Below are 70,981 nucleotides of genomic sequence, written 5' to 3' on the forward strand. Positions count from 1 at the left end.
ATAGCAGTGTGGATGTTGCAGCACTGACAGTGGTTTAGGCTGACCACCCAAGTCCAAGCCTGTTCAGCTCCTGGGTCCAAGCTCAGGTGGGTAGCCTGAGACATAGTATCCACACTTCGGTGCTCTAGCTCATGCAAGGCTAGCCAGTGTCTGTCTATCCAGGCTGGGAGGCATGCTCCCAGCTGCAGTGCAGACATACTTTAAATGGCCACATTACACTTCCTTTCTGTCAGTGCCTTACAGGATAGGACAAAATCCTTTTATTTTTTACTGTTGAATATATTTAAAATGTATTTAGTGACATTCCGTGACTCTAAAAACACTTCCAACTCTAGGGGCCTGGATCCCGTGAGTGCAGGCTGTCACTAAGGCAGTCACTTGCCTGGGCAATGTGAGCAGAGTCTTTTATTAGATATCATCTGATTTGGCACAGCATATTACAATATGCCAGATCATATGCTATGTGAGTCTCATGCAGGGAGAGAGGCTGACCAAGGACTTCGTTTGGTTTCAGAACGATTTCTGAATTAAAGAGTCTGTATTTGTTTGCTCAAAGGTGACCTGGAGAGGAAAGGAGAAATTGGGAATGTTCCTACATGTGGCCTTTCCTGATGTGCAAAGATGGCCTGAGAGGCTTGTATTATTTTTTTAAGGGGGAGGGGTTGTGTGTGTGGGCTTCTGCTTGCTTTTTATGTTAGAAGTTCAGGTCTTGTTTGCTGTGGATCTCTCTCTAGTGACTGGAGAGCTGTAGAAAGTCTCATTGTGAGACAAAGCTGAGCCATTTGAAGGGGAAGTGATTTTGAGTAAGACATGTTAAAAACACCAGAGTTTTTTAAACATTTTATTTAACTCCATTGCATGCTTGCATGGATGTCTTTGCCAAATACTTAATACACGTGCCCTCTCTGGGTATGTCTACACTAGAAAAATAAGTTAACCAGGGAGAGGGGGCAGCTGAGCTCTAGTTGCCAGGCTTTCTTGTCAATTTCACAGCTCCTGCCATGGAATTGACAAGACAGTCAACTGCCAAGGTAAGGGACGCAGTGTCTACACAGACACTGCATTGCCTTAATTACACCAACATAATCCTTACGCCTCTCATGCAGATGGAGTTGTTATGTTGGTGTAGCAGGGCACTTACATCAGCAGGAGGAAGACTGTAGTGTAGAAACTGACATAATTAGGTTGATGTAAGCTGCATTATGTCTACCTAACAGTGTAGTGTAGACCAGTCCTCTGTTAAAGTGAGATCTTGGACTACATTGTAAGATAGCTCCCCTCTCTATCTCCTCCCCCCCACCCATTCTCCATGTAAGAAGCCTTACTGCAAACCTAGAGAAGACAAAATTTGCCAGTCTTGACATTTCAAGTGCAGTTTCTCCTTTGCTTTTCAGGCCTTCAGTATATGTCATAAAGCAGCAAACCCCCCCCCCCCCCCCAACAAATGCAGATGAAACTTAAAATCTTTTGTACCTTTAGGGCTGACTTGTGGTATCTGGTGTTCTCTTTTATGTGTTTTAGAGGTTTATTAATTGGTATATTAATTGTCGTCCAACTGCAACTTGACAGATAAACTGAATCCAAATTGATAGTTTTTCTCCATTTTTTTTCCTCTGTGCAGAAATAAGTGATTAGCTATAAAACCTCAATTGATTGGCTGCTTTGTTGTAAAAGTTGATTTTTATCTTACTTTAAAAAAGGTTGCTTAACTAAGCATCAGGTATGAAATACATTGACTCTAGAACAAGTTCAAAGTCTGGCAGGATCAAGAGAAATTTAGTGTGGGGTTTTTTTAGAATATAAGGTGCTTGGCTATCCAAGGGACGAACGCAATATAAATCTTGGTAGACAGGAAATGTGTCCCTTCATCTTTTTGAGGTAGATGCATTGAATTCCACACTGTCCCGAGTACATACCCATGTGAGCACACTAACTCAATTCGAGTTAACGCAAGTGTGTCTAACCCAAGCTGGGAATTGCACCAGTGTAAACATATGTACATAGCTTATTCTGAAAGAATAGATATCTTGGTTAGAAAATCTCACATTCAGTACTATTGTGGCTGCATTGCAGAAGGGTGCAATGATTCTGGTTATTATGTAGCTGATTGCTGTGGGATCCTTCAAAGTGAAAGGTACTCTAGAAATGTTAGTTATTTTATAAAACTGGGCCCTTTAACTTGAGCCCTACACATACTGCACTATTGAAATGCTGCCACCTTTGGGGTGGAGGTGCTAGCTAGTGCTGCCGAAGGGAGTGTTGAACAGCCACACTAGGGGCAGACCTGGACCTTGCACAAAATGCACCATAGGATCCTTAAGGTATATGCAGGTATATTTGAGTATTATGTTACCCTCCAAAAGGGACCTCCAGAGTAAACTGTGTGGTACTGCAAAGGGCTGCATTGACCCTGCTTGATTGGAACCAGAGACTTCAGAGAGTGTCAGTGTGTGGCAAGAGGATTTGCTCACTAAGCCACCCAGAAGGTGAACTGCTGTGCGGGGAGGGTCTTTTAGCAAAAGAGGAAGTCTTCCTTTTGGTTCTCCTGCAGCATCTTCTACTGTGCCAGCCTCCTCTGGGGTCCGTGTGCTGCCATCGTATTTCTGAAGAGACAGTAGAATAGAAGAGTTCCTGTGTGAATATCCTTTGTATAACCATCTAGTTTTCAGTTCTAAACAGAATTCTAGACTAGTGTGATATGAAGAAAGTCTCATACACTTCAATCCTGTCTGGATCTCCAGCTAGCTGGGTGCATCCAAAGCCAGTTAGTTTTGTTGCTGGTTTTTTTTCTTTAGTTGAAACTTGGTTCTTTAGTTTTACTGAATTGGGGATGGATTGTTTTGCTCAAATCTTCTATCTGATAGATGTTTGCTTAAGAGCCAGTTCCTGTGGCCTATCGTTGTTTGTCTGACTTCCCAGCTGATTTTGCTGGCAGTTTCTGGCTGTAACTCAAGCTACAGTGTCTGACAGGCTATTTTCCATCCTTCTGGGCACTTCTTCCTTTTGGTACCTTCTTAGATGTAACTCTTTTTTGTGTATTGGGGAATTTAGAAAGGCCTTCCAAGATGAAACTTTAAGGTAGCCAACTTCTGTTGGTTAGTTCCTCTCTAAGGGAGCAAAGAGCATCTCAAAAGATGTTTCCATCCCTCTAGTACTTGCTTTTTGAATCTTTTTGACTGAACTGAAAGACTCCCAATGTGTAAGGCTACCCAGCACAGGTTTCCGAGAACTGTGAGAGGCCAGTTGAGTCATTTGTTTCCTTAGTTTAACAGATAGGCTCTCCTCAGACAGCCTGACAAACTATCATGTTCACTTTGAATTGCTGCTGCTATTTTGCATCTAACTCCCTTCCCCTCACGCTTTGGTAGTCTAACCAAAAGAACCTATTAGTTTGTTTCTCCCATAAGCATATAACCTTCAGGTGTAAAGAAGTGCAGGAGTCTCAGCCATCTTTCTTCTCTAGGCCTCACACTGTTTCTGGCTTTTTGGTGGATTCTTGCATTGTATTCAGATGTGTGCTACAGTAGTGGGAGGCCAGGCAAGAGATACTGCTGTATTCTAATAAAGCGTTTCTGAAAGAAGTGTAATACAGTGACTAGACAGCATGTGGTTAGGAAACCAGGAGACCTGTGTTCCATCTCAGGCGTTGCCACTGACTTGCCACGTGACCTTGTGTGAGGTGATTAACAACTGTTCTTCACTCTCCTCCTCTTGCCTCACAGGAATACTTGTGGCTTAAATTTGTAGAGGTGCTATAGAATGGCAAAATAGTAGTAGTAATTACATTTCGGCAGAATAGTCATTCAGTGCCTTAATATTCAAATGCATCAATCGATGTTTGTTTCAGTTTTTTCTGTTCAAATTTTCAGACAATACTGTATATAAGTAGATTTTTATCATTAAACTAAACTATACCCACTTTTGAGTACACTTTGTACACTGTTTGTTTGTTTTTTTGGGAACAATGCAGCCACGGTTAACATGTTCAGCAGGCTGTTGACAATTTGTGACAATCTCAAGTCGCTTGTCACCACACCCTCTGTCCTGCGCCAGCTACAGCTGATGAGCCCATGACAAGTAGTGACAAAGTTTATCATTGTCCTGTGCTTGCTTAACCTTCGTTTGTGATGTTCCCTGTAGCTTAGATCGGGTCTTGCCAACCTGTGTGACGCATGTTGTGGCAAAAGGAAAAAACCTTTAGCTTCTTTTAGCTAAATCCTTTATGGATCACCTTTCTACCAGCCATTGGGACTCTGCTGTCCTGTTAATACAGTTAGCTCCTTGTCTATGCATACAGCTCCAATCTTGACAGCTGTTCTTTGTATTTATCTGTAATGGCCATATATGTGACAGAGATAAAATGAGTGACTCTTAATTTTTTTTTTAATTGTAGGAAACATAAAATGTTGCAGGATTCCTCCCTTTACTGCTAATTGTTTTCTAAAATATCAATGTCATTAGTCCTTATTTGTCATGTAAATTTTGACAAAAGTGAGGGAGCAACAAATTTGTATGGAATGTAGATAGGTGTTACTGTTATGGGAATACCTAAAACAAGCTGCTTCTAGGAGTAAAGATGTGTTAGCAATAAATATATATATATTTCTATATATAGATGATCTGTTTTGGGAATTTAGCTTGAGTTTTTTTTCCCTTCTAACCCCCTCCACTTGCAAATGTTCAGTCATTCACTTTAAACAGCAATTATGGTTAAGTACACAGCCTAGGGAAAAATACAACACTTCAATACATGAGACACTCCTCAGTCCAACACGCCTATTCCCACTTGCTCTAATGCGAAAATTTTTGGGTTTCCGTGCCCACTCCTGCCTGCCATCTATTGCTAAACAGCCCAGAAGCTGTGGTTCCCTAGGCTTCTGCTTGTATTGATGCATGGTATAAAAGTTCCAACATGACTTTTTAGCACGTCTCAATTCTTTTTTTAAGGGTCAGTCACATTCACTGACTGTATCTCGCCTATATAACTAGAAACTCTTTCCTGAGTTCTCCACAATGTTGCTCATTTTGTAACGGTAACCACCTGCTCAAGATCTTGCTCCATTAGCCATCACACCTTTGCCTCTGCCGAGGTCCTTTGCAACCTCTTGTTTCTGTACCTCAAGACCCTGTATGTATCTGAAGGCGAAACCAGCCACAACCTTTCTGGCAAAAACCAGTGCCTAGCCTCTTACTTTAATAAAACTTCCTCCCTCACATGCCAATGATACGAGGATTCTGCCTCTAGTTATGCCACTGGATATTGAAAGCACTTCTGTTATTCTTCTTTGCTCTAGTTAAAATGCCTGATAAATTCTTTGTCTATGAACTCTGGTTTCACCTTCTGTTGAGGCCTGTCAGTTTTATTCACTTCATGATCAGTCAGCTGCTTTTAAAATAACTCTTACCCTTCTGCCCTCCCCCCTCCCCCATGTGTACCAGGCCTCTGCTTCCACTTCTTCTTTTCAGCTGAATGACGTTCTGCATTAATAGTCTAAAGTCACTTAAAAAGTAGCCCAAAACTAGCCAAATATTTTTATTGGGCTTCTAGCCCAAAAGTAGCCCAATCCATTTATTGAAATGACGTGTTTTTTTATTAACATGTTGGTCTATATATCAAATAACAAATGAAAGCTTTCTTTAGATACCTAGTTCAGAACTGATTTTTTTTTAAAAAGCATTAATCAAAACATTTTAAACCAACATTATTACTGTATTTCAAATTGACTGCCATCATTGAATGTAATGTCCATTATTCTTGGGCATGATATTTTCTGAGATCTTTCTAATCCATCATGAAAGAATCGTTCAGCGTTCCTATTGATTGGCTTGAATAAGATCAAGTTCAGCAAAAGTCCCTCTCTCTGCTGTTCTGCAGTGGCCTTGCTTCTGATCAGCATGAGACTCATGCATCCCTGAATCACAAACTCTGGGCTTCCATCTTTACTGGATATGTGACTGGCCCTCCCTAATGTTATCACTCGCAACTGGGCTATGTTTTTCTCTCCATACCTTGCTACATCTCACTCAGTCAGAAAAGAAGGATGTTCTTTAAGTCACACTGGAGTCCAGAGACCTTAGTTCTTTCCCATATGTTGCTATAGGCTTCCTGTGTGACTTTAAACAAGTCACTTAACATCTGTGCCTCCATTTCCTCATTTAAAATGGCAGAATGCCTGTGTCGTAGGAAAATGAGGCTAAATTCATTTAATGTTTTTTAAGGTGCTTAGAGATCCTTGAATCCAAGTGTTATAAAGTGTAAAGTATTATCTCCACCACCAGTGCCAGGTATAATCCCCCATCCTCTTTCCATACTCTTTTCTGCCAGAATTACCGAGCTGTGAATCGGCTAGGTTGTAAGGGAAACCTACCTACCAATGTTGTTTGCTAGCAAGTGGCTTCTAGCACTTGCTGGGATTTCAAACAGCCTTAGAATAAAACGCGTCTTAGCAAACTCTTCACTCTTCCCCTGACCTTGGTGTTTGATAGTGACTGCTCCTGAAACACTGTGTAAAATAGTCTCTCAGACCCTTCCACAGAGACTTTTTTCAGCTTTCCTTCTCTTCTTTTTGCAGTTAGCTTCAAAGTTTCAAGGCCACGTGATGCTCACAGAACATACTTCAGTCTGTGAGGTCAGATGAGAGAGAATTGAGTACACTGCTGCTACAACCTCCGTATTCGTGGTATTTGATGCTATGGCTACGCTATAGATTAACAGGTATCAGAGGGGTAGCCGTGTTAGTCTGTATCAGCAAAAACAGTGAGGAGTTCTTGTGGCACCTTAGAGACTAACAAATTTATTTGGGCATAAGCTTTTGTGGGCTAAAACCCACTTCATCAGATACAATGGAGTGGAAAATATAGAGGCAGATATAAATATACAGCACACGAAAAGATGGGAGTTGCTTTACCAAGTGGGGGGTCAGTGCTAACAAGCCAATTCAATTAAGGTGAAAGTGGGCTATTCTCAACAGTTGACAAGAAGGGGTGAATACCAAGGGAGGAAAAATCACTTTTGTAGTGCTAATGAGGCCAGTTTAATCAAAGTGGCCCATTTCAAACAGTTGACAAGAAGGTGTAAGTATCAGCAGGGGACATTAGATTAAGTCGACTACTTATGTTGCTCAGGGATGTGAATTAGCCACCTCCCTGATCTGATGTAAGTGCTGGTGTGGACAGCTGGTTGGTGGGAGAGCTTTTCCCGCTGACATAGTTATCGCTGCTCACGGGGGCTGGAGTAATTAAGCCAATGGGAGAGCTCGCTCCTGTTGGCCTAGAACAGCTACACAAAGAGCTTACAGCGGCGCAGCTGTATTGATGCAGCTGTAAGCTCTCTAGTGTAGCCATAGCCCAAGTTTTTAAAATATACCCCACCTATTCCTTTTCCCCTTTAAGTAGAAGCCACACATTCTTTTAGATTCATGATGTGGGGTGATCCCAAAGGTTGAGTGCTGTCCCACACTGGTTAGCTGTATCTCCAGTATATCCATCTATCTTAGAACAAGACAGTCTTACAGGGGTGTCTTGTTCTAAAATGTATTAATCGTGTGTTTTTTTTTTAATGGTAGTACCTAAAGACTAGCCAAATCAGGGCTTCATTGTAACAGGCACTGTACAAGAACAGCAGTGGACAGTTCTTGTTCTGAAGAGCCTACAGTGTAAATTGTCAAGGCAAGACAAAGGACCAAGAAAAGGAGTTTCATTATTGTTGGGAACAGAGGGACATATGTCTGGGATTACTAAACAAAGACAAAGGGAAGGACAAAGAGTGAGGGGGACCCTCAAAATATACTTTGTGAGGGGGGGTAGTGGGTGAGCTGCACTATCTCTTCACCACATGCAGATGAAGAGAATTCCTGCAGTACTTTGCAGTATTAATAAAAAATAGACTACTCTTATCTTTTTTTCATAAAAGTATCTGCACTTTGGGAATCCTGCTAATGTCAAACAAAATCTTGTTAACGACAGTCCCAAGACAGCTGATCTAAGCATCCTGATTGCAACAGGATGTGTGGCTCCATAACCCCATAGTAAAAAGCATGTCAACATCAACTCATGACTAGGAGAAATCCAACCTGTCTCTCTTCTAGATAAAAATGCAGAGGTAATTTACTAAAATGATGCATCCTGGAAGGAAGTTTCTGAGGCTCTCTTTAGAGCAGCAGTGAGATGCCAGGATAGCATAACCAGGCAAACTAACAATGGAACCATTAATTTCTGGTTTGGGTCACAAGTAGTGACACGGGTCTGCTTGTCTCTGCCTAAATCCTAGCAGATCCACATGACAAAAGCACCACCTCCTGTGACTGGGGAGCTGAGGTGGAGGAGAAGTCTAAAGGTATGTCTACACTGCAACTAGACACCCGTTTACTGGCGCATGCCAGTTGGCTTGGGCTGCAGGACTGTTTGATTGCAATGTAGACTTCTGCGCTCAGGCTGGAGACCAGGCTCTAGGACCCTGTGAGTTGGGAGGGTCCCAGAGCTCGGGCCATAGCCCACGCCGGAATGTCAACCCCACAGTTAATTAGGCCTGAGCTCATGAACCCAAGACAACTGGCTTGGGCCTGCCATGGGTATCTAATTGCAGTGTAGAGATGCTTGCCTGCCGAGTAGAAATCCACGAGCCCCTGCTTTCTTGCAGTGGCAGACCAAGGTCCCAGGGAGAATCGGTGAGACAGTTTGGGTATTACCATCCAGTTATATACAGCAAAAATAAAATAAAACTCAGTTTTTAAAACAAGGTAAGAACAATCTGGTGTTTCTAGAGTTAAAAAGTCAGTAAGTCTGACATCTGTTTTTGTAATTCATTAATGTGAATGTAAAAAATGAAGAACTAAAAAAACTTCCAGTAACTAACTCTGTGACCGTGGCTATATGGCTAGTTCTATTATGTGGCTTTCTATGAGCAGTTAACCAGCTCCTCAAATATAGCATGCACCCGCCTTTAGTATACACATTGCTAGACTACTAGCTCCTGCCTTGTAAAATACATTCCAAGGGTCAGATATGAATGGTGTGTTTCATTAGGTGTTATACTGGTTGCTAGCCAATCCCTTTATCGAAATGTGTTACACACACACCACTCATTTATTTACTTGTCTGATCCCAAGATGCCTTTTTGACAATGGATTGAAAGATCAGTGTGATGCTTAGCTTGGCAGGAGTTGTGTAAAGTTTCCATGCAACTCCCTCCAGGATAAAACACCTAATCAGTTTCCAGGTATATCTTCTTTGCATATTACATTTCTCAGACATGGAAATTTAGGTCAGTGTCTACTGAATGGCTTTAAATAGAGCTGCAGAAGGAGGGGATGAGGGAGAGGAGAGTACTGCTGTTTTTGACAGTTTAAGTGCAGTTATACACTGAGAAACTAATGCACCTTTTACTCAATACAGTTCTTCTCTGTGGCCGAATTCAGCAGATATTTTAAATGCACAGAAAGACTGTAATTCTATTATACCTGCAGAGCCAACACAGCTCCACAAGGGAGTTCAATTCTATTCCTGTTTATGTAACAACAAAATTGTCACCAAATCCTGCCCTTGGTGACACTTCAGAAACCCCATTCAGAGCAATAAGGGCAAAGTTGGATCTGTAGAATCTATTACTAATGATTTTTTGTACCTGTTGCTGGCCATGTAATGGTCACGGTGTTGGGTTTTGACCTATAAGGTCCTAAATTCCTTGGGACTTGCCTGCTTGAGAGACTGTCTCTCTCCCTATGCCGTGCTGCCACAGCTGTGATCAGCACACCTTTGAGCTTGACTGCCCTCCTCCCCGCATCTTGCCCCTATAAAGTGGTTGCTGGCAGAGCCGTCTCAATAAGGACTTTCCTGCTAATTATCTGCCCATAATGAGTTGACATTCTGGGCATGCTGTAAATCCTGTCTGGTGAAGAGCTCAGGCAACTGATGGTAGAATTTCAGTGTAGTGAGGAAGTATGACAGGGTCATCTTAAGATGCAGTGGTCACACAACTGATAAGATGTCTGATGGGAAGGTGTGCTGTTGCTTCAATCAGGTTTTTATTTGTCTTTAAATGTGCCAAAGTTGCCCTGAGCTTTTTGTGAAGAGTATGTATAAAACCAAAATCTAAATAAATCTGCTTATCTGCAAGAACAGAACACTTAAATTTTAAATTGCATACTTAGTGCACGTAGCTGACAGTTTATTCTTATTCACAAACTGTCCATGTTTGTCTACAGATTTAGACACACATCCTTCTATATCTGCCATGCCACTTTAATAACCCTTCAGTATAGAAGACTTTCTGCAGGGAATCATCAATATGGACTCTGATGCTCCTCATTTTATTATTGTAGATAGCTCCACCCCCTAGCTTGCTGCTAGGCTTTCAACCTTACTTTGTAAACAGCCTTGCTGTAAAGAACCATGTCTGGAAGCCCCTTCCAGGTATTAAAGTGTGCATCTGTAGCTGGTATTATTTAGTAGTAAGCTGAGAGAGTTCTCTATATGGTTCATGCTTAGAAAGCTTTGGCGAGGTCCAAGAGTGTGTGGTGGTAGAGGGGTCGGCTGGTAGGAGAGTCTCTGCTGAGTGCAAAAAATAACCATGTTGTGGGTAGTGCTACCCACTAACACTATGAATATCTATGCAGATCTGGACACGGGTGGTCTAAACAGAGTACGTACTAGGTAAAACAAAACTGTCCCTTTATGTTGGATGTTAGGTGTGTGAATTAGATCTACCAGCTATACATCTAGCCATTTGAGGGAGGATCATGTTCAGTGTAAATGTATGTTTTAGAAGTAATTGGTTTCACTGATTTGACTATTGTTATAAATTTCTGACAAATCTAGATTTACTGGTATGGAAATTTATTATTTGATAGGATTATAGATCAGATCCAAGATCTTATTGTCAGCTAAGAGAAGACTTAATCTTTTAATGGCCCCTGTTATGATCACCCACTTGTCATTGAAGTTTGAACTTTGTGCATTCAGAGTGGCCAGATCGTTCTTGTGTTTGGGACTGTGTATCTGTCCAGAAAATAGTAGTAGTGTTGTGCCTTTTTTTTTTCCCCTCGCGGGGGCGGGGGGGAATGTGGACATTGAAACAATACTTCTGGATTCCTAACTCTCTCTTTTTCTTAAAGTTGCAGGAGTTATTACTGCTGACTTTCTGTCGGGATTAGTGCACTGGGGAGCAGACACCTGGGGATCTGTGGAGCTGCCCATAGTTGGAAAGGTTTGAGACTCTGAATTTTTTTAAATTTCAAATAAAATTTGGGGGAAGCTGCCATCATCTTAAATGTGCTATGCACTATATAGGAACTTGTCTCTTTCTGTCTTGTCTTGTCTCTCCTCCTGGTTTGGCCGACTTGTTGTCCTCCTCACCGTTTCTTTATCCTCTGCTAATTGGTCTGGTATATTGGCGGTAGAGTTATGACATAGTGTTAAACTTCTTCTAGACTAATAAAAGCCAGAAAGTTTGAGGTGACTCTTTCTAATGTGCTCTATTCCGATTGGGAGTATTAACAAGCAGAAGTAACAGTAGGCTAAGAATAAGTATCTCTGTTCCCAGATCTGCTGTTGCCTAGCTATGTGACCTTTAACAAGTCATTTAAGTTCTGTGCTTCTCCCCATCTGTAAAATTGTGATAATGCATATCCACCCTTTATAAATCACTTTGAGATGAAAACTGCTAGGTATGTGTTAACAATATTAATACATTGCTTAAAAATGCAAAAACTGGGCTGAAATATAAGCATTGTATGAAGATTTGCAAGTGTAAAGCAACAGATGGATGAATTATTTCAAACGCTACTTCTAAAAGCTTGAACCTTAATTCCTAGGTGCATGGTAGTATGGAAGCCCTTGTATCACTCTTTGGTTTGATGCTTTCATTCTGTTTCTAATCCATTCATTCTTAGGAGTAATAGCCTGGCACTTCTGGCTTTGTTCTTTCAGGCTTTCATCAGACCTTTTAGAGAACATCACATTGACCCCACAGCAATTACTAGACATGATATTATAGAAACCAATGGAGATAACTGCATGATGACACTAGTGCCATTGGCAAACATGGCCTACAAGTTTGTTTCTCTTTCCCCAGGTAAGCTATTAGCAGTGACTATGTATATGGATTTAGAATCTTCATCACTGGATAAATTGAATAAGTGCTTGTCCTTGTGTGGGGAAGAGATTAAAAATTGAATCTGTGATGCATATCAACAGCTCTAATTTATGTTTGAAGTAGATGTTTGAGGAGAGGGGGGGAAAAAAATTTCCATTGTTTGATTTCCATTGGGTGATTAACCTCTCCCATGCCCAGGATCTCCCATTTCCAGGAAAGAGTCCTACTGAAGAGTTCAGTAAAGAAACCTTAGAATATAAATTCTGCAGAAGAACTAGCATCTGTCTTTCCCAAAGGACTTTTAAACTCAGGCAATTAAGGAAGAAAGTTTAAGATTAAAAACCAGTGAAATTTGCTATTTTGCAGAAGTAATTGTAAAGTAAATGTAAAGACTAATAATGAAGCATTACGTTCTCCTATTTAATTGTACAACTGTCAGTAAATCCATAGCTCAGGTTCCCACTATCCATTAGACTGAATTTATTTTGACTAATTTGGTGTGGTGCGTACTAGTCTTGCAACCCTATTACTTTGTGGCATTTCAGAATGTCATATGGGATGAGTTGTTCATGACTCAGCAGCTCTGCTGTCACAATCTATTGCTGAATTTTGTCATGGGCCTTGTTAACATCTGAAGTGTCAGCAACTGCTACAATAGTGTCAGAATTGAGGGGCAACTTCTAAACTCGGCAGGTGTGATTAGAAACTGGTAGGAATCTGCTTCAATAAAATAAAAGAAAGGAAAGAGTCTTTTTTTTTAATGCTTTTTCATTTATTTATTTGTTTGTTTGTTTGCAGAAGCATTGTACCAAACATGCCCTTGGGAGTGTTATGTCTTTGCCCTGGCTATCTTTGTAACCTTGACAAACCAGATTCACAAATGGTCTCATACGTACTTTGGTCTTCCTCGCTGGGTCATCTTTCTGCAGGACTGGCATGTTATCCTGCCACGGAAACACCACCGAATCCATCATGTGTCTCCCCATGAGACTTATTTTTGTATTACCACAGGTAAAGTAGCTATATATTCCTGGACTGAGCTTTTTTTCACTGAACCAGAAAGCATACATGTGGCAAGAATGTAGTCTGATTGCATATATATTACTGTTTAGCAGTCTATAAAATGTCAACGATGTTATGTGCCACAACTTGCAGTGTGTTTAGCTTTTACTGTACAATTCAACTGAGGCTCTTCACTTGGTATTGTTACATAAATAAGAAAAATCCCAATCCCACAAAAGAAAAATCAGGTTTCTGATTGGCTGAAAATCAGTAACTTTCTATTGACTTCAGTGATGCTGAGGCTTGGGAAAAATCCAGCAATCTGAACTCGCATGCAAATTAGTGCATCTTTATTTAGTGCAATGAATTCTGTGAAAGCTTCTATCCTCATACAAAGGGAATGATTTTATTTTCTTAATCTACACTGGCTCTCTCCTTGAATGTTAGTCTCCAAAACAAGTTTTTAGACTTGGAATTCAAGGCCATAATGAGAGAATTTCCAAATGCTTCTAACAAAGGCATTCAGAACATGTATAACTTCTTTACCAAGGTTTTTTTTGGCTTCCGATTCCCTTGGATCATGATACTCACCTCAACTAAAGTCATTCTGGTTATGTCCATTTTGCAGATGGGCAAGCTAAACCACAGAGTGTCATAACTTGCTAAAGGTCACACAGTGAGCGATAGCAGTGCTGGAAATAAAATTCTAGATTCCTGACTCCATCTCCTGCTCTGACAAATGGACCGTGAAATAAATAGATCTATAGATTTGTATTAGTCATGCAGTACTGCGTGCCCTGTGTAAAGTTTTCTAACTTGTTCCTGTCATCTGTCAGAAAACCATCTCCTATGCTAGCATTTGTTTCATTTCTATTTCAGCTTCTTTAGCCCACTCCCTGGTACTTTAGGTACTACTATGCAGCTAGCTGAGTTCTCTTTTGATCTATCTGGCCTCTTGTACTTACACTGAAGTCTGGATTTCACCTCGCATCCAAATGTGAAGCAAAGCAAATGGTTTGCTCCTAATCATTGTCAGAACGAAATGCAGTGTGACTGAGACAGTATGGTAGTGTGACAAGAACACAGGTTTGGGAGTTAGGATTGAGCTAGTCACTTGACTGTCTGTGTCTCCAACAGCAAGTTTCTGTGAAGAACTTTGAGCCGTTCATACGGAAAGCTCTAAATGAGCAAAGACCATGATAAAAATATTAATTCCATTCCCTCTTCTCCAGCCCACTTTGATTTCACATCAAGGTAATATGATGGATTGCTTCATTGAATAAAGTGTAGGTGTGCAAGGGCTTTTGGATCCCTAACCCCAGTGGTCTTAGTTCAGGATAATGGGGAAACCCCCAGCCTTTGAGGTGTAAAGCTCTTTGTGTGTGTGAAGTACTAATAGATACTGAGGCATGTACTGCACTTTAAAAGCAGCCTTGCTTGTTAGTATCATTGGGCAAGACTTCAAATCCTGAGAGTGTACACTGCTTCAGAGCTGACCCCATGTACATAAATGTCTGCCCTTGTATCTTGCCAAGAGCGTGTCAGATAATTGAGCACACACTCTTAATGGAACTCCTAATGCTAAAGCTTCCAGGCTGACTATTGGGATTCCTTCCGAGACTTTTCCACTTGGCTTATCCAGAGCATGTCATCCAGTTCTGAGAGAACACTTTATGCAGTTCTCTGGAATCCAAAAAATTGGTTTGAATCCAGACTTATCACTGAGGTCTCTTTGTTGGCATTTCATACAGTTATACTTGAGGTGATCAGGCTTCAGTGAGGGGGATGGGTTAAGATGCACCACAACTCCCAAGTACATAATTATAAATCAGATTATATATCTATTCTAAAACAGACTAACACATGCGCATTACATTCTGCATTGTATCACATGCTTTGATTGACCTAATTTTGCGAACCAATCCCTGTATTGATCTTAAGCTATCCATATACTATAAAGTATGCATTTTTCACACAATGCAGTGTCAACCTGTGGAACTCCTTGCCAGAGAATGTTGTGAAGGCCAAGACTATAACAGGGCTCAAAAAAGAACTAGATAAATTCAGGGAGGATAGGTCCATCAATGGCTATTAGCTAGAATGGTCAGGGATGGAGTCCCTAGCCTCTGTTTGTTTGCCGGAAGCTGGGAATGGGTGATGGGATGGATCATTTGATGATTATCTGCTCTATTCATTCCCTCTGGGGCACCTGGCATTGGCCACTGTCGGAAGACAGGATACTGGGCTAGATGGACCTTTAGTCTGACCCAGTATGGTCGTCCTTATGCTAGGAAGCAAAGCAAAGCTGCAAGCTTATCACCCATTACTATTATTATTTATCAACTAGCTACATATTATTTAAAAGGCCACTTGTGAATTCATGCTGTCTGTTGTTAACCTCTGTTTCCTCTTACATTGTTCATGCAAAGCCTTCAACTGTCACATTTAGAAGTTTGGGAAGGATGGGTCTGTTCCCAGAGGGTGCTGGCAGCATCGCTCTGATAAGACTTTACTTGCCTTCCAGAAGGGATGAGGTGTACAGAGAGGGAGGGTTGCAAGCAGGAGACCTAGTAAATGCTGACCCCTGGGTACAGGTGCTGGATCATTAGCCTGCAGACTGACTTGGTGGGTGAGAGACCTGCTTGGTAGGGAGGAGATGGTGCACCAGTGCCCCATGCTGAAGTGATCCTGAAAGTGCCCTTGTCTTATTTTGGGATCAATGGATGCCACTTTAATGTTTGAATCCTGTGATGGGCATATACGCAGCATGAAAATCTCACCAGCCTGAGTCAGTTTGCTCTTATGTACCACATCTATAGGAATGCTTTGCCCTGACCTGACAAAGCTAGCTGTGGGGCAGCTTCTCTGGAAGCCTCTCAGTTCCTCTCCTCATCCTGCCTCCCATCCAGTTCACTTTTTGCATTCTCACCCGCCTTTCCTGCTTGCTCTGTCTCTTGCCCAATAGCCCTTGCATGTCCACGCACCTGTGCTTCTCTTTGGTTTCCTCCTCTCCGCTTGCTGTTGCTTTCCCTGCACCCATCAACTCTTGGGGGAAGAAAATTTTGAAAGTGAGTATTCCGCCTGGTGGGTGCAGTATTATGTACTTAAGCCAGTTTTCAGAAGCATGGATTCACTGGCATGACTAACCTAAATGCCTCTGTGCAGGAAAAGATGAATTTAAGGTTTTCAGAGCTGTTCTCAATTGGTAGTACGTGCGTTGGTTTAAAGTACAGTATCAGAAAAGAATTGTAACTATCCTGATTAAGATTATGAAAGTGACACACCAAGTTCTCTTGAGTCTTGCATGTTGCATGCTAAACAAAGTCTGAACTGCTGTTTTAGAATTTAAACTTTATACTGAGCATTGCATGTTATTTTACTAAGCACATCCAAGGTATCCCAATGCTTTACTCTAGGTAAAATACTTCAAGTGCTCTAATCTCCTGAGTGTATGCAGAGGATGTTAATATTACTTAATTTATTGCAACTCTGGGCTCTTAAGATTAAGTTATTTCTCTACACCTTTTAAAATTAGACATAAGGTTGCCTAACAAATTTACCACTGAGCAAGTCCCATGATAAAAGCATAATCCCAAATGAAACTCATTATAGTCCAACCAAATATCTGGAAGCAAAGGTGTTCTACAAGCCCCTCCCTTTTAAATCAAGAGGAGCACAGGTCAAACATTCTTGATTGCATCTGTGGCAGTACTGCATGAGGACAGGCAGGGTCTGAGATAGCCTATAACAGTAAGTAGCGTGGATCTTGGCTAACACTTTGACCATTGCCTGGAAACTTTTTGATGGCTACTTCAGATACTGGAACACTGGAGTTAGGTGCTCCCTTTGTGAAGCTTTTCTTAATAAACACAGTGGCCCCATGCTGTTAGCTTCAGTTTCCAAATAATCTCAATATGTATCCCATCTAGAACACACAACAGTATCTAATAGCAAGGTGACAAAAGCATAGATAATAGTACATAGTGTACAGTGTGATTAGAATTATTTTCTCAGTTACCATGTTTAGACAGATATGAGTTAATTTGTTTTAAAAGCTGGAGCTGCACTAGTTAAACATGCAGTTTTACCTACTATTGCCTTGGCTGTACCTTCCCACTCCCATGGCTGTGCCACTGAAAACAAGGAATTAATATAAAGCCCATTTAGCTATGGCTGGGGCAACATACTGGATCTTACAAAATCTGATGAGTTAATAAATCTGTCTAAATGTCAGTGACCCATTATCTTGTCTGATTTGAATATTCTCTTGCACTGCTTGCAAATGAGGCATTGCATCCGTGTGCTAGTGCACAGGAACCAGAAAGGGAAACCATCTGAACAAAAAATGAAACTGACTGGTCTGAATGAAGGGCAATTTGTAATATATATAACTAGCTAGAAATTTTAAAACAAATATCTAAATTCAAAGTGTTCTTGTCTTTTACCCTAATAGGGTCTCCTTTAACTTTGTGTAGTGGCCATTCTTCATTGTTTGCCCATAACGCACTACCACTGAACTTTTCTGTAAAACATTTTTGTTTGATATTTAAAGTGAATAACACTCTTAAATAGGGAAGAAAAGCAATGCAAACTTGCATTACTACTTCTATCGTTTAAGCTAATGCTCGATACTTTTTATTTCCTCCCCTCCCGCCCCCCTGGGGTCTTTCAGGTTGGCTGAACTATCCATTAGAGAAGATTGGATTCTGGAGATGCTTGGAGAATATTATCCAAGGAGTGACTGGGCAAAAGCCTAGAGCAGATGACATGAAGTGGGCCCAGAAAGTTAAATAAAACTCTTACCAGCCTTCTACAGATCTTATCTTTGATGCCAACATTTTAAAAAAAAAAAAAAAGCCATCAGCCAAATGCAAGACTTGCAAAGAAATAAGACTAAAGCACAAGCTAAAAAGTGCTAACATCGACTGCAATTAAAAACTCCTTCTTAAAACAATACTTGAAATGCGAATGGTTACTTTTCCGTTTGTATGGAGCACCTTTCTTTAGCCATGTCTGCTGATGTCTTAGAAAATATTTCATCACTGAGTCTCATAAAAACCATCAGGTGAGCCAGAGAGGAAGACGATGCACCATCACTTCTAATACATTGGTGGCACAGTAAACCTGTGTTGTATCAACATTATTTAACTTTTAAAAGTAGCTTGTTGTCTAAGACCAATATGGAGAATAGTGAAGATAACTTGTCACGGCATTTCAAGAAATCCCATCCAGATATGCTGCATGAAAACAGCATGTCAGAGTGATGGAAGCCAATAAAATTGTCACCGTTTATGCGTTTAGTGGTTGATAAATCTGTCAGTTCCATCTTTCTATTGCGTTAAGTCTTGTTAACATGGTGTGGAGCAGACTTTGAAATCTTGACTCTGTCAATGGGCAAAGAATTCTTAAGTGTTTTCATTTTCCCTTAAAATAAAATAAATCTGTTCAAATTTTTGAGGAATTTGAACCAACCATTTCTATATACGCGTTCAATTTTACATTAATGTCTGAGTATCTGGAGGGCACGTTGTACATGTGTACCCCACATGCTTTCATTAATTGATTCAGAGTGCTCACTGATGGGATCTTGCCGGTATGTGTTTCCTGTTCCAATAATCAATGTTTAAAGTAGGTGTAGCATTGGGCACATCTGCTAATTGTTGTCTTTTGAGAGCAAAAGACGTCAAATTTTGTATCTTTAGCACGGAAATGTTAATGGTGTTTTTTAAGGTGCTTGTTGGTTTCTGTAAATAATATAAAGCCTTAATCTATTCTGATGTAACATGGAATAATATTTTAACGTGATGTTCTAAATGTATATAATTTATAACAGCGGTTGTATAATACTAATCACATTTGTTAAGTCTTGTTGCAGTTCTTCATTTATTTGATGGTGTAAAATCACACTTCGTCCTCAACACTTAGTCTGAAATATCTAGCATTCACAGGATTAATGCACAAGTCCCCCAGCAGCCTGGGGGGGGAATGATTGTAAACCTGGCCTTTCCTTTGCTTATACTATAGCAGTGAATTTTACTCTTTCAGTATATAAGCATCTGACATTATAACAAAGGACTATTCCAGTTTCTACCACCCTGCAGAAAAGCTTTACACCCAGATCCTACAGTGAGCTCTACGTAGGGCAGGGGTGAGCAAACTTCTTGGCCTGAGGGCCACGTCTGGGTATGGAAATTGTATGGCAGGCCATGAATGCTTATGTAATTGAGCATTGGGGTGGGGGAGGTGGTGAGGGCTCCAGCTGGGGGTGCGGGCTCTTGGGTGGGGTTGGGGATGAGGGATTCGGGGTGCAGTAGGGTGTTCCGGGGTGGGACTGAGGGGTTTGGAAGGTGGTAGGGGGATCAGGGCTGGAGCAGGGGGTTGGGGCACAGGAGGGGGTCAGGGGTGCAGGCTCTGGGAGGCGCTTACCTCAAGCTGCTCCTAGAAGCAGTGGCATGTCCCCCCTCTGGCTCCTATTCGGAGGAGTGGCCGGGCAGCTCTGCATGCACCAGCCCCTCTGCATGCACCACTCCTGCAGCTCCCATGGGCCACAGTTCCTGGCCAATGGAAGCTGCGGGGGCAGCGTGCAGAGCCCCCTGGCTGCCACTACACACACAAGCCGGACAGGGGGACATGCTACTGTTTCCAGGAGCTGCACGGAGTGGGGCAAGCCCATGACTCCGCTCCCTGGCTGGAGCAGGGCAAGCCCCAGACCCCACTCTCCAGCAGGAGCTCAAGGGCTGGATTAAAACATCTGGAGGGCTGGATGCAGCCCCTGGGTTGTAGTTTGCCCACCCCGACATAGGGTGTATCCCTACCACGGGGCTGAAAGCCTGAGAGAAATGCCCTTAAATTGCTACATTTCTGTTCCTAGTAGTCGCTCACTCAAGTGAAGATGATTAGCATGGTAGCTATTTTTTTCCCTTTCTTCCAGTTGTTCTCAAACTGGGGGTTGGGACCTCTCAGGGGATCATGAGGTTATTACATGGGGGGGATCGCAAGTTGTCAACCTTGACTCCAAACCCCGCTTGCCTCCGGCATTTATAATGGTGTTAGATATATTTAAAAGTGTGTTTAATTTATTAGGGGGGGTTGCACTCAAAGGCTTGCTGTGTGAAAGGGGTCTCCAGTAAAAAAAGTTTGAGACCCACTGCTTTCTTCCAAGAAATGAACTGCTGTGAAATAGATTGAGTGTTTTTGATTCTTTTCTTTCCCAGTTGTAAACTCTCTCTACCTCAATATAAAATTTGTACACTTAATTTTGGGTGGTAAATAAGTTGCATTGGCTTTAAAGTTTGTCACTTTAATAGGAAGGTACACTTTCAAGGTTAAGTATTAGGTCTTGTGTAAATCGTGGTGTATGCATAGCCTTGGTCTGAGAATTCTGGCCATGTTTTGATTTGGAGTCTAAATTTTTGAATATCATGACCTACACTTTTCAAAATGGCTCAGGATGTGGCAGTTCCCTTCTGTTCTCAATGGGAGGTGCTGAGCTCTGAAATTGTGGTCCTAGAGATTCGTGTTGCAGTTGATGCCTTGGTTTTTAAGCTTCTCAGGTCCTGTATTCTATCAAGCTAATGAAAACATGTCTCTTTCCCACTTCCCCTCCATAAAATGTGATTATCTGCTTGCTCCAAATTCTTCAGTCAGTGTAACCATGCAAAAGTGTGGATCTTTTTAAATAGACTTGGGTGAGAACACCCCCCACTTTGACTCCTTTATTCCTGATAGAAGGGCCAGAACAGTGTAAAAAGGCCCTCAAAGACCAGCATCCAGACTGGGGGAGGGTTCCCCCAGTACAGGCACTGTGGAAGGCAGCATTATGAGCACACTCTGTGTAGGGTGTTCTGGAGCAAGGATGGGGAAAGGGATGGGAGAGGCCTGTTGAAGCCTGGCTTAAGCACAGCACTGGGAGATGCTGGGCAGCCAAGGGAGGCTACCATAATTTAGCAGCCCCCCAGTGCTGTCCAAAGTTATGCCAGGAGCCTAGAGGGATGATTTCTCTACAATAGTTTTTAACCATCAGTGTATTTGTTATGGGTAGATTGCCACCTCTAACTTTATTGACTCTAATAGTACCGGGGGCAATACCGTTCAGGAAATCAGTTCCTTCCATCTGTTCTACTGAAACAGGAACACTTACATTGGAGTGGAATTGAAACAGTCCTTTTACTACAGGTAAAGTATGCTGTGGAGTTTCCTGGAGTTTTAAATGTGTACGCCTCGGGTATGTAAATACAAATGTTGCTTCCTGAATAGAAGCCAGTTACTGTGTGATGCTTTGCATGTTGATAGCATCTTTCTTCGGGATTTCTCAACTTTGCAAACATCATGACTCATGCCTTCCTCTACCGTGTGGCTCATGAGTTTATATTCTTTTTACAGACCTTATGTGCTTGGTTTAGCTTACTTTTCCAGGGTCACTAACTTGTGACTATAGACCCCAGGAACCTGACTCCCAGTCTCTATCCACTGCATAACACTTCTTCCCTCTTAAATAATAAACCTCTTTTGAGGCAGATGCCTCTAACAGAAATCTCCTTTATTGAGAATGGACATTGAAAATGTATGAAAAGAGCATTTGGGCTGACTTGTATAAACGAGCAGAAGTTGCTGATATTGTCTGCAGCAACATCTCTTGCCACCTGCTCCCAATCATATTTCAGCAACTTACATTCCATTTAAAGACCATCAGTGTGTCTTTCAGAGAAGAGCAGCACTGTCCACTGTTACTACTTATCCTCCACTTACCTTCTGCTTAGAATTTAAAAAACAGGGACAAGGTTAGGCTCTGGCTGTAGCATCCAGGCAGCACCTGTTGACATACTCCTAAAACATACATTCCTGGGCTACAATTGTGTTCAATTGTTGATGCAACTCTCATAGATCAGTGTCACTCTAGCGTGTTTGGGAGATGTTACTGATGTCTGAATGTTTGTAGGACCATGATAACTCAACTTGCAGAGGAGGAGGCAGTGTGGGGAAAGTGGAAGGCATGGCCAATGAGCCCTGAGCTTTTTGTTATTGTAGTCCTTGTTCTTCCCTGATTGCTGTGTGATCTTGGATAAGTTTATTAACCTCTGTGCCTCTTTGTTAATGGGGATACTTACCAATCTCTCAGGATAAATGCGTGAAAAGCACTACATAAGTTACTCCTAGGGAAATTCTGAGCCACTGCGCAATGCAGAATTTTGCAGAAATTAATGGGTTTGCAAAATTTCCTTTCCCCCTCAGAAATGGGCTGCAGTGCTGCTAGCTGCCATTAGGGGCCACTGGACTCAGCAGAGCCCAGCTTGCACATAGAAGACACTGGTGGGGAGAGGGAGCTAGAGCAGAGGTTTTTTTTATTTTATTTTATTTTTATTTTTTTTTCTGGCAACCCAGTTGAAGAAAAAGTGATGCCTGCAACCCAACAGAGCTGGGGATGAGGGGTTCAGGGTGTGGGGGGGCGTTGGGGTGCAGGAGGTATCAGGGCTCTGGGCTGGGGTGCAGGCTCTGGGGTGGGGCTGGGGATGAGGGGGTTGAGATGCAGGAAGGGGCTCTGGGTTTGAGGGGGGGCTCAGGACTGAGGCAGGGGATTGGGGCACAGGGTTGGGGTGCAGACTTACTTCTGGCAGCTCCCGGTCAGCAGTGCAGCCAGGGTGCAGAGGCAGGTTTCCCTCCTATCCTGTCACCGTGGACCCCGCTGCCAGGCACTGCCCCCCCCCACGAGCCTCCATTGGATGATGGTCATAGGCCCCCTTCTCCCCCACCTAGGAGCCGGACCTGCTGCTGTCTACTTCCCAGATGCAGTGCAGTGTCAGAACAGGTAGGGACTAGCCTGCCTTATCCAGACAGCACCGCTGATGGGTCTTTTAACAGCCTGGTCAGCAGTGCTGACCAGTGCCACCGTGACCCAGTACTGGGTCATGACCTGCAGTTTGAAAACCACAGAGCTACAGGGGTCCTGGCAGCTGCAGTTATCAGCATGCTCTGAGAGAAGGAGAGGGCATTGTGCAGGAAACCGTGCAAGCCTGGGACCGAGGATCAGGCTGTTTCTCCCTCTGGATCCCTAGAATCTGAGGTGGGAAGGGACGTGGGTATGTGGGCTTGGGGGGCCTTGGCTAGGCTCTGGGTAGGAGGGCGGTTGGGTGTATTGGCTGGGGGGATCCTACAGGTGGGCCCTGAGGGAGGGGTTGGGGTGTCTGTCCCCCACCCCCAGCTTGGCTCTGGGTTGGGTGGGGAGGAAGAGGATAGAGAAACAGGAACTGGGTTGTCATAGGGGTTTCTTTAATTTTACTCCCCGGGGGAAATTTTGTGTGTCTGTATTGTTACAGACCTCCTTGCTGATACATATTTTGAAATAAATTACCAAAATAATTGAAACTGGTGTGACTGACAAAATTTGTAGAATTTTAAAATGTTTGCAGAATTTAATTTTTTGGTGCAAAATGCTCCCAGGAGTAATAACTGCAGAGTAAACTAGTGATGTCCGGGGGTATGCCACTCCCTACATGTCAGTTAATAAATGGATTCTGTTCTCAAGTCTCTCTTCTTTCCTTTTGGCCTGTCTACACATGGTCGCACCAGTTTAAATACACCTGTGTTTAAATATCAATTTAGTTACACTAGTGCAAAATGAGGCTGTATGGGTGCTCCTAAATCAATAGCTATAAATAGCTTATTAGTTTATCTTAAATTGATTAGAAACAGGATAAAGCTGAATTGGAAGAAGCCACTCTGTTTAAATCAATACAAACCTCTGTATAGATTCACTTATTTCAGTTTAACTGAATCAGTTTAAAAAAGCCATTTAAATTAAACTGAAGAGAGAGTTGCGTATTACAGACATGATCTCAGTCACATCCTGCTCCCCCACATGGCCATGTGAGCAGAAATGAGCCCTAAAACTTTCCCAAGTTTTCCTGACTTTTTTCTCTGCTCTTTCCTGTAGTAGTGAATTAAAATGTAGGGTTGTACTGTCTGCTAGGGCATTAGGCTATAATCAAAATGGGTTGACGTAGACACGTTCCTGTTTAAACAGACTTGCAAGAGCAAGATTAATTAGCTGCTTTAGAGCTGGAGCATCTACTGAAGCTCTATGATTACTCTGCTGCTTAGTTAGCCTTCTAGCAGAAATACTTTAAATCTAGGTATTTATCATTACAGTTTATGGAAGTTTTGCAGCCAATCAGATTACCAGTTGATACTGGCTGTTTATTCACTAACAAGTTTTACAGGTTCCTCCAGTTAAAAACGAACCTCTCTAAACGTGAAGTTATGTAAAACCAAGTGTTTCAGTTGGAAAAGTAAAACTCGAGGACTCTAGTCATCAGTCCCTAGATCAGTAGGTGCATGTGGTAGGCACTTTACAGAAGGAACAAACTGGTTGTCTGAAAGAACAAGTAGAATGAGTCTCTCCATTGCTTTCCCTCTTCAGAGGTGGTTAATGTTTGAATGGTATTTTTGAAGATAAAAATCACTATGCTAAGCATTACTTGGATGAACAAGTCTTGAGGTCATCTCAACAATTTTTCCTAAGAATGTGGGCTTTGCTTTGACACTTTTGGTACAGGAAGCAGTGTTATCTTGGTCTCAAGTTGTTGGGTCCTAGTAGTAAGCTTTCTATTATTAGAGAAGTGCTGAGGAGGAGACAACCTGGAATCAGTTCCAGACTAACTTTTTGACCTGGGTACCAAAATCTCTCGCTCTTTTCACATTATTTCAGCTGCTGATGGTGGCAGTTGTGTGCTACCTAAGGCAGAAATCTTGCCTATAGATATCTGTTCTCATGATATAGTGGCTGGATCCAAACAGAATCTGCAAAACAGACTTCTTCCAGTTCTGAATCCGACATGGAACCAAATCTCTAAAAGGGGCTTTGAATGAGGCAAGGATTCTAATCCCAGTTCAAATGTGGTGGAACTGAGGTTCTTTTTTGACAAGTCTTTACCAACTAGAAATGTTCTGTTCCACAGCAATTTAACAAAGTAGGGCGGGGTGTATGTGTTCATAAGCTTAAGTAGGTTGGTAACGTGAACAAAACCTGTTTTGTCCTTTTTCTCTGAAGTTAAGTAGTTCAAACTAACAATTGCGGATAACTTTCAAGATTTAGATACACACTTTGTTTGATGGCTAGACGTGACTGGAATATACCATTTCCCCCATCTCTTGGGAACTGCACACAGTGTCTGTTATAAAATAATGGCAGTGAACAAGTCCCAGTAGAATTCAACAACCCATAGACAGTTGTGGGATTTTCATTTGGTATGCGTTGTTGTGGGTATACGTGCTCATAGGGATGGCAACAAAGTCCTTCTGCTGTTAGAATAGGATAAAATTTCTAGGGCGCAGTTCCTCAGCTGGTGTAAATTGTCATAGGTCCATCAAAACCAATACAAAAATGACTTCAGTGGAGGTATGACAGTTTATGCCAGCTGAGGATCTTACCCCTAAAAATGCTAGACTACTTTGCTAACTTTTTTTTTTCTGCCTTTGCAGAGCAGTAATGACTGCACCAGCTAGCAATTGTTTGACTATGTGAAATGAGTTGGTACTTTTAGATCACAAAAAGCATAATCAAATTTGCCACCTTACACTTATAATAGAAATGTAGGACTCAAGAGGTCATCAAGTCCAGCCCCCTGTGCTGAGGCAGAACCAAGTAAACCTACTATCCCAGACAGATGTTTGTCTAATCTGTTTTTAAAACTCCCCAGTGACACTGATTCCACAACATCCCTTGGAAGCCTATTCCGGAACTTAACTACCCTTCTAGTTAACGTTTCTTAATATCTAACCAAATCGCACTTGCTGCAGATTCAGCCCGTTGCTTCTTGTTCTACCTTCAGTGGATGTGAAGAGCAACTGATCGCCGTTCTCTTTATAACAGCCCTTAACATACTTGAAGGGTGTTAACAGGTCCTCCTCCATCATCTCTACTCAAGATTAAACATACCCTGTGTTTTTAACCTTTCCTCCTAGGTCGAGTTTTCTAAACTTATCATTTTTGTTGGAGAAAGTCCAGAGGAGACCAATTTTACACATCTTTCCTAAAGTGTGGGGCCCCAAATTGGACATAGTTCTTCAGCTGAGGCCTCACCAATGCCAAGTAGGGTGGGAGAGTTACCTCTGGTGTCTTCGCAAAAAGAAAAGGAGTACTTGTGGCACCTTAGAGACTAACAAATTTATTTGAGCATAAGCTTTCATGAGCTACAGCTCACTTCATCGGATGCATTGGTGGAAAATACAGGGGGGAGATTTATATATACACACACAGAGAACATGAAACAATGGGTTTTATCATACACGCTGTAAGGAGAGTGATCACTTAAGATGAGCCATCACCAGCAACGGGGGGGGGGTGGGATTTGACACTCCTATTAATACACCCCAGCATATTAACCTTTTTCACAACTGCATCACAATGTTGGCTCACATTCAATTTGTGATAATCTATAATGCCCAGATACTTTTCAGCACTACTAATGTCTACCCAATTATTCTCATTTTGGAGTTGTACATTTTGATTTTTCCTTCCTAAGTGTAGTACTTTGCACAAGTCTTGATTGAATTGCATCTTGCTCAATTCAGAACAATTTTGAATTCTAATCCTGTTCTCCAAAATGCTTGCAATCCCTCCCATCTTGGTGGCTAATGAAGTGAGAATATACTTGTAAAATTTGCAGCCGACAAGTAATTAATGAACACATTGAATAGTACTGAACACAGGACTGATCCCTACAGGAGCTTGCTAGATACGCTCTCCCAGGGCTTGGCTACACTTACATTTTATAGCGCTCTAACTTGCTGGCTTAGGGGTGTGAAAATCGCCCCTCTGAGCGCAGCAAGTCAGAGCACTTTAAAGCACTAGTGTAAACAGGCTCCGAACCTGAGGAGCAGTTCCTCAGCTGGTGTAAATTGTCATAGCTCCATTGAAACCAATATAAAAATGACTTCAGTGGAGCTATGACAGTTTACACCAGCTGAGGTGTAACTAATCTAATCTAACTGGTGGCCTCACAAAGGTTGAGGTGTTTAATACTGGTTTTGCTTCAGTCTTCACTAAAAAGATTAATGGTAACCCGACACTTACCATTAATATTAACAACAAGGCAGAAGAAGAAACACAAGCCAAAGTAGAGAGAGAGCAGCTGACAATATTTAGATAAGTTAGATGTATTTAAGTCAGCAGGGCCGGATAAAATTCATCCTAGGGAAATCCCCTCAAGGAGGTGGATCACCAGGAGCACTGGGAGAGCTCTCTCCCAGCGTTCGCATGCAACCACACTTGCACTTCAAAGCGCTGCCACGGGAGCACTCCCGTGACAGCGCTTTGAAGTTTCCAGTGTAGCCATGCCCTCAGTTGCACAAGAAACCCATGATGATTCATTGAGAACAGGCTTTTAACCAGTTGTGAACCTACCTTTATAGTAATTTCATCTAAACCACATTTCCCTAGTTTGCTTTTGAAAAAGTCATGTAGGACTGTGACAACAAGCCTTACTGAAATCAAGATGTATCACATCTACTGCTTCCCCCCATCTACTAGGCCAGTAAGCCTGTCAAAGAAGGAAATTAGGCTGGTTTGGCATGATTTGTTCTTGACAAATCCATCTTGGCTATTCCTTGTAGCCATCTTATCCTCTAGGTGAGTGGTTCTCAACCTTTGGCCTGTGGGCCGCTTATGGCCCAATCAGCACACAGCTGTGACCCATGTGACATCCTCAGGGCCATATAGATAATGTGTGAATCTGGCCTGCATATGTAGCCCACAATGGTAAATGTGTTGAGAACCACTGCTTAGGTAGTTACAAATTGATTGTTTAATAATTTGTTTCAGCATCTCTTCAGATATTTGAAGGTTGACTGGTCTATTATTCCTCGGGTCCTCATTCTCTTTCCCTCCCCCCCCCCTTTTAAAGATAGGCGCTATGTTTGCCCTTCTTCAGATATGCTTGGACAGGGCACCATAGGGGTTGAGCTGACCCTGGGATCTCACCCCCCTCCATGAGTTCTCAAAGATTGCTAATGGCTTCAGCTAGTTCCCTAAATACCCTAGGATGAATTTTATCTGGCCCTGCCAACTTAAATATATTTAACTTATCTAATATTCTTTAGCTGCTCTTTCTCTGCTTTGGCTTGTGTTTCTTCTTCCTTGTTGTTAATATTAACGGTGAGTGTGGGGTTACCATTAACCTTTTTAGTGAAGACTGAAGCAAAACCGGTATTAAACACCTCAGCCTTTGTGAGGCCACCAGTTATTTGCTCACCTTCTCTGCCAAGAAGAGGACCTGCATTGTTTATCCTTCTCTGCTCCTGATGTGGAAATAAAGAACCTTTTTGCCTTATGTCCTTTGATAGGCTAAGGCACAAAATGACAAACCTTTCTGATTTTGCTTTTGCTATTTTTATGCTCCTCCTTAACAATTTGTCCATATTTCCTCTTTCTATAGAATTCCTTCTTGATTTTCAGGTCACTGAAGAGCGCCTCGTGGAGCTATATTGCCCTTTTACTATTTTTCCTATTTTTCCTTCACATTGGGGTAGTTTGCAGTTGAGCCTTCAGCTTGAGCAACTGCTAGCCTTACCTACCAGTTCTCTGCATTTGTTAGTCTGCTTTTTTGAAGTCCACTGTCCTTGTTTTGCTGCTCTTACTCCTTTCTTTCCTTACAGTAATGAAATCTATCATTTTTATGATCTTTTACCCAAATTGCCCTCCACCTTAAAATTTGTAATTCCTCCCTGTTGGTCAGAATCAAGTCTAAATAGCTGGTTATGTCCTCCATTTTCTGAAACAAAAAGTTTATCCCCAATACATTCCAAGAACTTATGGAAATTTTGTGTTTTGCCATATTTACTTTTCCATCAGCTTTCTGGGTATTTAAAGGCCCCTATTACTAACAGGTCTTGTGTTTCGGCTATTTCTGTTGTTCGTTCTAGACATGTCTCATCCACCTCCTCTTCTTGATTTGTTTGTTTACAGTAGGACTCTACAATGAGTTCACCTGTTTTTTTCCCCTTTTATCTTTACAGAGACATTCTACTGATGTATAATGCAACATCTCCTCCCTTTTTTCACCTTGCAGTATTCTTCCTGGAAAAGTTATGCCGCTCTTGACCAATATTCCAGTCATGAGATTTATCCCTCCAAGTTGTAATGCCAGTTAAATCATAATTTAGCTCATCATTTACTTCTCATTCCTCCTATTTATTCCCTATACTCCTTGCATTTGTGTGTAGACATCTAAGATATTGAGCAGATTCACCCACTGGTTTTCCTCTTGTTGCTTCTATGACCCTATTGTAATTTTCCATGTCCCTCTCACCATGCCCAGCATCTAGCCAGCTGTAGCCTTTTATTTTTTGCTTACCTGGGTGCTTTATTTCCCCTGCCCACTTTGAGTCTAGTTTAAAACCCTTCTCACTAGGCTGGGGAGTCAACGAACAAAGATGTTGTTTCCATTGTTAGACTGGTGGGCTGTGGGACTCCTCATCCCAGACGTTGTCCTTACTGGAACAGCATCCCAGGTGAGGAAGCAGAAGGCCTCCTGTTTATATCATCTGCGTAGCCATAAATTCATCTCCAGGATGCATGTGTTCCAGTCAAGGGTAAAGGCCCGGACAGGGAGGATGGAGGGGAACACGAGTGCCACCGCCTCCTTCACCCTTGCTCCCAGAGCTCTGTAGTCACTGCTGATCTGCTCAGGGTCATACTGGCTGTATCATTAGTGCCCATGTGGATGAGCAGCATAGACGGTAATGGTCAGAGGGATGGATAATTACCTCCCCTATCCTTGACATGTCCAATAGTAAAAAGAAAAGGAGTACTTGTGGCACCTTAGAGACTAACAAATTTATTTGAGCATAAGCTGTAACTCACGAAAGCTTATGCTCAAATAAATTTGTTAGTCTCTAAGGTGCCACAGGTACTCCGTTAATTTTTGCGAATACAGACTAACATGGCTGCTACTCTGAAACATGTCCAATAGTGAATTCCTCATCTCTTCATCTAAATTGCATTATACAATATCTGAGCAAGACTTTAAAATCAATGATAATTACTGCCATGTATCTAAAGCCATTCCCCGTTGCTGCAAGTACTTTGATCCCAAGGCCTGGTGTTGTGCAGTCTGAACTGGCTACGGCCTGTATACGGCTGCCCTCTACTGGATGGAATTACAGTTGTGTGTCATGCTGGGCGTATGCTCTTGGAGCAGTTTGGATCCGAGTTTCATCCCTGCTGCTATTCCTGTGACGTGACAAGTTGTGAAGATGTATAGTGGGCTGGCAACAATGAAACCCTAGGTATCTCTGGATTTATTAGTACCTTTCGCTTCTCTAGCAGCGAGGCAAGGTCTCACCTGAAGAAGAGCTTGGTGTAGCTCAAAAGCTTCTCTTTTATACCCACAGAAGTTGGTCTAAAAAAAGACATTACCCTCTCTACTATCCTGGGACCAACACAGGCTGCAGCTCCATCAACCCTGCGGACTTCTATAGCACTTTTATCTGATGATTTCAATGCACTTTACAGACAATTAAGTGAGCCTCCCAATACCTCTGTGAGCGTTACATATGTTTACAAATAGTTATTGAGGTGTATTAAGGTTAAATGGCCTACGTAAGGTCTTGAAGTGGCAGTACCAGGGTGTTATTTTCTGGAATAGAAAACACGCTCTCACACATTCCTTCTAAAATGAGTGTGTTGTCTGAGTAATGTAAAATCTAGTGATGGCTTTTGGCCAGTAAACCCTAGAGAAAGCAGACTCCAGTTTTCACATGAATACCCCTGGTCAATGGGGGCAAGCTCATCCACTGCTGTTGGCTGCTCTGTGCTACACCAGCAGTGCAATCTAGCTATAGTGAGGGAATAACTGACCCCAGGGTGCTAGCCCAGAGCTTGTCTGCCAAGGGGCATAGAGCTAGAGGTTCTCAAATATTTTACCATCATGCTCTACTTTTATAATGAAGGCAAATGAGCTTAGGTCCTAATTTCCTGTGTGCTGGAGACAATATTCATGTGTATGGACTACCACTGAAATGCTAGAATACCAAAGCGTGTGAGGGTATAAGTAACCTTTCCTTGGCACGTTGCAGTGAAAAGGATGAGCTTGAGGCAGCTGGGGCGTGGGATACTGGAGCCTTGGAGAACATTTGTTTGGGGAAACCAGGAGCAGTCTTATGGCTTCAGCCTAGTTTTCCATCCCTTGAGCTCCCTGGTCCTCCCCCAGCACATTACTGTCTGCAGTTCCCCTCAGTCTGTTCCACTGTGAGCCCCTGGTCAACTTTCAGCTCAACCCCTATGGTGCCCTGTCCAAGCATATTCTCTCCGTGCCATTGAGGCGAGTAGGTAGATGGGTGCTGGCAGCTCCAGGCAAGCTGCGTAAGGCAGAAGGGGGAAAGCAGTAAGGGCAGAGGAGAAGGCAGTGTCCCTGGCCTGCGTGCTGGAAGAGTCACTGGGAGGCTGTGCTCAGTGGCTGCAGGCTGTCAGAAAGGCTGTTGGAGGAAGCACTGATGGAAATTCCAGGCAGCCAGAGGCATTTTTTAATAATGTAAATAAAAAAAATTAAAGCCAGAGTTTTCTGCACCCACCCAAACCCTGTCCTGCTGCCAGTCTGAGAATGGCTGGTGTAGAGCTGCTGATGGGCTTGCTCACATTACGCATCTTCCCTGCTACTAGATGCATAGATATTAAGGTCAGAAGGGACCATTATGATCATCTAGTCTGACCTCCTGCACAATGCAGGCCACAGAATCTCACCCACTTACTCCTGCAATAAACCTCTCACCTATGTCTGAGCTTATTGAAGTCCTCAAATCATGGTTTAAAGACTTCAAGGAGCAGAGAATCCTCCAGCAAGTGACCCGTGCCCCATGAGTGAATCCTCTAGCAAGTGACTCGTGCATGGCGATCAGCTGAACCCTGAGCATATGGGTTAGATTCACCAGCCAGCTACCCAGGAAAGAATTCTCTGTAGTAACTCAGATCCCACCCCATCTAACATCCTATCACAGGCCATTGGGCCTATTTACCATGAATCTTTAAAGATCAATTAATTGCCAAAATCATGTTATCCCATCATACCATCTCCTCCATAAACTTAACGAGTTTAATCTTAGAGCCAGACAGGTCATTTGCCCCCACTGCTTCCCTTGGAAGGCTATTCCAAAACTTCACTCCTCTGATGGTTAGAAACCTTCGTCTAATTTCAAGTCTAAACTTCCCAATGACCAGTTTATATCTATTTGTTCTTGTATCCACATTGGTACTAAGCTTAAATAATTCCTCTCCCTCTCCAGTATTTATCCCTAGCATAAAAGGGAAAAGGGGTCACAGCCCAGACTCCCCTGCATCATGCTGGCCCTCAGTTGTCTTCAGTTCCTTGTGCCCTTTGCAGCCCAGTGTATGTTAGAGCAGCCTTCAAGCTGCTCTGAACAATGCAAGAATGACCATGAAGAAAGCAGCAACAAGAGCAGACCAGGGCAGAGTAATGCTTTAAGTCATGTTTATAGGACCTTCCTGACAGTCACGCTAGGTGTTTTGCCTAGAAACTGGTCCTGAATGTGAATCATGAAATACATGGGGAGTTGTGTATTTCCATAGATGTGTGAAAAAAGAAAAGGAGGACTTGTGGCACCTTAGAGACTAACAAATTTATTTGAGCCTAAGCTTTCGTGAGCTACAGCTCACTTCATCGGATGTGATTCATGTTCTAAGGTGCCACAAATACTCCTGTCCTTTGTTCTGAAACCCACATACGGCCCGCCCGCCCGCGGGTCTAATTTCTCACAAAAGATATCTGCATCTAGAAATCAATCTGTCTAGGTCCCCCGGTCAGCCCCGCCCCGCCTCCAGGCCCTTTCTTACTGCGCCCGCCTGCACCGCACCCCCTCAGCCCGCCCCCGGACTCGCATTACCGCCGCACTTCCCGCGTTAAGGTGACGTAGGCGGCAGGGCCGGGCGAGTCGGAGCGACAGCGGCGCAAGATGGCGGCCACCACGGGCTCGGGTAAGCGGGGCTCGGGTAGCCGAGGCCGGGCCGGGGAGGAGGGACTCGGCACCGCAGGGCGGGGCAGCTGGTACCGGAGGGCGGGGGGGTGACCGGCTTCGGCCCAGCGGGCTCCCGGGAGCGGGGGTTCGCCGGCGGGGCGTGTCTGGGGCTTGAGGGGCGGCGGCGGCTGGGGGCGCTAGGCCGGGGGCCCCAGCGTGAGGGGGCTGCTGCTGGAGGCCCCAGTGCTGGCGGGCGAGGTTCCTGGGGGAGGGGTTTAAGGGGGAGGAGGCGCTTGGAGGGGTGTAGGGCTATCAGGGTGGGGGAGGGGCTGCCGTGTGCACCAGGATGGGGTGTCCCTGGGGGGAAGGGCGTTCTGGGGTGCCAGGCTGGAGAGGGATGTCTTGTGCACCAGGATGGGGAGTTAGGCTGGAGGAGGGATGTCTTGTGCACCAGGATGGGGTGTCCCTGGGGGGAAGGGCGTTCTGGGGTGCCAGGCTGGAGGAGGGATGTCTTGTGCACCAGGATGGGGTGTCCCTGGGGGGAAGGGCGTTCTGGGGTGCCAGGCTGGAGAGGGATGTCTTGTGCACCAGGATGGGGAGTTAGGCTGGAGGAGGGATGTCTTGTGCACCAGGATGGGGTGTCCCTGGGGGGAAGGGCGTTCTGGGGTGCCAGGCTGGAGGAGGGATGTCTTGTATACCAGGATGGGGTGTCCCTGGGGGGAAGGGCGTTCTGGGGTGCCAGGCTGGAGGAGGGATGTCTTGTGCACCAGGATGGGGTGTCCCTGGGGGGGAGGACGTTCTGGGTGGGTATTGGGGTGGAGGAGGGGCTGCCTTGTGTGTCCGAATGGGTGTCTTTGGGGGAGTAAGGTTCTGGGGATACTAGGCTGGGGGATGGCAAGATGGTATGTCCTTGGTAAAACCAGGCTGGAGGAGAATGGGGATGCCTTGTTCCAAGCTGTGAGGATGTCCTTGGCTGCTTCTCCTCTACCCTCAACATGATTTCTCTTTCTCAAGCATTCAACCCTACTCTTTTATCACTTCTGAGTTTGATATTGTTCCCTGATTAACAGGGTTATTAGAGTAAACCTGAAGTTACTAAGGGCAGGTATACATTGGGAATTTATATTGGCATAGTCAGTAAGGGTGTAAAAAATCCATATCCCCAAGAGACCTAGCTATGCTGACCAAACCCCCTGTGTAGATAGTGCTAGGTTGACAGAAGAACTCTTCTGTCAGTCTAGCTACCACCTCTTGAGGAGAGTGTCTCCTGTTGACACAGGTAGTTTCTACACCGGGGACTTGTCTACACTTAAGATGCTACAGTGTCATAGCTGTGCCACAATAGTGCTTCAGTGTAGACACTACCTACACGGATGGGAGGGATTCTCCCATTGGCGGAGTTAATCCATCTTTCCAAGAGACAGTAGCTATGTCAACAGAAGAATTCTTCCATCAACTTAGCACTGTCTATATGAGGACTTAAGTCAATTTAACTATGCCACTCAGTGGTGTGGAGTTTTCCCACCCTGATGGACGTAGCTAAACTGAGCTAATGTTTTAGTGTAGAGTAGGCCTGCAGCACTACAGGAGCACAGCCAGAGTGGTTTAAGTATAAATATACTTTGAGACATGACAAATTACAGCACAGGAGGGGGTGGGAGAAATGGAGGAAGGGAGATAGAATCTGTTTCCAAAAGGTGGTGTGTGTTGGCTGAAATGAACTGAACCCTGTGTAATCTGGGTGCAGTAAGAACAACCAGTGAATCCAGATCTACACTAGAAAATTAGGTCGGTATAACTATGTTGCTTAGGGATGTAAAAAATCCACATGCTTGAGTGACGCAGCTAAACTGACATAACCCCCAGTGTAGACAGTGCTATGTGGACGGGAGGGCTTCTCCCCTCAACATAGCTACCACTTCTCGTGGAGGAGGAGTACCTATGTGGCACAGGTAGCAGCTTCACTGAAGTGCTATATTGGTGCTGCTGCAGCATTTTAAGGTAGCTCAGCCCTTGGATTCACAGAAGCTATATAAATTGACTTGGCGGAGAATGTTGAGTCAGCTGAAATCTCTGTGGGAAACTCAAGAAGATATCTCTTTAGCAGTTCATAAAGGAAAAGCTGTCTATATTGTCATTGCTTGCCTGCCAGAATAATGCATCTCTCCTAAGGTTGCGCCTTAGACCTCCTTTGTCTGTTTCACTTATCAGGTATTTATTTATCTCAATTCTGGGGTAAAAGTTTAAAATGAGATTTCAGACACTGGCAACTGGATAAAATAACAATGTGAGTTGGGCTCTGCTTTTTCTTTGTTAATGAAGCAATGACTTGCAGGTGCTACATATTTGAATCCTTTTTTTTCTGGCTAGTGCTGTGTAGTGAGACCTGAAAACTCCCAAAATCATTTTGGTCACTTTATTGGGCTAAAATTGGTATTATCTAGATGAAGTTAGCTGTCTTTGTATTCACTTGTGCAGCATATAGCTCTTCACAGGGAGGGCTTGACATAATGTCCTTTACAGGACTAATATATTTCAAAGACTGAGGATTTTGTGGCTTTTAATTTTGCTGTTGTTCTAATTTGAAAGGCTAACCAAACACTACCAGCATAATTTCTTATTGTAAATAACCTTCTTTATATCTGTAACTACATGCTTTAGGTTAAAACTGAAAGAATATTCAAAATCTAGTTACTGTTTCTATAGGCATTATCTACTTCATTTCTTCAAGTTGAATATTAAAGTCTTTCACTTTCAGGTTCTTTCCCCAGTGTTTAGATTTCAAATGTTGCATGAGAATAGTTGTTTTAAAATCTCTGTTGAAATGTAAAATTACACATCCATCCATCCATCCATCAATCAAGGATATTCCTCTTTGAAGTAGGAAATGAACAAATCTTAAGATCTTTCTCTTGAGGTAGCCTATTTCCAAAGACAGTTTAAAGTTTAGAAGAACAATGGTTGTAGAGAATCAAGATTTAAAGGGGGAAAACCCTGATGTTATAGCAGTGCAGTAGCTACTGCCAGTAAGCTTGTATCTTATGGAGCTATATATAAAAGTTCTAATAATCCTGATATCATCTCTGTTCTGCCACAAATGTACTGTATATTTTAGGAGACCATGTTGGAACACTCAATATAAAACATGAAACTGTTACATGACCTCATCAAGCTCTCCTGTCACTTCATTCTGGCAGCCATATTTTCCCAATAATGCTTTGCAGCTGCTGACTTTTCAATTTATGTTTGTCTGGAAGAATAAGGCAAGTGTCTTTCTTTTAAAGCCAGTCCAGATCCATAAATTCACTGTCTGGGTGGACATGAGGGGATGTGCATGAAGAGATGCAGTAGGAGCTATAAGAAAAGGAGTACTTGTGGCACCTTAGAGACTAACAAATTTATGTGAGCATAAGCTTTCGTGAGCTACAGCTCACTTCATCGGATGCATTTGGTGGAAAATACAGTGGGGAGATTTATATACACACACAGAGAACATGAAACAATGGGTTTTATCATACACACTGTAAGGAGAGGTTTCATAGTAGCAGCTTATGATGAGCCATCACCAGCAGCAGGGGGGGGAAAGGAGGAAAACCTTTCATGGTGACAAACAAGGTAGGCTATTTCCAGCAGTTAACAAGAACATCTGAGGAACAGTGGGGGGTGGGGGGGAGAAATAACATGGGGAAATAGTTTTACTTTGTGTAATGACTCATCCATTCCCAGTCTCTATTCAAGCCTAAGTTAATTGTATCCAGTTTGCAAATTAATTCCAATTCAGCAGTCTCTCGTTGGAGTCTGTTTTTGAAGTTCTTTTGTTGAAGAATTGCAACTTTTAGGTTTGTAATCGAGCGATCAAGGAGATTGAAGTGTTCTCTGACTGGTTTTTGAATATTATAATTCTTGACGTCTGATTTGTGTCCATTTATTCTTTTACGTAGAGATTGTCCAGTTTGACCAATGTACATGGCAGAGGGGCATTGCTGGCACATGATGGCATATATTACATTGGTAGATGCACAGGTGAACGAGCCTCTGATAGCGTGGCTGATGTGATTAGGCCCTATGATGGTGTCCCCTGAATAGATATGTGGACAGAGTTGGCAACGGGCTTTGTTGCAAGGATAGGTTCCTTGGTTAGTGGTTCTGTTGTGTGGTGTGTGGTTGCTGGTGAGTATTTGCTTCAGGTTGGGGAGCTGTCTGTAAGCAAGGACTGGCCTGTCTCCCAAGATCTGAGAGTGTGATGGGTCATCCTTCAGGATAGGTTGTAGATCCTTGTTGATGCGTTGGAGAGGTTTTAGTTGGGGGCTGAAGGTGATGGCTAGTGGCATTCTGTTATTTTCTTTGTTGGGCCTGTCCTGTAGTAGGTGACTTCTGGGTACTCTTCTGGCTCTGTCAATCTGTTTCTTCACTTCAGCTGGTGGGTATTGTAGTTGTAAGAATGCATGATAGAGATCTTGTAGGTGTTTGTCTCTGTCTGAGGGGTTGGAGCAAATGCGGTTATATCATAGAACTTGGCTGTAGACAATGGATCGTGTGGTATGATCTGAATGAAAGCTAGAGGCATGTAGGTAAGAATAGCGGTCAGTAGGTTTCTGATATAGGGTGGTGTTTATGTGAGCATCGGGTATTAGCACCATAGTGTCCAGGAAATGGATCTCTTGTGTGGACTGGTCCAGGCTGAGGTTGATGGTGGGATGGAAATTGTTGAAATCCTGGTGGAATTCCTCAAGGGCTTCTTTTCCATGGGTCCAGATGATGAAGATGTCATCAATGTAGCGCAAGTAGAGTAGGGGCATTAGGGGACGAGAGCTGAGGAAGCGTTGTTCTAAGTCAGCCATAAAAATGTTGGCATACTGTGGGGCCATGCGGGTACCCATAGCAGTGCTGCGGATTTGAAGGTATATATTGTTCCCAAATGTGAAATAGTTATGGGTGAGGACAAAGTCACAAAGTTCAGCCACCATGTTTGCTGTGAAATTATCGGGGATACTGTTCCTGACGGCTTGTAGTCCATCTTTGTGTGGAATGTTGGTGTAGAGGGCTTCTACATCCATAGTGGCTAGGATGGTGTTTTTAGGAAGATCACCAATGGACTGTAGTTTCCTCAGGAAGTCAGTGGTGTCTCAAAGATAGCTGGGAGTGCTGGTAACATAGGGCCTGAGGAGGGAGTCTGCATAGCCAGACAATCCTACTATCAGGGTGCCAATGCCTGAGATGATGGGGCGTCCAGGATTTCCAGGTTTATGGATCTTGGGTAGCAGATAGAATACCCCAGGTCGGGGTTCTAGGGGTGTGTCTATGCGGATTTGTTCTTGTGCTTTTTCAGAGAGTTTCTTGAGCAAATGCTGTAGTTTCTTTTGCAAAAAGAAAAGGAATACTTGTGGCACCTTAGAGACTAACAAATTTATTAGAGTGTAAGCTTTCGTGAGCTACAGCTCACTTTTGGTAACTCTCAGTGGGATCAGAGGGTAATGGCTTGTAGAAAATGGTGTAGGAGAGCTGCCTAGTAGCCTCTTGTTCATATTCCGACCTATTCATGATGACGACAACACCTCCTTTGTCAGCCTTTTTGATTATGATGTCAGAGTTGTTTCTGAGGCTGTGGATGGCATTGTGTTCTGCATGGCTGAGGTTATGGGGCAAGTGATGCTGCTTTTCCACAATTTCAGCCCGTGCATGTCGGCAGAAGCACTCTATGTAGAAGTCCAGTCTGCTGTTTCGACCTTCAGGAGGAGTCCACCCAGAATTCTTCTTTTTGTAGTGTTGGTAGGAAGGTTTCTGTGGGTTAATATGTTGGTCAGAGGTGTGTTGGAAATATTCCTTGAGTCGGAGACGTTGAAAATAGGATTCTAGGTCACCACAGAACTGTATCATGTTTGTGGGGGAGGAAGGGCAAAAGGAGAGGCCCCGAGATAGGAGAGATTCTTCTGCTGAGTTAAGAGTATAGTTGGATAGATTAACAATATTGCTGGGTGGGTTACGGGAACCACTGTTGTGGCCCCTTGTGGCATGTAGTAGTTTATATAGCTTAGTGTCCTTTTTCTTTTGTAGAGAAGCAAAGTGTATGTTGTAAATGGCTATGCAACCAACATTTCATGGAGACAAAGTCTAAAATTTTTCTTAGTACCTGGCTTCCACATGGCATTGCATTGTAGATCAAACCTGAACAATCTTAACTAACCAGTAAAATGTGTTTTGATAATGGGTATGTTGCTTTTTCTGGATCGTGTTCTATCTCCATGTAATTTTAAAACGGGTAGGCAAACTTTTTGGCCCGAGAGCCACATCTGGGTATGGAAATTGTATGGCCGGTCATGAATGCTCACAAAATTGGGGTTGGGGTCTGTGAGGGGGTGAGGGCTCTGGCTGGGTGGTGCAGGCTCTGGAGTGGGGTCAGAAATGAGGAGTTTAGGGTGCGGGAGGGGGCTCTTGGTTGGGGCAGGAGCGGTGGGAGCTCTGGCTGGGCGTGCAGGCTCTGGGGTGGGGCTGGGTATGGGGTTCTCTGTGCTGGGACCTAGGGGTTTGGAGGGCAGGATGGGGATCAGGGCTGGGGCAGGGGGTTGGGGCGTGGGGGGATGGCTTGGGGTGTAGGATCCAGGCGGTGCTTACCTCAAGCAGCTCCCGGAAGCAGCAGCATGTCCCTCCTCCGGCACCTACACGGAGGCGCAGCCAGGTGGCTCTGCTGTGTGCTGCCCTGTCCGCAGGTGCCGCCCCTGCAGCTCCCAAATGTCATGAGTCCCGGCCAATGGGAGCTGCGGGGGCGGCGCTTGGGGTGGGGGCAGTGTGTGGAGCAGAGCCCCCTGGCTGCCCCTCCGTGTAAGAGTCGGAGTGGGGGATGCTGCTGCTTCCGGGAGCCACGGGGAGCAGTCCCCGACCCTGCTCCCCGGCTGGAGTGTCGGAGCAGGGCAAGCCCCGGACTCCGCTCCCCAGCAGGAGCTCAAGGACCGTATTAAAAGGGCTGGTGGGCCGGGGGTGGGGGGATAGGGGTAGTTTGCTCACCCTTGTTCTAAAAGCTCTGCTTTATTGGCTCTTCCTAGTATTGAAAGTAGAGCGCTTGTACTTGAGGTAATATATGGCTAGAGGGGGGAAAAAATGGTGCAGTAACTTTGCATGTCAGTAAAGAGCATGTTCTAATAGTTATGTTCAAGTTTAAATTGCTGCTGGTAGGATGTTGTGTACCTTAACTACTTTTGGCAAAAACTCTTAAAATTGGTATGCAACTTTTTTAACATGGTATGGGAATCCTGAGACTTGCCCCTAACTTCTAATTTTGGAACCTTAGAATATAGGCCAACAACTTAATTTAAATATAATTTAGGGCTTTGTTCAGTTGGTAAATGAAGCAACTTTGTTGCTGGTAATAGATTCTGCCGTGTGGCCAACAGTTCAGTTTTTAGACTGTTCTGCTAGAGAGAACAGTGGTGTTCCCTCGTTTTCAGCAATGTTACAGTGACAGCTGTGATACTGTTGATAATGTACACAGTTGATACCGGAAACTTCATAAGTGTAACCTTATGGGTACAACAAGGACCTAGGAAATGAGTCTCTTGGGGTTTTCGGTTTGTTTGTTTTCCTTTTGATTTACCATGGGGCTTTACACAAGCAACTTATATTTTATTAGTAAAGTAGATTTTGATAATACTTGTTTCACAAAATCCTTGTGAGGCATGTTTATTTGTAAAGCACTTGGATATCTTTAAATGATATCTGTAGCATATAGTGCTGCAATAAAGGAATTTAGGAGCCAAGCCACTTCCTCTTTAACAAAAATTCCCAATTTCTCATCTAAAAACAGCACTGTTCCAGAGGACTGGATGGTAGCAGTTGTACCTATATTTTAAAAAGGCTCCAGGGGTGATTGAGAGAATTACAGACCACTAAGCCTTACATCTCTATCTAAGAAATAGGTTGAAACAATAATTAAAAATTGAATAAAGTTTCTGAAATATCTTGATATGATGCAGTCTAACCAGTACGGTTTCTGCAACGGAAGACAGTCTTTTATATCTCAGAATTTTTTTTAAATGTGTGAATAAAGATTAACTGGTTGAACTTCTTATTTTTAGACTTTCAAAAGGCCTCTGACAAGGTCCCTCATGAGACTACAGAAAAATCTAAGGAGTCATGAGAACAGCCAAGTGTTATAATGGATCAAAAACCAGCAATTAGACAGAAAATACTGGGATTAAATGGTCAGTTTTCATTGTAGCAAAAATTTAACAGCAAGGTACCTCAAGGTTCCATTTTAGGTCCAGTATTATGTAGTAAACTTATTAATGAGATGAGAAAGGTAACAATCTGCAGATAATAGAGAGTTACTTAGTCTAGTCTACTCTGAAACCTGTCATTAGTCTAGTCAAGACCAGAGAGAACTGTGCAGCACTTCAGAGGGAGCTAACCAGACTAGATGAATGGGCACCAAGATTGCATATGAAGTTCAGCATTGCTAAATGCAAAATAATACACACTGGTGGAGGGGGGTAGGGGGGAAACTACTCGTACACCTTACAAAGTTCTGATTTTTCCAGAATTAATACAGTTCAGGATTCTAAGCTTCATTGCAGATGAGTTAAGATCTCTGCCTAATATGCAGCTATAATTAAAATCAAAGTGTGAGGATGCATAAGGAATAGTATGGAGAATAATATTGAAAATACTATGCCATCATGTAAATCAGTGGTGTGGCCTCATCTGGAGTACTGTGTGATGGTATTCCTATCTTAAAAAAAAGGATTTTTCAGAGTTAGTGATTAGGGGTGTAGAAAATTTCATATGAAGAGATTTAAGAGAAAGGAGATGAGAAAGAGGGGACACAAATGTACATAAAATAGTGCTGTGGAGAAGGTAGATTGATCGCTTCTGTTCTTCCTGTCTCGTAATACAAGAATAAAGGTCCATTCAATTAAATCCAAAGATGGCAAATTCAAAACTGGTAAGAGTGGGTTTTTTGTGCAATACATAATTGGTCTGTGGAATTCATTGGCACTGGATGTTGCTGATGCCAAGAAGTTAGTAATATTCAAAAAGGGATTAAATATGTATATGGATAACAAGAATATCCAGAATTATTATAGTTAATGCTAAGTAACTTTGAACCTCATGCTTCATGGTTTAAGCCAATCTCTAACTACTAGAAAGCAAGATGAGATATATCATGGACAGCAAACTCCCTCATCTGCCTACAAGAAGTTTTTTACATCTTCTTCAGGAGCATTTGGTGTTGGTTACTGAACTAGATGGACCTTGGGCTGATCCAGTATGGCAGTTCCTGTGTGCTTATAAGAAACCTGATATTAAACTGATACAGGCTTTTAGCTAAAAATAAAGTTTTGCATCATATTTGCTCTGATCTGCTGGTGTGAACTTCCTGCTGTTTTAAATTAATCTTAATATCCAGATAACACTTGCATTTTATTTTTTAATTGCGTACAAAAGGATCAGCTATGTAGAAGCTTATTTTTTTCTCAAAGGGATTAATTTCAGAAATTCGAGCAATACTTAAGGAAATTTATCTTTTTTTTGAAGGTGGAAGTTTGTGAGAGAATGTTGAACTCAGCATCACCAATTCTTGTCGCGTATAATAAAGATTTTTATCTCATAAGAGTTGGTGTAAATATTTTCCCCAAAATATTAGTTTTGAATGTCTTCCTTAGTAAAATAAATTGTAGTTGATGTAGCTGTTATGGCTTGTTTCACATCTTAAAAACTAAGAAACAATGTTGATGTTGCAACTGTCTAATTTGTACTGCAAAGTTTTATTTAGTTTGAGAGCTCTTTAATGGAAGTGCAAGTCTCTGTCAGCCATTTTAGGGCTTGTGTGCACTACAGGTTATTTCGATATAACTTATGGTCGCTGAGGGGTGTCAAGAAGCCATCCCCCGAATGACGTAAGCTACACCAACCCAAGTGGCAGTGTGGACAGCGCTATTTCAGCGGGCTAGTGCCTTTCAGGCAGGTGCTTTTATTATGCTGCCGGGAGAGCTGTCTTCTGTTGATAGAGAGCATCTTCACCAGACACGCTACAGCGGCGCAACTGCACCACTGCAGCGCTTCTGGTGTGGACTAGCCCTTAGTATAATTTATAAGGAATGCACTTTAGTATAAAAGTATGCAACTAGCACTTTCTTATTCAGAAGTATTTCATACGGTTTGGAGGCTGGTTAAGTATCTCAGTAAAAATCAGTTTCTGTTGTCTTGTGTGAGTACAATGACATGTAAGGGCAACATATGAACTTTAAATTTCCTGGCTTCTTACAATTTGTGTCATAACCAAAAGCCTTTCATTAAACGGTAAATATTACATCACTTCAAAAGTATTCTGAGGATAAACTTCTGCATCTAAAAGAGTACTTATAATTGTGTGATTGTTGGAAAACCTAGCATTTAAAAATTGTTCCAGTATAGTACTCTCTGCAAACGAATACTTGGAGCTGACATAATTAAGGCTGGTTTCAGAGTAGCAGCCGTGTTGGTCTGTATTCGCAAAAAGAAAAGGAGTACTTGTGGCACCTTAAAGACTAACAAATTTATTTGAGCATAAGCTTTCGTGAGCTACAGCTCACTTCATCGGATGCATCCGAAAGCTTATGCTCAAATAAATTTTAGTCTCTAAGGTGCCACAAGTACTCCTTTTCTTTTTATAATTAAGGCTGTAATATTGAACATAACATGGAAAGTATTTTAAAACTTTTTTTTCTAGCTGTTTTGTGTATTTAGGTACAAAAGATAACTTATGGTTGAAAGACATGATTTCACTTATGCTAGTTAAATCTGGAGTAATTACTGATGTCAAAATTAAAATTGGTATGAGAGTTCAGAATCTGATATGTTTCCTCTTTAAATTAGTTATGTAAAATTATCCTTGACAGAACAAGGATGACTTTTTGTTAGAGTTCCTAATTACTGAAATGTATTAGCCATAAATTCTTGTGCCTTATCCCATACAGTTGAGATAAATCCATATGTGCCAAAAGATAAATGCTTGTATCTTAACTCCTCTGTAGAAAGAAAAGTTGCAGATGTAATCTTTCATTGTCATGCCAATGTAAAACTCTTTACTCTGAAGGTTTGATTTTGTGCATATTGAAATCAATGGTAAAACTCCCTTTGACTTTCATGGTGCAGCATCTGTCCGTCAAAGTATTTTGACCATTTCATTGTATCAGAACCTACTAGCACTGCTAAAGTACTTTGGTGCTTCTAAAATGGACCCAATTTTTGAGAAGTCTTTACCTCTGTAAAACATGCTGTGTGCTTCAGTTTGGTCATACAAGTTCTGAATCTGATATTTAAATTATATAACTGAAATTTCTTAAGCTGGAAAAGCTCAGAAAAGCAGAGTAATGGATTTTACTTTTTTTGCCTCATCATAAACGAATGTAAATTTGTGTGACTTAAATGAACTACTTTAAGTGTTTTTAATGAAACTAAAAAGTATCAAGGTTTTCTGTGCTCTAACTTGTAATACTGTACCTTTAGACTGACAAGATGCAAGAGGTCTAAGAGTTAACATATGCCCTGTTAAGTTTTGTACTTTAGTGATTTGATAAGAGTTGAACTTCGGAATGTTTTAAGACCCTTTGTCAAACTAGAACTTCCATATATCTGCCTGAAAGTATATTTTTCTTTCTTAATACAAAAATTATCTTAGATTCTGACTGATGAAGCAAAAAATCCTGTCAATCTTCTGTGTCCTTAATTCACTGGATCTGGCAGGGCATTGTTGGAAGGCAATTTAAAATCTGCGATGACTTGATAGATAATTACTTACAGATAATCGATTTTAGTCTGCTGCTGCTGCTGCTTGGTGAAATTCTGAGGAGCAAAGACTCATGAAGAGGGCACTGTATCTCTTGGAATGCTATCTTCATAATCATAAGGCTAACAACTTCTTTAGGAGCTTGAGTTCTATAGAAATAAGGCTTCTCCACTTATAGATTCATAGATACTAAGGTCAGAAGGGACCATTCTGATCATCTAGTCCGATCTCCTGCACAGCGCAGGCCACAGAATCTCACCCACCCACTCCTATGAAAAACCTCACCCATGTCTGAGCTATTGAAGTCCTTAAATCATGGTTCAAATACTTCAAGGAGCAGAGAAGCCTCCCTCAAGTCAACCATGCCCCATACTACAGAGGAAGGCGAAAAACCTCCAGGGCCTCTCCAATCTGCCCTGGAGGAAAATTCCTTCCCGACCCCAAATATGGCAATCAGCTAAACCCTGAGCATATGGGCAAGATTCACCAGCCAGATACCCAGGAAAGAATTTTCTATAGTAACTCAGATCCCATCCATCTAATATCCCATCTCAGGGGATTTGGCCTATTTACCCTGAATATTTAAAGATCAATTACTTACCAAAATCCCATTATCCCATCATACCATCTCCTCCATAAACTTATCGAGTAGAATCTTAAAGCCAGATAGATCTTTTGCCCCCACTGCTTCCCTTGGAAGGCTATTCCAAAACTTCACTCCTCTGATGGTTAAAAACCTTCGTCTGATTTCAAGTCTAAACTTCCTGGTGGCCAGTTTATACCCATTTGTTCTTGTGTCCACATTGGTGCTGAGCTGAAATAATTCCTCTCCCTCTCCTGTATTTATCCCTCTGATATATTTATAGAGAGCAATCATATCTCCCCTCAACCTTCTTTTCGTTAGGCTAAACAAGCCAAGCTCCTTAAGTCTCCTTTCATAAGACAAGTTTTCCATTCCTCGGATCATCCTAGTAGCCCTTCTCTGTACCTGCTCCAGTTTGAATTCATCCTTTTCAAACATGGGAGACCAGAACTGCACACAGTATTCTAGGTGAGGTCTCACCAGTGCCTTGTATAATGGTACTAAAACCTCCTTATCCCTACTGGAAATGCCTCTCCTGATGCATCCCAAAACCGCATTAGCTTTTTTCACAGCCGTATCACATTGGCAGCTCATAGTCATCCTATGATCAACCAATACTCCAAGGTCCTTCTCCTCTTCCGTTATTTCTAATTGATGCGTCCCCAACTTATAGCTAAAATTCTTGTTATTAATCCCTAAATGCATAACCTTACACTTCTCACTATTAAATTTCATCCTATTACTATTACTCCAGTTTACAAGGTCATCCAGATCCTCCTGTATAATATCCCGATCCTTCTCCGAATTGGCAATACCTCCCAGCTTTGTATCATCTGCAAACTTTATTAGCACACTCCCACTTTTTGTGCCAAGGTCAGTAATAAAAAGATTAAATAAGATTGGTCCCAAAACCGATCCCTGAGGAACTCCACTGGTAACCTCCCTCCAACCTGACAGTTCGCCTTTCAGTAGGACCCGTTGCAGTCTCCCCTTTAACCAATTCCTTATCCACCTTTTGATGTTCATATTGATCCCCATCTTCTCCAATTTAACTAATAATTCCCCATGTGGCACGGTATCAAATGCTTTACTGAAATCTAGGTAAATTAGATCCACTGCATTTCCTTTATCTAAAAAATCTGTTACTTTTTCAAAAAAGAATAGGTTGGTTTGGCACGATCTACCTTTTGTAAAACCATGTTGTATTTTGTCCCATTTACCATTGACTTCAATGTCCTTAACTAATTTCTCCTTCAAAATTTTTTCCAGGACCTTGCATACTACAGATGTCAAACTAACTGGCCTGTAGTTACCCGGATCACTTTTTTTCCCTTTCTTAAAAATAGAAACTATATTAGCAATTCTCCAATCATTCGGTACTATTCCTGAGTTTACAGATGCATTAAAAATTCTTGCTAATGGGCTTGCACTTATGACTGGCAAGTGGATTTTTTTTCCCCAATCCCCACTGTAACATTAAATGTCCTTCATGGGGTTTGTCAGAGCTAGTAAACAAAAGTCTAAGATTGAGGCCTGGTGTGTACAAATTTACACCAGACTTAAAATTTATATCCAATTTATAAACTCATGAAATTGGAGATATAACATTGTCAGTGCTGCTATAGTTAAGTATTTAGCAGGTTCAGTATGTTAATCTTTCTACTTTTGCTCTGAAGTTTATAATATAGTATATTTCTCTCTGGAATATTCCCATGAGGTCTGCAGGCAATGAACTAAAATTATGTAGATATTCTCCTACCTTTTGTGTCATAATTTAAATGAAGTTTGAAGCTGCTGCTCAGAATATTCTGGATTCATAAAGAATTAACTAAATTTTATAATCTGACACCTGTTTTGGCGATGTAGTAGTTAAAACTCGAACTGAACTACTTATTTCTTCTGTATTCTGTTTTTGTATTGAAGGACTCTTAAAGCAAACAGGTTTGTTTTGTTATTGTGTTGGCAGGCTCCATAACTACACTTAATAAGAAAGTTATGCAGGTATTTGCCATATGTGGAAAATGTAGTTGACTCACCCTTGAGCCAGCTGATGTAGGAATACTCTTCTGTCATAAAAAAAAAAAAGAGGAGGACTTGTGGCACCTTAGAGACTCACAAATTTATTTGAGCATAAGCTTTCGTGAGCTACAGCTCACTTCATCAGATGCATTCTGAATGCATCCGATGAAGTGAGCTGTAGCTCATGAAAGCTTATGCTCAAATAAATTTGTGAGTCTCTAAGGTGCCACAAGTCCTCCTTTTTTTTGCAAATACAGACTAACACAGCTGCTACTCTGAAACCTGTCTTCTGTCATAGAACTTGCCCTGGGGTTAGCTTGCAAAAGTAACTTGGCAAATTCTGAATATGCACAGAACAGATAAGAACATATTTTAGGATATATGATTGGATAACTAACAGTTTTTTCTTCTTCCTACTCTTTCCTCATCCCCTCATTAAATTCATAAATTGATCTTCATCAATTTGTATGTTTTTTTTTTTTTTTTAACTTCATTCAAGTACCATGTTAGGACCAAACTTACACATGATACTTTATGCTTCAGCATGCAGGTAGAAGATGCCCTTGTACTGGCTGCACTAGGGTCATACATGGTTCCTTCCCCCCGCCCGCAAACGGGGTTTCCAGTTTTTTTATATAGTGTGAAATTGACGTTTTGATAGTGCCTCATGGACCCACCACTTTGCAGTTGTCTAACATCCCTGTGAAACTTGCAATTAAAAAATTTCTGTAGCAGTAATAGTAAGTGTTTATTTTTAGCTTTTTTTTAAATTTTTTTTTTCATGTGATACAGCAGTTAGGAGCAAGGAAACCATATGACCAATGAGCTCTCTGTGGACCGCTGGTGGTCCACAGACTAGTTTAATTGATACTCTACAATCTCTTTTTTCCAGGACCCTTGCTATTCATTGCTCTGACTCATTCTGAATCGGAGTGTTTGGAAGGGCCCTAAAACAGTGTTGCCTTCTGTTCCCGTAAGAACTTATATTAATATTACACACACTCTTCCCTGTACCTGATTAAGGTTTCAGAGTCGAGCACACTCAGGTTAGGAAATGACAGAGTTAATGTTGCTGTTTGAACTTTAGTTTGACTTTCCTGTGCATTTACATTATGATAGTCTTTAATCAAATGATCACATACTGCTTTCTTCCCACAGGACTCCTGCCTTATTCAGTGCACAGAATTGATGGTGCTCACTGACTGGGTAGCTATTTAATGTTTCCTTTTATCCTTGTCAGTATGTGGCTCCATGCCTTACCACAAACCATCCAAACCTTGCACTGAATAGAAAACTAACTTCATCTTAGGCTCTTCTGTGGTATCTACATATCTTAATGAATTATTTTCATAGCACCTGAGGAGATGAGGTGGTGGTATTATCCCTGCTTTACAGATGGCGAGTTGAGGTGGAATGATATTAAGGCCAAATTTGTCAAGTGTCATAATTTTAGATGCCCAATTTGAGACAACTGACTTTTTTTTGGTGTCCAGATTACTGGGTATTCTTATGTAAGTTCAAGGGTTTGGATATATATATAAAAATGTATATTGTAGTGTTTGAGGATTAGAACTTTGATTCCACAACAAAATCAGAATTGGCATTCAATCCCCTTTAGGTCTCTAAAAGACACTTGAGGGAGACTTTAAAGACACCGAAGTTTTCATATTCTAAGCACTGTCACATTGCATATGAGAACCCTTCCAGATTCTCAAGCAGTCAAAGGAGATATTTTCAAGGCTCTTGCTTTGCCTCTTCCCTGGTGTCATGTACTAGAGATGTTTCTTGAGCACTAGATGACCATAGTCCCATAAACAGAATGTCTGTCTGTCTTCTATGCAAACAAATAGGTGAGGCTGGAGAAGGGGACTAGGCAGTATCTTCAGTCATAGTGCATGTTATGCAACTATTCAATACGTAGTTAACCTTTTGGTATTTCTGTAAACAAAATTTTCTTTAGAAGATCATGTGAAAAAGAGCTCCATTAGCGTTCTATGTCCTATCAATGCATCTTTGTTTCTCTTAGAACTGTTCTTAGGCATGTACTGTGAGCAAATAAAAGAATATGAGACACAGTAGGATTTATTCAGGATTCTTAATGGCTGTGGCTTGGTCTTAGAGGGAAAGTGATTTAGCCTTTCTGTGTCTTAGTTCCCCATCTGTAAAATGGCACTGATAATGCCTCACAGGGGTGTTGTGGCATAAGTTTGTTAAAGATTGTGAGATGCTCAGATATTACATAATGGGGGCCCATATAAGTACTTTAGCTAGATCTTGCACTGATGAAGTCCACTGACATTAATTTCAAATTAACTTGTTTGTTACAAAACAGATTGATTTGCCACTTTAAAAAGCTCTGGAAAGATTCTATGGATACATCTATGGATGGCCAGGCTTTTACCAAATGATGTAGCTTCTACCTTTTACCTTAAATCAAATGGACATAAGGTAGGAAGACAGACTGTAAGGAAGCAGGAAGTAAATATGCTGCTTACTTCTCTGAATACACAGAGGTCCTTTTCCTCCTCTGGCTGTAGGCACTAATGCAGAGCCTAGCTGCCATGGCTCACTAGCATGGTCTTTTGGTTTTTTTTGTTTTTTTTAATGCAAACGACTCCTTGTTTCCACTTACTTTTATATTTGACATCTGAGCTTGTATCTTCCTCATACCATGAAAATACTGCCACTCAGAAATATTGCTGTTTCTCAGTGTTTTGGTCTAAATGTTTTGACATCAGATTACCAAAAGTAGCAGTCCAATTATCCAGTCTTATATCACTGCCAGATATTCTCAGTTCAAAGTTTCTTTCTGATTCTTTTTAGGAGTAAAAGTTCCTCGTAATTTTCGACTGTTGGAAGAACTTGAAGAAGGTCAGAAAGGAGTAGGAGATGGTACAGTTAGCTGGGGTCTTGAAGATGATGAAGATATGACACTTACAAGATGGACAGGAATGATTATTGGGCCTCCAAGAGTAAGCATCAACTTACAGATCTAAATTCCAGTGTCACTCAAAATTCTGCTTTCCTGTCCTTTTTTTCCCCCTGCAGATATTCTCGTGCATGTATCTGAGTGGGTACGTGTATGCAACCAGGTTTACTTGGCATATGAATTGAGGTTGATATGCCAGTATATCTTTCTGCTTATGACTTTAAACAATGCAAATACCTTTTAATTGATTAGCTCTGTTACACAAATGACATTCACATTTACTGATTAATTTACACAGTAGTTTTCTAGTGTCCTGTAACCCTGAATTACAGCAAAATCTCAAAGCCTGTAAGAGTTCAATATGGAGCTAATACTGGTAATATCTCACTAGCCAGTCCTCATCTATTAACGTATTCTGCCTTAGTTCAGTTCAGTTTTAGTCATCACTTTAGGGAGTTTCTTGAGGATGTGGGAGTTTGGTATTTCTATTGCAGCAAAACTGGCTTACTCCTTTAAAGTTTCAGCTAACTCAGATTAGAATTTGAGGTTCTAGCCATAAATTAAATTTTGCTTTTGACTTTCTTGTCACCTGTCTCCCAATCTGTGTATTTAATATGCCTCAGAATGGCTTTTTATAACATTACCATGCTCTTTACAGTAATACTGCAGCTGGAGAGTATCTGTCCTGTTTAGAGGTTAGTAGAAAGGACATCTTGATGATAGGCTTAGTGTTTCCATAGCACTTGATATTTTCAAAGTACCTTGTGTACCAACCTCATGGCCTTGCAGTCTGAAACCTACAGTGGTGATAAGCTTAGTATCTCATAGCTAGTTTAAAACATGGCTGGTGTGATGGTTCTTCAGAGCTATGGTCCATGGAACTATGCTTTGGCTGTAGTGGACCAATTGGACTAATTTATTTGGGCAGAAACTTTGTTGATGTCTCTACAGTGGGGTGAGCCCCTTTAGGCCCTACCATCTATGGAATGTCCTCATAGATGACTCCTTATCAGTTAGTGATTAGCTTCTGCCATGTCTCATGAGGCTTTATTCCTACTTTTAACAATATAGAAGGGATAATGTAACTATGTTCTCATCCATATGTTGAATCCCTTTTTTAATCTGATTAGGCTCTTGGCCTCTACTTTGCAGTAGTAAATTCCACATGTCACTTATGCATTGTGTGTATCTTAAAACAAAAACACACACAAAAACCTTCCTCATCACTCTTAAATTGACTTGTGGCCTTCCAGTTTCTCTGACTGTCCCCTTGCTCTTTTACTATGGAAGGATAAATGTGAGTGCCTATTACCTTCCCTATACCATTGCATTGTGATGTATATCTCATGTCTGATCTCTGTCTCCTCTCTAAGTAATCCCAGTCTTTTCAACCTATCATTATACGGAAGCCTTCAGATGCTCTCATTGCCCATATCTGCACCTTTCTATTTGTAGCCATTTCTGAGATAGGGTGACTGTCACTGAACATAGTACTCCAGGTGAGGCTTTACCATTCATTTATTATTTAACGGCATTACGCTTTCAATATTTTCTCTCATTCTTTGTTCACCTTAACTTTTTTTTCCTCTTTGACTGCCACTGTAAATACTTCCTTAAATATGAACAATGGCAAGTCCGGTGGCACCTTACTAGGGTCTAGTATTAAACAAATATTTAAAAAGAGACTGAAATCTGCACACACTTGTGTGCTTTTACCATAGAAGTGTTGTCATGGGAGCAAAGTACAGCTAAGTGATTCTTATGTCAGAATTGTGTAGGATAATCCAATCTGTCTAGAGGTGACACAACTTTTTGCTTCAGTTCACAACTATCTTCTGTTTTTCACCTGTCCTGTCTGATACCTTTTAAAAAGATCTCTTCTACCAAAGTCATTAGAAAATCCTGCTCTGCATAACTGACCACTGGATGTCACTGTTGCATAGAAAGACAGCTGCAAATGTATTTGTGTGTGTATTTGTCTATGAATACCGTGACTCTTGTGTTTCAAACTGGCACGTTCTGGTTTACTAGTATCAGATATGTATATACATCTGTGTCTTTGCTCTAAATCTTGTAATAGATCACATCCCAATGCTTGCTGGCCACTTTCTCAATCTGTCCTTAGTCAAATTGAACCATAATTGTGAAGAGATTACACTTAAGCATGTGTTTACATTGAGGAGAGCTCTCTCAATGTAAAATCATAGTGGAGACAAGGCATAAGTATTTTTTACCTCAGTGTAGCTACATAAGAATGACCATACTGGGTCAGACCAATGGTCCATCTATCCCAGTCTCCGGTCTTCCATCAGTGGCCAATACCAGATTCTTCAAAGGGAATGAACAGAACAGGACAATCATGAAGTGATCCGTACCCTGTTGTCCAGTCCCAGCATCTGGCAGTCAGAGACTTAGGGACACGGTGGGCTTTGGGTTGCATCCCTGACCATGGCTATTGATGGACCTGTCCTCTATGAACTTATCTAATTCTTTTTTTAATCCATTTGTAGTTTTGGCCTTCACAACATCCCCTGGCAACAAGTGTTACAGCCTGACTGTGCATTGTGTGAAGTAGTTCTTCCTTTTGTTTGTACATCAAGGTTATCCCACAGGTGGGGGCTATACAGTTGATTTCGGTTAGCGGTGTTAAAGTAAAAACTGCCTGTGGCTTATCTCCAGTAGGATTTTACATAGAGAGCTCTCTGTGTAAAAAAAAAACAAAAAAAAAACCCCACATCATTATGTTTCTGAGCGCCCATATGCTTGCATAACGACAGAACTTGTAGTTTTTGAGCAATTCCCGTCTTTTGGCATTCAGAGCTGTGTTGACTCTGCAGGAATCTGTGCTCAGATTTACCAGTCTGGAGACTTACTGCTCTATCCAGGCCTCCCCACTTTGTGGCCTTCTGTCATGCTCCCTTCATTGTTGCCTGTTACAGTTGGAATCCCTCCCAGACCCAGTTTATCATGTGGACACTGAAAACTCCTGTCGTTTCTGGTTAACTTTCCTCCCACCCCCACCACTATGTTAGTTGTCCTAATTCCTCTCCCTACTGTCTTAAATCATCTTTAAAAATTGCAAAACAACAAGATATGTTCTTCAGTCCCTGTACATTTTGTTGTCGTCCTTTCCCTATGTTTAGCTAGATTGTAAGCTCCTCAGGGTAGAGACTGTCTTATGTCTGTAAGGCACCTAGCACAGTGTAATTGCTATGAAAAATAATAATCCTTTGACTCCTTGTCTGAGGACGGGGAGTGACCTGTGAATGTGTTGGGTTTTTTTTGGAGCATTCTCCTTATCTCGCCACAACTCTCTCGCTTCAGTGAGTTATGAATATGGCAAAAAAAATCAAGGTCTAGCTATAGTATTTACAGTTAAATGTTTCTGATAAAATTTAAAAAATGACAGGCTTTTGGGGTAAAATGGGTTTAAATAGCTGGCTAATATAAAGCATTGGTTTCATTTCTGAGGTAGTCTAGCCCATTGAACCTACAATTCAAAACTGGATATGCCTTTGAATTGCCTGGTATGAAACTGAAGTCTATGGAGAGATACTGGATTACTTTACTCTAAATTAATCCCCAAGCAGGGATGTCAGTTATATTCCATAATGTGATAAATAGATGATAGTTTAAGTATTAATGTGCAGTGTGACAAGCTTTGTCTATGTTGGGCACTAAGTGAACTTTTCTTGCAATTTTCAGAGTGTAACTTAATAAACATGGAAACGTCTGCCATGTGTGTCACACTCAAACTTTGTGTCCCTAATGACGATTGTAATTAAATGATTCTAATACTGCCTGACACAGATATTCCTCTCTTCCAGACAATTTATGAAAACAGAATATACAGCCTTAAAATAGAATGTGGGCCTAAATATCCAGAAGCACCTCCATTTGTAAGATTTGTAACAAAAATTAATATGAATGGAGTAAATAGTTCTAATGGAGTGGTAAGTTTTTTGGTTTTTTTTCTGTTTGTTAACACTGTTTAAACTTTGAATGTTAATTTGAACGGTCATTTTTACTCAGATGTTTCCTAACAAAATACTTTGCTTTCTTTTTGAGTAGTGGAAGTAGGGGAGGGGTAAGGTAATTGTAAGATATTGCTAACAACTCCTCTCTTTCGCCTTAGCAACGCTCATGTTGTTACACAATATAAGCATTTATTAAGCTTGAAAGGAAACTAAACATATGTTAAGTTTTTTTCAAGCTTGCTGGCTGTTAACTTGATTAAAAAACACCATATCTGATAGGCAGCTATAATTTTTGGACTCGGAGGACTGACAGGAGTGATGTTTTTGTCTGTTTTTAGGTGGATCCCAGAGCCATATCAGTCCTAGCAAAATGGCAGAATTCTTATAGTATCAAAGTTGTTCTGCAAGAACTTCGGCGTCTAATGATGTCTAAAGAAAATATGAAACTTCCTCAGCCACCTGAAGGACAATGTTACAGCAATTAATTTAAAAAACAACAACAAATCATGCCCCTTTATTCAATTTAAGCTGTCTTCATTTTCCACAGTAGTAAATTTTCTAGATGCATCTTGTAGACCTCAAAGTACTGGAAAGGAAGTTCCCGTTCAAAGGAAGTTTATCTTGAGATACTGTAAATGATACTAATTTTTCATTTGAAATATAAGTTGTGGTATAACAAATAATCTTGTCGTGTGTAACCACTGTCCACATAGCTGAACTTCTGGTATCAAGAAAAGTCTATTTAAATTTATTACTGTCAAGACCAGTGTGGCACATTTAATTCAACTGTGAAAACATATATCACACAATCACCTTGCTGTGTGTTTTGGCCTGGGTTGTTGGGGTTTTTTTTCTTTCTCTGTCTTTTGCAATAGAGTTGAAGCTCAGGGCTATTTATTAGAATAGACACAAAGGTTTTAGCTTCCAGGACTATGCTGGGCTTTGTGGACTACTAATGGGGATGTGTGCTAACCTCAATCATCCCTCCCTTTGTGCTATCTCTAGTAAAGGCTGAATGACTGTGGTTGGTTTTATTTTTTAAGTCCTAGTAATCTAGGGCAGGCTTTTCTTCTTCCCTTTTGGCCAAGGCACAGATTGTATTTTTCCTCCTGCCCCTTCCCTCCTCCCCGAATAACATGGGCCTTGGATGAGGGATTCAGGGTTTTTTCAGTCTTTCCTCTTCCCCATCTTCTTAGAGGGGGTGCTGCTTTATTTTTGCCCCTTTTGTGACTCTTCTCCTTACCCCTGGTCAGTGGCCAGCAGGGGAAAGTGTTTGGGCAATCACCTGACCTGTCCCCTCATACTTGTCATTTTGTTTTTGCAATGAATTTAGTCTTCACCAGCCTGGGAAACAAGAGTATCTATTCTGCTCGCAAACTTGGATCTCCCTTGCCCCCATGGCACTGCTGCCACACCGCCAAGCTGGCCATGGCTGATGTTATTAGATAGGCTTTTGACATGGTGAAAAGAGCAGTAATTTATTAGGATTGCTTGGATTTGCTAGCTGCCAAACTTTAATGGGGAAAATCTGCATGTAGAAATTCTAAACATACACTCCAATACAACCAGTCAAACTCTGGTGCTTCAAAATTGACCTGAGGATGTTAACTAATAAACAGTGCACTTACTTTTGACCCTTTTTAAAGACCTGACAATTAGAGACAAATCAACATAGTGTAGACTTTGTTTTGACACTTCACATATTGTGAGAGAAACTCTTCCATGAAGATTTGGGGATAAATGGTGTGCACAGCAGATTAGAGAGAGACCTTACTGGCAATGCCTCCTGGCAAATCACTGCCTTTTCTGACTTACTGTTTTGGACCACAAACTGCTGATATGTGGATGCAAGCTTAAATACAAACAGCCTAGTGTGTCCTAAGTTTTATGACAAATTCAGTGTTTGTGTAAAAACCACATTTTAAAGCAGTGGCTATCAAGTCAATGAATTGATGTTTCCATTAACTCTTTTGAGGAAAATATTAGTTGTAAGGATTTAACATCCTCTGTAATTAAAGTTTAACATAACAGTATTCCATAAGCAGCCTTTTTATTGTATCAGACCATTGCCTGATTTTAATATAATAAAAAGTGTGCATTAATATTACAAGGCTTTAATTGTATTTATGTTTAGAATTTTGATCACTTAGGGAAATCTTGAAATGTTTTGGAGTATCTTGTTACAGATCATAATATGGTGATCTGATTTAATAGTAAAATGTGAAAATTTTTGCATATAATACTAACGTGTGGTGAAAGAAACAACTGTTCTGATTCGGGTGTGCTGCTGCCTCCTTTAGAGTACTTTGTAAAGGAGGATTTTACATGAGTCACATCAGTGTGATGGTTTAGGTTAAAGCCAGACCCAAAATAATTGGAGTGTCCTTCCTGTGATGATCTTAAGGAACTGCTGAAATAGAAACTCCGTCAGACAGAAAACTTCTACCCTAGTGCCTACCATGATGGCCTTATGTGCTGCAGTCCCTCTGAGGGAATGAAATACAGGCGTTGCAGCCTGTTTTATTCTACTATCTGTGTAGCAACAAAAGGAAGAAAAGGTGAGGGGGAATTGAAGCTGGAAAGTCAATTAGACAGATTCATTCCCATCATAAGATTTTGTCCTGCTCTCTGTAATAGTGTATTCTGCAAACCTGGATTTCTGTTCAGAACTTCATATTCCCTATTTTTTATCTGGGATTTGGTATTTCCGGTTATGAAGAGAGGCTTCTTCAAAGGGGAAAAATTAGATACTTTTTGTGAATTCACCTTAAAGTCTTAGGGAACTGGGCTCTCTGTGTGTGTGTGTGTGTGTGTGTGTGTGTGGTGGGAGGAGGTGGAGGTAGGATTGTGGAGGGGAAGGGGTCATGTTCATCAGTAGAATTTACTGATGTGTTTTGGTTTGAAATACTCACTCAACATATGGTGAAGCAGAAATTATCTTGTAAAATGTGGCAACAGTATTGAGACTCGTGCTACATCAGCTTGTAATGTTTATTTCAAAGACCTTGGCATCTAAAATGATTTTAAATGAAAAGCAGAAGGGTGGCTGATTATTGTGCTTCTTGAGACCAGTATTTTTTTTTAAGATTACCTTTGCAATATCCCATATAACATGAACAAGGCTTAGTTGAGGGCTTTAATATCTTGAGTAATCAACTTTTCAAATCCCACAAACTTCTCTGACAACAGGTAGGATTGTAAAGGTTAGGGTATCCAGATCCTTAATCCTGGTCCACACTAATCTTGAAAATGTGCTAGTAACAGTACATTTAAGTTACGTTTAACCATGGCTATCATAGAGATGAGTTGCCGAGGAAAGGATTTAATATGTATTTAAAACCTTCATTGTATTTGACTTTTGTTGAGACATGTCAACAGAACACCATACCAGTATTCCTATCTAAGTCAAAGATGATCTGAACCCAAGTCACTGAGATGTGCATCCACTGCAGATGATGTATAAATTGCCCTTTTGGAACAGACCCAACAGTCCATTGCCTGCTGTCGGACAGCAAACCTAGTATAGATACCTCAGTACTAAGAGGTAGGGAGAGGAAACAACCCTGTATCACGTCTGCCTGGTTGTTTTTTATACCACTTTTGGAGGGAAGGGGTGTGGGGTTTCTGCTTGACCCTTTCAGGCAATTGATTTGTGTCCTGAAACATGTCTCCTCTTAAATGGAATCTCTAGAGAGAGAAGGGGTGGAATAAGAACAGGTATCAATTGGAAATCGGAATTGGGCCCTGTTGGTCATCACTTGTCTTGAATGCATGAAGCTTCGACTGAAATCAGTAGCAGCAGCCTGCAGGCCTGAGTGGGATTTGACCCTAAAAGTGCTTCCCTTGACAGCCCTTTAATTTTTACCTGCACTTCACAGCTATACGTTCTATATATTTTATTTATTTTTATATATATATATATATATATATATATATATATATATATATATATATATATATATATATATATATATATATATATATATATATATAATCACATTCAGCAAGGACAATCCTACTAAGAAATTTCCCATGTCCACTCTGAATGGCCATAGAAGGAGGTGTTATACTCATGCTTACACTGCATTTTAAAACCTACAACTGGGCTATGAAACTCACTGGACTACAGACTCGGGCTCATGCTGTGGTGCTAAAAACAGCAGTGTAGGCATGGAGGCTTGAGCTCAAGCTCTGAAACCTGGGGACAAGGGCTTCAGAGGCCAAGCTTCAGCCTGATCCGCAGCCTCTACATGGCTGTTTTTAGACCTGTAGTGCGAGCCCTGAAAACTTGTGTCCATAGACCCGGGCTCTGAGATTCGCTGCCTGAGTAGCACCTGTATTTGTAGTAGCCTGAAACACCCATTGTTTCATGTTCTCTATGTATATAAAATCATCCTCCTGTATTTTCCACTGCATGCATCCGATGAAGTGGGCTGTAGCCCACGAAAGCTTATGCTCAAATAAATTTGTTAATCTCTAAGGTGCCACAAGTACTCCTGTTCTTTTTGTCTGAGTATGGTAACACCTCTTTCTATGGCCATTCAAGCAGTAGAAATTGGAGGTTTCTTGGGAGACATACCCTCAGTTACTTAAATAGCATTCAGGCAGTAGAGGGAGCTAGCCAGCTTCACATCACTTTTCTCTGAGCAAAGTGCAGATGCTGTTTAATTTAAATGCTAAATCTTTCTGTGGAGCCACTTCTCCTGTGTTTCTTGTATTGATTTAAGACTTTAACAGCCTGTTCAGCATGATGGCTTCCACACTGTCCAGAAGTGGACAGTTATATGTGGCACTGTAGTTTAACATTATTTTTCTAGGAGACAAATCAGTGCTGCAATGAGATTTTTATTAATTAAAACGGTCTTTTTCCTCTGAAATTAAGCAAAGCCATGGAACCTATTTGTGCTTTTTTTGTATCTCTTGCTTCTGCTGTAGCTTTTTAGATGTAAATTTTTTATCATTACTAAGTGGTTTTAAAAAAAAAAAAACCCTAGGCATAGTTTTAAATGAATATAATCTTGCTTCTGCTTCAGAGAACACATGCTAATTAAAAATGTAAATTTGATATTTTTAGGTGGCTACTTTATCCATTTCTTTCACCTTGGATAATGACAAATTTAATATTCACTTTCAGTTTCTCATTCTCATTCACTAGAAAAAAGCTGCAGTATTAAAGTTGCCTGGAAATGATCTGATTTAAAGAAGAGAAAAAACCTTTTCCCAACAGAATTTAAAATACATGGGTCTTGGGTTTTGTTTCATTTCTATTTAAAACGGGGAGGGGCAAACAGACTGTTTAGGCACATTTTGGGAAAGTTTATGGATATCTTGTTTATAAACATTTAGCAATCTCTGATCTGCTGTTAATAAATTTTAAGTGAATTATTAAAACATGCTTAGCCAGAGAATTGATAGTCTATATTTTTACTTGTATATCCAGGAATTGCATAATAGCACATTACTTAGATTGCAAAATTACCATTGTCATACTTATGTCTACTAACATAATAGCACTCTACAAACAAAAGGACAAAGTTCCTACTCTAAAGAGCCTAGATCCTGCAATAAGCATTGTACCAGTAGACTAGACTCCTCTGCCTGCACAGATGCCCATTTTGGGCCTGAGGCCTGACATAGGAACAAGCCTTTTGACCCTGATGAGTTGGACATAGCCATCTATTGCATAGAGTACAGGCCCAGCAGCCAGGCAATTCTGAGTTGTAAGCCAGACCCTGCCATTGACTTGCTGAGGAGTTGAGGATCAGCTGAAGTTTGTTGCCATTTATCATGCATGCCTATGAGTGCTGTATAAATAAATATTAAGGTATGTGCCCATTTTATATAGATGGTCAAACTGAGGCACAGAAGGGCTTAAGTAACTTTACCAAGGCCAGGCAGTGGCACAGGAGCCAGGGAATTCAAGAGTGACAGTGATAGTCCTGTGTTCAGTCCAGTGTTTCCATGAGCCATGTCTTTACTAACCATGCTTTCCCCCCATAGCAGTGAATGTGATATAACAGATGGGAGAGACTGATCAGCTTTATCCAAGAGTGTGCTGCTCAGAAGCTATTGTCTGTATTAGAGTGGCACCTAAATGCTCGAGGACCTCATTGTAGTAGCAATAGGCAGATGCACACAGTAGGAGTAAGAGTATTATTTATCCCATATTTAACTGAGGAGCTGGGGTGGGGTTTTCAAGAGTGCCTAAATGACTCAGCAGTCAATAGCACTTGAGTAATTTCTGAAAATTCCAATGTTAGTGACTTGTCTACGATCACACAGGAAGTCTGTCGCTTACCTGGGAATGGAATTTGGGTCACTTGAGCCCAGTGCTTTAACTATGGGACCATGTTTTCTCCATCAAGGGGCAATGGTGTAAACACCCACCATAAATACGCCACTATCCTCACCAGAGTACCTGCTAATTCAGCACAGAGCCACAGCAATGGCTGCTTCTACTTCAAAATTTAACTAGCTTGAGTCAAGCGAGAGACAAGAAACTTCAATCGTGGCTCTCTTGCAAAACTTTATTTTGTAAGCAAAGCTCTTCTGACTACTTAGCAGAGTTGTCTCTTATGCCAATGGAAATCATTGTCAGTGTATTAATCTTTGGCTGGACTGACTTTCAGCAATGGGAAGTTGCCTTTCAGCAGGTTCATGTACAGGTAATTTCATTTCTCCCTATCTTCTCTCTGGTCCAGCAAAGCATTGAAGCGTGTGCTCAACTTTAAGCCTCTGAAAGAGTCCCCCTGAAATCATAATTGTAGGCACATGCTCAAGTGCTTTGCTGAATCAGGGCCAGAGTGCTCAGCAGCTTGCAGGATTGAACCTTTATTCTCTGTGCTCCTCCCAGTCTTCTTTCCTTCTTGCTCTTCTCCTCCTCGTCTGTTTTTGGCTTTGCATTTTCGCACCATTTCCTAAATTTGGAACAGCAAAGAAATCACAAAGTGCAGTGGTAGGAGATGATGGTGGGAACTTGGAGGAGTGGGCAGGGAGGGACATGTTGTAAAATGACCTGTAGATCACTACTTCTCTGCCAGGGACCTCCTTCCCCATTCTCTGTATTTTTCCTTAAAAGGATCTGCAAAATATTTCCCAAAAATTGGGTTTATGTCCTATCTTCCTTCACTCCAGGTGTGATTGTCCATGACTTTGCTACAGGGCCATTGGATATGGTAGAGCACGTTGATGATGAGCTCCGCCTTAACTGAAGGTTTAGTCTTCAACAAAAATCATTTCTTCCAAAAGATCGCTACATAGGGAAGTTAAATGCATGTTCATAAACTGGAAAAATAAGTTTCAAATGGTCTCTTCAAAATTCCTTTTCCTCAGTTGCTCAACTTTCATTCTCTTATGATATATTTCACTAGTTCTCCAGTCACTGAAGAATGTTCCGTGGGAGACAACCTGATTTCTCATTCAGAAATCACCATTCAAAGCCACTTATTTGACAGATCCTTTGGCCCCCACATCCTAGGGCCTGTTGCCTAATGTTTGTTTACTTTCTACTGTAAGCTCTGGGGCAGGGATTGTTTTTTCTTGTGCAAAATGCCGACAGACTTATGATGCTATATTAATCGAGAGGAGGTGGATTGAGAGCTGAAGGATATGCACATGCTCATACACGCGCACACACAATGATCGGGAGCTGACTTTCTGGGGAGAGATGGCTGCTGTTCACATTGGCAAAGGCGTGTGTTTTTTTTCTCATGTCTCTGAGAGACACAAGCCATTTGCATACTTCAGAAACGTTCCTGCAAAATGGGGGATGAGGAGTGGGGTTGTGATGTATAATTAATGAAACCTTTTGTAGTCACTAATGAGGCATAACAGTCAATGTAAATAGGACCTCTGTTACACGGACAGGCTTTCTGTATGGCAAGTGTAATGCTGAAGCTTTGACTGGGGCTTGAAAAACAACTGTGGTTAGAGTAGGGATCTCCATAAGAAATTTGCCAAACTGCATCCCCTCCAAAGAGACCTCTGAAATCCCTGAGCTACCAGTTTGTGTCGTCTAAGGTTAGCTGCCAGATGTTTCTCAGCTGTTGGACCGATTTCCAGATGAGACCAAATGAGTGGCTATTCAACATGTAAGTATTAATATAAACATTTTAGGGGCCTAGCCTTGAGCAAGCCATTAAAAACTTCCCACGATACTGTGAGTGATGCTGACTTCCTCAGAGAGCATCAGTATTTTGTATATCACACTTGAATATCCTGCGTGGGTCAGTCTTGGGCTGCCACCTGCTAATATAGAGCCTGGGCTCGGCCTCCCCCTTGTTTTAGTGGCGCCAGAGCAGTGTGGTCCCTGGAATTTGATTATTTGTGTTAGCAGATAATTTAGGCCAGAAGGCTTAGAGTGCTCCCTTCATTCTCTGGCTGTCGTCATGCTTCCCAGCAAAACACAATCCCAGGGCCTGTGTCCCTCCTTCTCCCTCCCCTCCCCCCCCCGACAAAAACGTTTTCAACTTTGCTCCTTTGAAGAGTTCATTTTGACTAGTTTCAAGCCCAGTATTCAGATTTTGAGTAAAAACGGCTAGAAATGAAGCTTTTACCAAGTCCAACATGAAGAAGGTTGTGTTAATGGATTTATTTATTAAATGAGTTCTTCTGCAATGTTGTGAATGCCAAACCAGACCGTTGGGGCTAGTGCACTAGGAATGGAAAGTGGAATTGGCCTGTCCTAGGTTTTTTTACTCTCTCACTCCAGGGAAATCAAAAGTAAAATAACCTGGCAAAAAAGGGTGAAAATTAAATGAGACGCAGCAAGTTTTTAATACTTTCAGTTTTACTTATTTGTGGCCCAGAATGTTGCAGCGTTACTCATGCTGACTAGTACCTTACACCAACAAAAGTCCCATTGGGACTGACTACGTGTAGAGGAAGGCGCTACTACATATGAATACCAGTCTGAACCTAAGAAGTGGCTGCCAAACTCTGATCCATGGAGCACTTGTTGGTGTGCTGTGTAGAACTGTGACACAATGCTGGTCTCCTTATTTGAAGTTGCTGAATCATATTAAACTCTGTTAAAAACACATTTTATAGTTTTCCAATGTTACTCTTCCATGTAAACAATTGACGTAGTGGCCTGATGATGATGTGATGACAAATGGACAGAGAGGTGTCCACGAGACAGTTTTTCTGGGCTTGATTCTGCTACCTTTGTTTGTGTGGAATAGTATCTTGCTCTGCAAATAGTCCTATTTATTTGGGATTATTGCTCTTGAACTAAGTTGCTACTCAAAATGGTAGAATCACATCCTTTATTCAGATGCATTTCACCTGATGAAAAACTTGGCAGTCACTAACCTGTGGAGCTAGTACGAAAAGGTAAAGATTTTATTTTAAAATAAGAGTCTTAGGTTGAAAATGTCTCTTTGAGACCTCTTCACTAAATGTTATCCACATTGTCTTACTATGGAATAGACTGAAACTGGCAAAAGTATTTGAAGAAAATAACAAACATAGTTTTCCTTCTGGGTTGACAATCGCTTCCATTTCTGTTGTTATAAAATCTAAAATATCAGCACTAAAAACAAGCTTATGCGTTGTTTGGCACCAAACTGAAAAGCAACAAACTTAAGTCCACAGTTTCATTTACTAAAAGCCACAATATAACCCCTAGTAACAAGCAAGTCTTAGCTCTTCATCTGGTAAGATCCTCATTCAAATGTTACTGTCTTGAGTAGTGTTGTGTGGTGCAGTGAGGAAAGAGGGTTTTAATTAATTAAACATGTTTCCCTTAGGTAGGCGTCCCGTCAATTAAGTGGTCTCTGCTTTTATTATTCTCTTCTTGGGTGAAGGGTATAATCTTGCATATTGCTGTGAGATTTTATACTGTTTACATAGTCCGTGCTTGATCCACAGATTGAATCCATCAGTTTGATAGCCTTGTGACATTTTTACATGGGGTGAACATTTCCTGTTAAACTGTAATTATGTGTTTTTGTTTTTTTTTTAAAAAAAAAAGGTTAGAGGGGTTTTTAAAGCTAACTTTTCAAAGGGGGATTGTGGACCAATCAGTTCCAGTGCCAATGTTTGAATCAGTTATTTCTGTTTACAAATAAGGTTATTTACTTGTGGGTTAGAAATGTACCCTAACAATTTATCTGAAGTTTTCAGTTGTCAAGATGGAGTAAATATATAATAAAAAATTGTGTGTTGGATTACATAATACACTTGTACTTCACAATTGTCCTGCCGCCAAATTAGGACTTTACTTAAGCCTGTAGATGTTATAGATTTTGGTCTATGCTTTCCTTAGCTTTTATTCAACCTTCATTTTTGCTCCTAATTTGTCCTACTGGTATTTTGAAGTGTGTTACAATTAGAGAACTGGAATAAAATACAGTCAACACTAGTCAGTCCAGTTTAGTGCATGTGTATCAACCTGACACAAAATTGGAAAATGATTGCTCTTATGCACTACCTAAAATTCAGGAGGGTGACTTTATTTTTGGGTTGTTTTCTTTGTCTGTTTTTAACACTACTGAACTGGGTATATATTATATTATTTTTCCTTTTTCTCTAACACAGGGCCTCAATCAAAGATTACTAATTGACTTCAATGGGCTTTGGATCAGGCCCAGAGATTTTATCTTTTTAAAATGTGTGAGTGAATGTAGTGGTCAGGAAAAGGAAAGATTAATAGCTCTCGTCTGAGCCATCCTAGTGCAGTGAGGTGTTGTGCAGGCTTCCCCTTCTCAGCAGCTGCAGTGTTTCATGATCCCAGCCTGTGCTATATTCTGTAATTCCAACCGTGAGTCCTCACCATTCTCATGAGATGCACCTTGATGTGTCCTGAATCACATGTTGCTATTCTAATCCTGGTCCCTGTCCTGCCCAATCAATGCACCTCAATCATACTGTTCGAGTGCCAAGCCTGGTGTTAGCAAAGATGGCCAGTCGTTTCCCATTGGTGCATGTACTGTGGGAGAGAGGGCTTCAGACGTTAATTGTCCTTCCTGTTTTACTTGAATCCCTTTGCTTTTTGTGGGAGCTAAGTTTCCAAAGAGGCTTTGAAAATGTACAATTTTGAGATTTTCAATGTAATTGTTGCTTTCTACGTGGAGGGAAATGTACACAATTAGGCAGAGTCCTTGAAAGTCACAGGGTGAAGAGAAGCTTTGAAGTTATAAATGGTCACGCTACAAGGTTTATTTTGCCTTTCTCTTTTTTTTGGACTTTGTTGAATTGTGTTTGTTACATTTCCCCACTGATTTGATGTGACACATCTATGAAAATTCAGCCTGAAAGAAAGAATACAATGGCAAAGTGTCACCTTGGATAAAATTTGCAAAATACATGTGAAACACTAAATTAATTCTTGTGAAACAGACTCATCCTTTTGCCTAGATTCTGTCTTCTCTAGTTCCACTCTGTGTGTCCTGTATTGCAGATTATAGGTTCAAATGTGAATCACTTCTCTTCAAGACCAATGAAAAATACAGACTCAAATCCCACTGCATCAACAGCTCTATATCTTGGGCAATTCCCATTGAATCCACAGCATGGAATTGTGCATTCGATGGCAGAAGAAAGTTGGTGTCAAGATTCTGACGGAGCAGAGATACCGAGCCCCCTGCCCCGCCCCTGGTTTCATTTGCCTATTGTCTACCAAAGCATGTATTGTCTCTGGACGAAAAGGGGTTCTGGGGCTGGGGCTTGTTTCCCTGTGGTGTTTTCAGTAGCTGCCAAGTTACTTGGCTTGATGAGCCCTGCACTTAGCATTGCACAAATCACAATCAAAAGTGATGAAGAACAACAATGATCCAATGGAAAATTTTCAACATTGTAACATGTCTTTCTTGTAACTTTGATGTTTTCACTTGACCTCAGTAGGGGATATCCAGAGCCTTTTGCCTCCAAATCTCACTCACTTTACTGATCTGAATAAGTGTCTTTGGACCAAATTCGTCCTTGGTCTGACTCCTTTAAGTTCAGTGGAACTGGGTGTCAATTACATTCCTAATTCTGCACTGACTTGCTGTGTGACCTTGGACAAGTTCCTTCACCTCTCTGTCTCCCACATTTTATCTGTCTCACTTATTGACTATTTACATTGTAAGCTTCTACGGGCAGGGTCTGTCTCTTACACGTGTGTGTGTGTGTGTGTGTGTGTGTGTGTGTGTACACCACCTATAGGGTGACCAGGTAGCAACTGTGGAAAAAATGGGACGGGCATGGAGGTAATAGGCGCCTATATAACAAAGTCCCAAAAAACAGAACTTTCCCATATAAAAATGGGACATCTGGTCACCCTAAACACCTAGCATAGTGGAGTCCTGCTGTTGATAGGGCTACTCTACTCATAAGAACAGTCCCTTTTTTCATTATTTGTATTAAAACGAGAAGGATTTGACCCTTAATGCAGCTTAATATTTTAATTCTGAGAAGCCCGTGTGTGAATATTCACTGTCACTTTTCAAGAATACCATTGCAAGCAGTTAATTTTTAATCATAGTATCTTGCCTTAAAAATTAAACATATAAAATATGCTTATAATGATATACACACAGGCAAATATTTGACTGCACATATCTGACATTCTAGTTTCTTTCCATTTAGTTGTCAGATACTGAACTCTCATATTTTTGGACCATTGCTCATTTTACTTTTGAAAATCTGTGAGCAAAATTCTATGTTCACTGTCCATCAGGAATAAAGCTTATCTTCAAAGGATGCTAGTAAATGAGATCAAAATCTGGCCCATTATTTGTAGATGTATAAAAGTGACAGATAATTGAGATTTGGCTAATTTAGAGTGATTTAATAATATGGAACGTTCCCAAGCGCTTTTGTGCCAGGGCCTTCATGCTGCTGGTTAGGCAGGCCAATGTTTCATTTCTGTAGCTCCTACGGTTGCATTCTCTCTAATTGAATGCAGTCACATACCGGAATTTTTGACCCTCATTCTTCAAAATCATTCCCCAAACATTCTCTGTAATCCCGCATCCTCCTGTGCTGATTAGCCTCTCTGCATCTTGGAGCGGCCTCCTGCAGTGAGGAAAAGAGAAAACAGAGTCTTGGAACTTGTTCCTGGGGTTCTTTTTAATCCTATTGATTATTCAAGAGCTGTGGAGATGCTGTGTCAATAACCCTTTTAAATATGATGTGATTTTTTTTTCACAATGATGTTTTTCCTCATTATTTGGCTTACTGACAAACAACTCTCTGCCTCAAAGCTCTTACACTGAAATCCCTTGATGTATTGAATCTTACTAGTTTGTTTGGGAGGGAGAAATGGGTGAGTTTAAATGCTTGTAATAGATGCTGCCCTATTTGACATCTGTCCATGTGATAGATGCTGGACTGATGCTAGGAAATTGAAAAGTTGTTTCTCAGCAGAAGGTACAGCATTGGCTGCCGTAGTGCAAGCTTCCTCCTCTCCTGACCTGCTATTCTGTCTTCACCTTGAGCTGGAAGAATCCTTCCTGGGTTAGGCTGCCAACAAAGAAGCCAATAAGTTCCAACTGTTAACGTCCGCTGGGAATTGTCCTGAGACCCACCAAACTCATTACCTACAGGCCACCGCAAGAGTCATCAGATGTTAATGGCTTTCAATTACTGTCAGCTTGGGTTCGTTTTTGGAACCAGTGATCGACATGTGAGAGGCTCTGTATCCCATTAGGAATGCTCATCCAACCTCCTTTTAGTTTGAACCAATGTGACCTTGTTACTAGAGATGGGTCTGCATCATAAAATTCAGAGCAGGGTCTGAACTTCCCCAAAGTTCAGGTGTGTTTGGATGTGGGTCTCTGGGTTCATTTCTGTTTCTAACTGGTTGTAGCCTCTACTCTTTTTACAGTCCAGGAATGCTGGATTCTCTAGAGGCGAAGGGGGGAGGCGATTTAATTGGGAAATAAAATTAAATGTCTTTTTCACTGCCTACCACAGAAAAGGTATTATTCCAAAGTGGAATTTTCTGCACTGGAAGCCGAGCTGCATGTTTTCAATCATCCTATTTCCTTGTACTTCTTGTTCACTTTTTACCCCTTCCAATTTATTTTTAATGGCCCTGACACCCTTGCTTATAATAATAAATAGCAAATGCATAGACACAATGAAACTGTTTCAGGTTCAAGTGTTTTTAATAACCTTGCAGCAAAAAATAGAACAAATCCTTCTAAATCTGGTGAAACACGATGAAGACTATCTTTTGCTGCCATGAAATATGATTTCAGAATTGCTGCTGCGAAAATGCACTCCAAGATAGTTAGCATTTCATTACTTTGACTCCTGGCCAGTCTTTTGAGACAAGACCCCCCTTTGTATCACACACACTTCTGATTTCCAAGTACAGTACTTTTGTCTTCCAGCTTTAACCTGGTTTAGCCAAAGAAAGGACAGTGTGGTAGGTGAAGACGTAATATAATATTTGTTTTAATAAATGAAACACTGAAAAGGCTGTGGCAAAATAAACAGGAAGCATTAAAGGGCGAGTCTTAGACCAGGATCGTGGGGCATGCGCTGCAGGTGAGTTTGAACCTGTATGTTATGGCTGTGCAAGCATTTTTACGGGAAGTCTATCATTGCACTATAACTGGTGCTGCCATCCAATGCTGTTTAGAGGAGGTGGCACTGTGGTCTGGAGGACTGAAGACAATGTTTGGATTGACAGATCCTGAGTTCTAATTCTGACTTTGCTGTGCTGTCTTGGGAATGTCCCTTTGCATTCCTCTCGAGTTTCTTCATCTGGAAAATGTGGATAATACATTGACTCTGATGTGAGATCAGAAGTAGGCCCATGGAGTCACAACTGCTAATGTTAGCCCTGAATTTGACCCTGAGATAACAATTGGGGTGAGTTTCTTGGATATAGTTAGGACATGAAATTTACTATTTTAAAAATCCCATGACAGTGAAATTGACCAAAATGGACCACGAATTTGGTAGGGCTCTAGTTATAGTAAAATACATGCAGAGAGAGCATGATCTGAACAATATGCTGGTTAATCTCTAGCAGGATACCATCATTTTTTATAGCAAAGGAAAAATGACCAAATGGATTGATATGCTCTGTGGTGTTTAATTAGCTTAAAAGGTTATTAACTATTCTCAACTGTTTAACAAGTTTGAGAGATGCATTGTTTGCCAAGGGAAATAATCACACAGGTCTCCTAGCATCCTAGGTAGGGTTGTGGCTTTAGTTCCAGATGGATTTCCAGAACAGATTGAGAGAAATGTCATCCTGCATCAGATCCCATCTATTAGCCTTTCAGGAAAACACTTATTTATTTATTTTTAGAAATCATGTACTTGTAACAGAAATAGGGGGTGATTATTAATGAAGCACATAGAAAATATCTAGGGCAAAGGCCACACTGAGCAGACCCATATATAATGGTAAGTGCCACATTCTGTTACCAGGTATTCAGATACGGTGTGGGTGAGCACAGTGTAAAAACCCAAGATAGAAGATGGTCAGTAAGTGCTTGTTCTCGCACCACTAATATCAAGGAGTTGCACCTCAATCGGGCCCCAAATAGTGTAAGGTTGCTAAGCAGCATAGCTAGCACTGATTTGGCAGGCAACAGATGTGCGCAATGCATGCACTGATACACTGATTTGGTACAATCCCATTGAACTTAGTGGAGGCAATGGCTTCTTACTCTGTGAATGAAATTGGACTGGGGAGTTGGGAACAGTGTGAGATGTAAGTTAAAGTGCCATGTGTGCGCCCCAGGAGGCTACTTAAATCTACGCCCTCGTTAGTTGCATTTCCTGCTATGCCCCAGCCCCCTGCAAATTTCTGCCGGGATGTTATAGTTGTTTTCCACACCCACTGGATAACAGGAGCTTGACTTTCTCACTTACACCACTTTCATGCCAGCGTGACATCACTGACTTAAACTTTGTCAGACCAATGTAAGTGAAAGCAGGATCGCTCACCCTTTCTCACCGTGCAAACTGCAGGGTTGGGGGCCTGGGGAATGAAATCTCCATGAAGATCCCCTTGTGGAGGACCCTTCATTTCAAAAGGAGGCAGAACATGCTCCCCTGCAGCAAAGATCTGTTCCCAAGCATGGTAGATCCCACAGCTATCTGCATGGATGCCCGTGCCTCTGCACCAGCTGTGGCCCTCAGTGGCTCCCTCCTTGCAGTTCCCCAGCCTTCAGCTGCCTCTCTCTGTTGAGCTACTATGCAGAAAAGATGAGTTGTGTTAACCTGCAGCTTTATAGGGATTCTAGAGCTCAGCCATCACTTTGCTTGTGTTGTCTCTGCTGGGGCAGAGCTAAGGTTGCAGTTGTGATTTAGGTTAGCATGAGCGCTTTGCTTTAGTCATCCCCATTTCCTGGCTTTCAGACTTTTGCTGCTGCTGGAACTCGGCCGCTCTTGGAAGCTCCTACACCCTGAATTCCTAGAGAGGAACTTGCAACATTAACTCCATCCTAACAAAGGTTTGTCTGGGTTAGAAGGCACTGTTCCTCAGACATTCCTGTCAACTGCTGGAAATGGCCCACCTTGATTATCACTACAAAAGGCTCTCTCCTCCCCATCCTCCCCCCCCCGCTCTGCTGCTGGTAATAGCTCACCTTACCTGATCACTCTCGTTACAGTGTGTATGGTAACACCCATTGTTTCATATTCTCTGTGTATATAAATCTCCCCACTGTATTTTCCGCTGAATGCATCCGATGAAGTGAGCTGT

At 41.6% G+C, this 70,981-nt stretch overlaps 2 protein-coding genes across 3 annotated transcripts in view; both read left to right on the forward strand.

Annotated features, from left to right (window-relative positions):
* PEDS1 (plasmanylethanolamine desaturase 1) overlaps window positions 1-18,956 on the forward strand; it is a 31,735-nt gene extending 12,779 nt beyond the window's left edge. Inside the window, exons 3-6 of the mRNA XM_043496265.1 lie at window positions 11,112-11,203; window positions 11,926-12,070; window positions 12,890-13,102; window positions 17,766-18,956. Coding sequence (XP_043352200.1) covers window positions 12,013-12,070; window positions 12,890-13,102; window positions 17,766-17,887 — 393 coding nt within the window. The 5' untranslated portion in view covers window positions 11,112-11,203; window positions 11,926-12,012 and the 3' untranslated portion in view covers window positions 17,888-18,956. The remainder of the gene's footprint in view (window positions 1-11,111; window positions 11,204-11,925; window positions 12,071-12,889; window positions 13,103-17,765) is intronic.
* Window positions 18,957-32,889: 13,933 nt separating this feature from the next.
* Window positions 32,890-56,434, forward strand: LOC119841952 (ubiquitin-conjugating enzyme E2 variant 1). 2 transcript variants are annotated; one of them, XM_038369788.2, is made up of 4 exons: window positions 32,890-33,077; window positions 50,245-50,393; window positions 54,178-54,303; window positions 54,666-56,434. In XM_038369788.2, exons 1-4 carry the CDS (start codon window positions 33,056-33,058, stop codon window positions 54,810-54,812), a joined length of 444 nt encoding a protein of 147 aa, XP_038225716.1. In that variant the 5' UTR covers window positions 32,890-33,055; the 3' UTR covers window positions 54,813-56,434. The 2 variants fall into 2 exon arrangements, with proteins under 2 accessions (XP_038225716.1, XP_043352199.1); XM_043496264.1 differs by lacking the exon at window positions 32,890-33,077 and adding an exon at window positions 48,606-48,627.
* Window positions 56,435-70,981: the final 14,547 nt, after the last annotated feature.

The sequence above is a fragment of the Dermochelys coriacea genome, chromosome 13 (assembly GCF_009764565.3).
Source record: "Dermochelys coriacea isolate rDerCor1 chromosome 13, rDerCor1.pri.v4, whole genome shotgun sequence".
Classification (NCBI taxonomy): Eukaryota; Metazoa; Chordata; order Testudines; family Dermochelyidae; genus Dermochelys; species Dermochelys coriacea.

Bases quoted from the DNA above. Each gene is read 5' to 3' on its own strand.
- LOC119841952 (XM_038369788.2), top strand. From the start codon at position 33,056: ATGGCGGCCACCACGGGCTCGG. The intron at 33,078-50,244 runs GTAAGCGGGGCT...GATTCTTTTTAG, and splicing joins GGCGGCCACCACGGGCTCGG to GAGTAAAAGTTCCTCGTAAT. The intron at 54,304-54,665 runs GTAAGTTTTTTG...GTCTGTTTTTAG, and splicing joins TAAATAGTTCTAATGGAGTG to GTGGATCCCAGAGCCATATC.